At 43.0% G+C, this 72,089-nt stretch overlaps 1 protein-coding gene across 1 annotated transcript; it reads right to left on the bottom strand.

Annotated features, from left to right (window-relative positions):
• Positions 1-35,628: 35,628 nt before the first annotated feature.
• Positions 35,629-69,341, bottom strand: LOC129823928 (calponin-3-like). Its single transcript, XM_055883054.1, has 7 exons — positions 69,076-69,341; positions 44,649-44,770; positions 44,106-44,172; positions 43,815-43,952; positions 43,375-43,491; positions 40,501-40,647; positions 35,629-40,039 (listed from the first exon to the last, which is right to left on the bottom strand). Exons 1-7 carry the CDS (start codon positions 69,130-69,132, stop codon positions 39,650-39,652), a joined length of 1,038 nt encoding a protein of 345 aa, XP_055739029.1. The 5' UTR covers positions 69,133-69,341; the 3' UTR covers positions 35,629-39,649.
• Between the last annotated feature and the right edge of the window lie 2,748 nt (positions 69,342-72,089).

The following is a 72,089-nucleotide window of genomic DNA, read 5'->3' as shown; positions in this document are numbered from 1 at the left end:
AGAGATTGTTTGTTATTCAAATTTTGTGTTGTTTGTATTGGTGAGCGACGTGTCCTCGTACCCACTTTGTTTTATTTTTATTCATAGTTTTGAAGTTATGTTTTGTGTATGTTTCATTAAACAACTCAATTTCATTAAGTTTGATTCTCCTGCGCCGGACTTCCCTGCCACCTATACACACTACTCTGACAGATCTTTGTCCCCATGTGCAGTTGCAAACCGTTGTCTGGCTTTTTTATGGTGGAAGTGGCTTCTTCCTTGCTGAGCGGCCTTTCAGGTTATGTCAATATAGGATTAGTTTTACTGGGGATATAGATACTTTTGTACCTGTTTCCTCCAGAATCTTCACAAGGTCTTTTGCCGTTGTTCTGGGATTGATTTGCACTCTTCGCACCAAAGTACGTTCATTTCTAGGAAACAGAACGCGCCTCCTTCCTGAGCGGTATGACGGCTGCGTGGTCCCATGGAGTTTATACTTGCGTACTATTTTTTGTACAGATTAACGTGGTACCTTCAGCCGTTTGGAAATTGCTCCCAAGGATGAACCAGACTTGTGGAGGTCTACAATTTTACGATTTACGATTATTATTATTTTTTTTCCCATGATGTGAAGCAATGAGGCACTGCATAAAGTAGATGTCCTAACCGACTTGCAAAAACTATAGTTTGTTAACAAGACATTTATGGAGTGGTTGAAAAACTAGTTTTAATGACTCCAACCTAAGTGTATGTAAACTTCCGACTTCAACTTTAAATGTCATATTTCCTTTTTGTTTTTTATTAATTACCCAACATTTCTAAAAACCTGTTTTTGCATTGTCATTATGGGATACTGTGTGTAGATTGATGAGGGAAAACTATTTTTAAAACAATTTTTGAATAAGGCTGTAACGTAACAAAATTTGGAAAAAGTCAATGGGTCTGAATTCTTTCCGAAGGCGCTATACATATCTACCTCAAATATCTCGTACCCTTGCACATTGATGGTACTGGTACTCCCTGTATATAGCTTCATTCTTGTATATTTTATTAATTTTGTGTTACTATTTGTTACGACTTCCGCCGAAGTTGGTGCCTCTTCTTGTTCGGGCGGCATTCGCCGGTCGTCGTCACCTGCTTTCTAGCTGTGACCAATCTACGTTTCTTTTTCCATTTGTTTTGTCCTGATTGTCCACACCTGGTTCCCATTACGTTATAAGTTATTCCCTATTTACCCTCTGGTTCCCACATGGTTTTGTGCGTGTTTGTTCTTTGTTTAGTGTTCAAGACTTCTGTGAGCTGATGTGTTTTCCCTGCATGGAAATATTTGTTGTTTCTTTTCGAGTAAAGTACGTCTTTTACTCAGTTCTGTGTCCTGCGCCTGACTCCGTCCTGACCGCTGCACATTGACACCTGACACTATTTTTATTTTTCATATATGTTTAACTCTGCATTTGATTTGATGTTGGAATTTGGTCCAGCTAAATCTTTGTCATTTTAATGCCCAATTGGATAATGTAGTCTTTTGTGTGTCTAGGGCTAAGTTGTTGTCATTAAATAAAAGTGACATTTTCTCAATATCCTGTGTGTTGACTAGAATCCACCCAGGAAGTCATTTACCCTAGAAAGCAGTGACTTAGATGTCATGGGATGTAAATTACAAAGCATGCGGCTGAGGTACATTTCTAAGATGCTGCAATCTAAGGTTTGTCACTGGCACAATCCTATGCCTTTTAGTGCAATTCTCATGTCATGACTGTCCGTTCTTTAAGCAATCAGGTAGATTTCCATTGTAATGTTACATGAAAAATAGCATACCCCCTCATGCTTAGTCACAGCTGGAATAAGAAAATACCTAAATTAAGAGCAAAGAGTTACACAATGTAACGCCCTGGCCTTATTATTCTTTGTTTCATTTATTATTTTAGTTAGGTCAGGGTGTGACATGGGGAAGGTATGTGTTTTTGTATTGTCTAGGGTGGTTGTATGGTTTAGGGGGTTAAGTAGTGTAGATGGGTTAGTGTTCAGTGTAGGTGTCTAGGAAAGTCTATGGTTGCCTGAATTGGTTCTCAATCAGAGACAGCTGGTTATTGTTGTCTCTGATTGGGAGCCATATTTAAGGCAGCCATAGGCTTTAGCTGTTTGTGGGTAATTGTCTATGTGTAGTGTTTGTGTCAGCACTATTTGGCATATTAGCGTCACGGTCGTCATTTTGTTAGTTTGTGTATTAGTGTGCGTTTTTGTGTTTTTTCTCTCTTCTTAAAATAAAGAAGATGTATTTTGCACACGCTGCGCCTTGGTCCAATCTCTCACAGCAAGACGATCGTGACACACAAACAAGCCTCAGAAGGCATGACAAGGTGACAAATGTTCCATTACTAATATTAGTTGATATTGATGTATTCTATGTGTGTATTCATTTCTTTCCATACACTGTGACAATGACCATAAAACACATTCAAGATTTCCCTTTTTTTATCCCTTTTAATGTCATGCCAGAAAGACTGACAGACAGACAGACAGACAGACAGACAGACAAGCAGGTAGACAGGCAGACAGATAAGCAGGTAGACAGACAGACAGACAAGCAGGTAGACAGACAGACAGGAAGGGATGATCAGGGAAGGTGGGAACACCTGCCAAAACCACAACAGTGTCTACATGCCATATAGAAACTTAACTAAAACCACATGAAAGATAAACTCTGGAAAGTACATACATTAAACAAATGTTTTCTCAATGGCATTAAATTATTCATTAATAATAAATATGTAAGTTCATACTAATGTAACAGAAGATAATTGTACACAATCAGTGATCACTTGATTATAGCATTATCATTTTAAACACATTATCATTTTAAACACAGAATTTACTCAATCTTTCCAAAAGCCACAATCTTCAAGTTTTCACACCATTTACCTAACTTGTCTCTGTAGTCGATATACAAATATCTGATATATATTCTCCCTCAAATCCCATGATTTATTTTCACTGCTGTCCTATGAGCCTCTGGGGTTTAGAATTCCTTGGGTGGCCTGTCGCCTGCTTTGTTAAACTCTCCATCTTTCTCACATTTCACAATAACTTCAGTCTTTGTTTGTATAGGCCCACCCGTTACCTCTCAGTCTCACTGCTTCTCATCCTTTTGTGTTCAATGTACTTAAGTTGTTGCTGACTGTCGATCTTTGAACATTGACCCTCTTAAAGAGTCATTGAACACGCCGACTGGCACGTATGTTTTTCTGTTGGCTGACTTGAAAAATTAGATTTCAGTCTCGGAGGTGGGTTTCCTGACCATTGGTTAATGAAGTTTGGCCCCATGAGATACTGTAGGCCGCAGAAGCCTATTTCACTTCCTCAAAATCTCCAGAATGAATCTAAGATAACTCAAGAAAACTGTAGTTAAATGTTAACGTTTTTGCCAAGGACTTTTTAGTTACGCAATTTAACATCTAACTAAGGTGTTTGGCACCTCCACACATGGGTTCAGTCAAGCTGGATGACAGATGAACAATATAATTGTAAAAGTGAGATGACAGATGAACCATGGAGCCGTCCTTGTCCACTGTGATCACTATATCTGAGCTGTATAGTAACGGTGGTGGATGTGTAAAGGATGTCACGCTGCTTGCTTAGCGTGTACCACTTTGTCCCGATTCGTCCCATATCTGGTGATTTTGCCAACGGACTGGTGATGGAGACCTCCTTATCCCGTGAGATGTATATGGTAAATTTTTTGTCCATATGTTGCAGAATTGTAATATAAACTCTAAACTGGTAAAACAGACAGGACACATAAGGTAAACAAGCTCTTGGGCTAAATTCAAGCAGTGGAACAGTGCCTCAAAGAATCTAAATATTTGACCATCTGCGGTCTATGTAACACAAAAATGTTTATATTTGTTTGACTTTTAAGTAAACAACAGAGGGAGGGATGTTTGATTTGTCCTGAGTGCTGCTGTGGTGAAGTGGATGTTCCATCTATAAATCACTGGAAGTCTGTTATTAATTACCACACCACAGAGCCTTGCCTAGTCATCCTACAGATGTAGGATCTTAATTTGATCACCTTGTTGCAGGAGAACTTTCCTGCAATGCAGGAAATGTAAAATTTGTAGTGTCGGCCTATTTGAGGTTTAAAAAGGCTTCTGAAGTTTGTAATTTCCACTGACATTTCAGACTTGATTTTCTCTTGCTAAATGTGTTTCAACCCCTACACAAATGTCCATTAATTATAATCCACATAATTATTCACATTTCCTGTTGCTGCAGGATTATTTTCCTGCTGTAGCAAACTGGCTCAAATTAAGATCCTACATCTGTAACAAGTACATTCAAAATGGGTAAATCTTTCCCTTAAGACCTGGAGCTCCTTTTATGGACATAGACCTTTTATGGAATTCTCCATTTGCAATTCTCAACATTCTCAACATGCAAAGGAGGGCGATGCATGCTGGTTTTCTTTCATTCAGACTAATGACCAACCAGGCTTATAATAAAATTCTGGGCCCATATTCACAAAGAATAGGATCAGCAGGGTTGGCTCTAGGCGAGCACTTTTAGGGTAATCTGCTGACCGAAATTGGGATCAGGATAGGTTTTGGCAGCATTTGTATACATCACTAAAAACAACAGCAAACATGATTCAGTTTTTTCAAACTATAAGATAATTTGTCATCTAAAAGGACACATGGTTGCTGTATATCCTCCATTGTTTGCATGTTCTAGTTGAGCCATGTGCAAAGCTTCAGTGAAATCTAGGAAATGTACTATCACGTAACTTGTTGAAGTCTGTTGAAATCAAACGACAGGAAGTGACTAGAGCTATTTGGGTGTAATAGGCTGTGAAACTGAGCAGAGTTCTCTGTGCTATCTTTACCATAGGACACTCATAATTACACCTGTCAACAGGCCCCTCTAGTCTAGCCTAACTCTTGGGGATACAGTATATGGAGGTTTTAGCTGGATGGGATAAAGCCCCAGACTGTTTGGGATAATTCTCAACAGATTGGCTCATTTAGCTGCTTGCCAGATACATGGTACACAAACACAGTATCCTTTTCACTGAAATACTCCACTACTCCAACAGTGCAGCCATTTAATGGTTCTGGCCCCCACTATCCGATAAAGTGACCACAAATCCTGGTGAGACTATGACTCTTCCATTTCACACTTGTCTAATCCACTATATTTTTATCTACAGTTCTTGATAGATTGCACTACACATTCCTGTTCACTCCCTCTGTCCTGGTGCAAACAGAGTTGATTTTCAACAGCGCTGACCTCTTGCCAAGAGGACAAGACGCCTTATTCACACATGGGGAGAACGTTATTGGTCAAGTGTACATTTTTCTATGATTTTTGTTCCTTCTTTATTGTAGTGTAATATAGAGTGCAGGTTCATGTTTAGAGAGCCCAGTCCAACGTTTTTTATTCACACTAAGAAGTAGGCTTCATGTGTTTGATCATTCAAACACACACGGTATAAGATTGAAGTAGAACATTCAATAGTTGTACCATGCCCTTGACATAAACAAGAACAAACAATATGTCCCTTGCTGTGTACCCCAGATGTCCTTTACGTAATAATACCCGCTCCCTATCATCCCATTCCAAAATAAATGTTACAAGCTGAGATCCGGAACTCTCCAGCCTAATTGGCACCAGGCTTTGGGTTGGTTCAGTCCAACACAGATCCTATAACAAAAAAACAAGACAAACCTAAATGGTTTATTAAAGCTACTTTTCAATGCCTTCAGGTTCCCTTACAAAATTCCTGCCAGACACTTTCGATGACCCAACCCGGAGTTCGGTATGTTTGAGAACGGAACATACAATAGGTTCACAAAAGATGGGTCATCCACTCAGAAAGAAAGATGGAGGATTCAATCAACAATTTCTCTGAGAGTGGGATATTTTGTGGTAATTTAAATTTCAGTGCTTGGTAAAAGCTCACCCTTCGGCTTTTTAAAATAGTGGCCACATTCCCCGTGTCTTGGTAGTCTGCTCGGCTTCTCTAAGCTAACACTGCTGGTAAAGAATTATAGCACCGATGCAGAATCTAAACTCCAGAGAACGGCAGAGTAATCCTGTATCCTGGGCATTCCTCAATGGTGGAAAAAGTACCCAATTGTCATACTTAGTAAAAGTAAAGATTCCTTAATTAATCTTCATTTAATTAGGCAAGTCAGTTAAGCACAAACTCTTATTTTCAATGATGGCCTATGAACAGTGGGTTAACTGCCTTGTTCAGGGGCAGAACAGATTTTTACTTTGCCAGCATGGGGATTTGATCTTGCTGTTACTAGTCATACGGCTCTAACCACTAGGCTACCTGCCACCCATAATAGAAAATGACTCAAGTAAAAGTAAACATCACCCAGTAAAATACTATGAGTAAAGGTCTAAAAGAATTTGGTTTTAAATACACTTAAGTATCAAAAGTAAATGTAATTGCTAAAATATACTTAAGTATAAATCATAAATTCCTTATATTAAGTATACCAAACAGCACAATTCTTGTTTTTTTATTTATTTAGAGATAGCCAGGGGAACACCAGAATACAATCAAATTTGATTGGTCACACACACGGTTAGCAGCTGTTAATTTGAGTGTAGCGAAATGCTTGGGCTTCTACTTCCGACAGTGCAGTAATATCTAACAAGTAATCTAACAATTCCATAACTACCTAATACACACAAATCTAAAGGGATGGAATAAGAATATGTACATATAAATATATGGATGAGCGATGGCCGAGCGGCATAGACAAGATGCAATAGATGGTATAAGATACAGTATATACATATGAGATGAGTAATGTAAGATATGTAAACATTATTAAAGTGGCATTATTTAAAGTGACTAGTGATCCATTTATTAAAGTGGCCAATGATTTGAGTCTGTATGTAGGCAGCAGCCTCTCTGAGTTAGTGAATGCTGTTTAACAGTCTGATGGCCTTGAGATAGAAGCTGTTTTTCAGTCTCTCGATCCCAGTTTCGATGCACCTGTACTGACCTCGCCTTTTGGATGGTCGGGTGGTTGTTGTCCTTGATGATCTTTTTGGCCTTCCTGTGACATCGGGTGCTGTAGGTGTCATGGAGGGCAGGTAGTTTGCCCCAAGTGATGCGTTGTGCAGACCCACCACCCTCTGGAGAGCCTTGCGGTTGAGGGTGGTGCAGTTGTCGTACCAGGCGGTGATACAGCCCGACAGGATGCTCTCAATTGTGCATCTGTAAGAGTTTGTCAGGGTTTTGGGTGACAAGCCAAAGTTCTTTAGCTTCCTGAGGTTGAAGAGGCGCTGTTGCGCCTTCACCACACTGTCTGTATGGGTGGACTATTTCAGTTTGTCTGTGATGTGTACGCCGAGGAACTTTCCACCTTCACTACTGTCCCAATAATGTGGATAGGGGGTGCTCCCTCTGCGGTTTCCTGAAGTCCACGATCATATCCACTGTTTTGTTGACGTTGAGTGAGATGTTGTTTTCCAGACACCACACTCCGAGTGCCCTCACCTCCTCCCTGTAGGCTGTCTCATCGTTGTTGGTAATCAAGCCCACTACTGTTGTGTCATCTGCAAACTTGATGACTGAGTTGGAGGCGTGCATAGCCACGCAGTCATGGGTGAACAAGGAGTACAGGAGGGGCTGAGCACGCACCCTTGTGGGGCCCCAGTGTTGAGGATCAGCAAAGTGGTGATGTTTCCACCTGGGGACGGCCCGTCAGAGAGTCCAGGACCCAATTGCCCAATAATACATAAAAAACAAAATACTGCATAGTTTCCTAAGGACTCGAAGCGAGGCGACCATCTTTGTTGGCGTCATCTGGCAAGACATCATTGACAAATTAAGTATTTGTGTTCAGTGAGTCTGCCAGTGTAACGTATATGCCAGGTGTCAGAACGCAGGTGCAGAAGGTGAGTTTTCGTACTGACCAGATACAAAAGAACGAACAATAATACCAAAAGAGTGATGACAACAGAGGGCTAAATAAAAGAGAAATAATCAGGAAAGTGATGAAGTCCAGGTGTGCCCAATGATGAGGTGCAGGTGTGCGTAATGAAGGTTGCCAGTTGTGCGTAATGATGGGTTGCCAGTTGTGCGTAATGATGGGTTGCCAGGACCGGTGGTTAGTAGACCGGCGACGTCAATCGCCAGATCAGAGACAGTAGGGATGACCAGGGACGTTCTCTTGTTAAGTGCGTGAATTGAACCGGTTTCCTACTTTTTGGGTGCGAGGGAAAATGTATGGAGTAAAAAGTACATTCATTTCTTTAGGAATGTAGTGAAGTAAAGGTAGTCAAAAATATGAATAGTAAATAGTATTACTAGTAAATAGTATACATAGTAATGTAAAAGTACAAATACCCCAAAAAACGCTTTTATTGTATTTTACATAAAAAATGTTTTTATCGCATTGTTACTATTTTCACAAGTATGTGGTAAAGTTTCTAAATTCTTAGTACAAAACTCAAAACATCAAAAAGGCTGTTAAAAAACAACTTTACTGTAACAGTCCTGACCTGTTTTATGTTGTTTTTTATGTGTTTATGGTCAGGGCATGTGTTTTGGGTGGGCAGTCTATGTTATCTGTTTCTATGTTGGTTTTGTTTGCCTGGTATGGCTCTTGATTAGAGGCAGGTGGTTTGCGTTTGCCTCTAATTAAGAGTCATATTTAGGTAGGGCATTCTCACTGTTTGTTTGTGGGTGATTGTCTCCTGTGTCCGTATGTTATGTTCGTACCACATAGGACTGTAGCGTTTGTTTGTTTCGTTTTCGTTTCGATGTCGTCTGTTACCTGTACGTAAGTTTATGTTTAGTTATGTAAGTTTATGTTCAGGTCTCGTCAACGTCGTTTTGTTATTTTGTAGTTTGGAAAGTGTTTTGTTTCGTTTCGTGTGCCATCGTAATTTATAATAAAGATGGCTTATTTCCCAAAGCCTGCGTTTTGGTCTTCAGATCCCTCTCTCCTCACCTCGTCCGAGGATGAGGAGAGCAACACCCGTTACAGAATCACCCACCACGCTAAGACCAAGCGGCAAGGGAAAACGAAACGGAGTAAGGGACAGGAGAGAAAGGAGCAATGGACATGGGACGATGTTTTGGATGGAAAGGGTTGCTACACTTGGGAGGAGATCCTGGCTGGGAGGGATCGCCTCCCATGGGAACAGGTGGAGGCATTGAGGAGAGCAGAGGCTACCTGGGAGAGGAACCGGAGCTATGAGGGAACGCGTCTGGCACGGAAGCCGAAAAAGCCCGTAAGTAATTCCCAAAAATTTCTTGGGGGGGGGCTAGGAGATAGTGGGCCAAGGGCAGGTAGGAGACCTGCGCCCACTTCCCGGGCTTACCGTGGAGAGCGGGAGTACGGGCAGGCGCCGTGTTACGCAGTAGAGCGCACGGTGTCTCCTGTACGAGTGCATAGCCCAGTGCGGGTTATTCCACCTCCCCGCAATGGTAGGGCTAGATTGGGTATTGAGCCAGGTGTCATGAGGCCGGCTCAACGCGTCTGGTCTCCAGTGCGTCTCCTCGGGCCGGCATACATGGCACCTGCCTTACGCATGGTTTCCCCGGTTCGCCTACATAGGCCGGTGCGGGTTATTCCACCTCCCCGCACTGGTCGGGCAACCGGGAGCATTCAACCAGGTAAGGTTGGGCAGGTTCAATGCTCAAGAGTGCCAGTACGCCTCCACGGTCCGGTATTTCCGGCACTACCTCCCCGCCCCAGCCTAGTACCTACAGTGTCTACACTATGCACTAGGCTACCAGTGCGTATCCTGAGCCCTGTTCCTCCTCCACGCACTCTCCCTGTAGTGCGTGTATCTAGCCCGGTGCCTCCAGTTCCGGCACCACGCACTAAGCTACCAGTGCGTCTCCAGAGCCCTAAACACACTGTATCTTCTCCCCCTACTAATCCTGATGTGCTTGTCCTCAGCCCGGTGTCACCAGTGCCGGTACCACGCATCAGGGATAGAGTAGGCTTTGAGAATACAGTGTGCCCTGTTCCTGCTCCCCGCACTAGTAGGAAGGTGCTTATCCTTAGCCCGGTGCCTCCAGTTCCGGCACCACGCACCAGGTCTACAGTGCGCCGTATCCGGCCAGAGCCATCCGTCTCACCAGCGCCATCTGAGCCATCCGTCTCACCAGCGCCATCTGAGCCATCCGTCTCCCCAGCGCCATCTGAGCCATCCGTCTCCCCAGCGCCATCTGAGCCATCCGTCTCCCCAGCGCCATCTGAGTCATCCGTCTGCCAGGAGCCTGCAAAGCCGCCCGTCTGCCATGAGCCTGCAAAGCCGCCCGTCTGCCATGAGCCTACAGAGCCATCCGCCAGACAGGAGCCGCTAGAGCCGTCAGCCAGACAGGAGCCGCTAGAGCCGCCCGCCAGACAGGATCTGCCAGAGCCGCCAACCAGACAGGATCTGCCAGAGCCGCCAACCAGACAGGATCTGCCAGAGCCGCCAACCAGACAGGATCTGCCAGAGCCGCCAACCAGACAGGATCTGCCAGAGCCGCCAACCAGACAGGATCTGCCAGAGCCGCCAGCGAGCCATGAGCAGCCAGAGCCGTCAGAGAGCCATGAGCAGCCAGAGCCGTCAGAGAGCCATGAGCAGCCAGAGCCGTCAGAGAGCCATGAGCAGCCAGAGCCGTCAGAGAGCCATGAGCAGCCAGAGCCGTCAGAGAGCCATGAGCGTCGAGAGCCGTCAGCCTGCCATGAGCGTCGAGAGCCGTCAGCCTGCCATGAGCGTCGAGAGCCGTCAGCCTGCCATGAGCGTCGAGAGCCGTCAGCCTGCCATGAGCGTCGAGAGCCGTCAGCCTGCCATGAGCGTAGAGAGCCGTCAGTCTGCCATGAGTGTCGAGAGCCGTCAGCCTGCATGGACCTGCCAGAGCCGTCCAGCCAGGACCTGCCAGAGCCGTCCAAACAGGACCTGCCAGAGTCTTTCAGCCGGGATCTGCCCCTTGTCCCGGTGTTGCCCCTTGTCCCGGTGCTGCCCCTTGTCCCGGTGCTGCCCCTTGTCCCGGTGCTGCCCCTTGTCCCGGTGCTGCCCCTTGTCCCGGTGCTGCCCCTTGTCCCGGTGCTGTCCCTTGTCCCGGTGCTGGTCCTTATCCTGGTGCTGCCCCTTGTTCCGGTGCTGCCCCTTGTCCCGGTGCTGCCCATTGTCCCGGTGCTGCCCATTGTCCCGGTGCTGCCCCTTGTTCCGGTGCTGGCCGTTTATTTAGGGGAGGGTAGTGTTAGGGTGGTCATTAGAAGGGGTAGACAGAAGAGGGGAGTGACTATGTTGGTATGGGGACAGCGTCCTGAGCCGGAACCACCACCGTGGTCAACTGCCCACCCGGACCCTCCCCTGGACTTTGTGCTGGTGCGCCCGGCGTGCGCACCTTGAGGGGGGGGTACTGTAACAGTCCTGACCTGTTTTATGTTGTTTTTTATGTGTTTATGGTCAGGGCATGTGTTTTGGGTGGGCAGTCTATGTTATCTGTTTCTATGTTGGTTTTGTTTGCCTGGTATGGCTCTTGATTAGAGGCAGGTGGTTTGCGTTTGCCTCTAATTAAGAGTCATATTTAGGTAGGGCATTCTCACTGTTTGTTTGTGGGTGATTGTCTCCTGTGTCCGTATGTTATGTTCGTACCACATAGGACTGTAGCGTTTGTTTGTTTCGTTTTCGTTTCGATGTCGTCTGTTACCTGTACGTAAGTTTATGTTTAGTTATGTAAGTTTATGTTCAGGTCTCGTCCACGTCGTTTTGTTATTTTGTAGTTTGGAAAGTGTTTTGTTTCGTTTCGTGTGCCATCGTAATTTATAATAAAGATGGCTTATTTCCCAAAGCCTGCGTTTTGGTCTTCAGATCCCTCTCTCCTCACCTCGTCCGAGGATGAGGAGAGCAACACCCGTTACATTTACGCACATTTCAATTGACTAAATACAACACGCAAAACCACACAGTAACTTTTTCACCAATCCTAATCAGTTTCATCTGGAAATACCTTTCGTATAAAGTAATTGCCTTTCACAATGCAATGCTCACAATACTTTTCATATGATTCTCTTCTCATTTGTTTAAATACATTTGACCATCACTTAATCCAACTGCGCTTAATGGTTAACCACTTAACCATTTGGTAAACCTATAGATTTTAAACTGGTTTGTCTACTATGTATGGATTTAGAGAACTACAAAAATAAAATGTGTGTTTGTAAAGTATAAACATCGAAATTACATGTATGATACATGATAACCATACATAATGACTACTGGTTATTGCTAATTGATTTCAGATAGTGGTAGCCACAGTTGGTCACCATATAAAAGGGTGTGTGAAAACTTGCAATTTCTTTCAACATGGAGCAGGATAGACAGCAAAGGAGAGGAAGAAATCAAAGAGCTCGTAGACAAGAAGCCCGTCAGAGGTGGGCATGGGCCCTATCAAAGAGGTGGGCATGGGCCCTATCAAAGAGGTGGGCATGGGCCCTATCAAAGAGGTGGGCATGGGCACTATCAAAGAGGTGGACATGGGCCCTATCAAAGAGGTGGACATGGTCCCTGTGAAAGTGGTGGACATGGGCCCTATCAAAGAGGTGGGCATGGGCCCTATCAAAGAGGTGGGCATGGGCCCTATCAAAGAGGTGGGCATGGGCCCTATCAAAGAGGTGGGCATGGGCACTATCAAAGAGGTGGACATGGGCCCTATCAAAGAGGTGGACATGGGCCCTATCAAAGAGGTGGACATGGGCCCTATCAAAGAGGTGGACATGGTCCCTGTGAAAGTGGTGGACATCATAGAGATGGAGGCAGACAGTAGGGAACAGTTGTCTAACAAAGTCCAGGCCATCATCATTGACCATGTGGTAAACATAGACCTTACCATGGCAGAGGCTGTCAGGTGAGTTCACCCCAATCTGAAAAGATCAACTGTCAATTCGATCATGAGACCATTTTGCCAAGAAAACCAGTAAGTCTGCAGAATATGCACTATGCTTTACCATGACTTTTATAGTAAATCACATATTGTAATGCATGTAAATTCACAAAACATTTTACAGTATTATCTATTTACAGTAAACTCTGTTCTACCCACAGAATTGACAGAAGACCCCATGGTGGCCGTGTGTTGACCGACCAGCAGTAGTGGACAGTGGTGGAAATGGTGTGGGCCAGGATGTCACATACGGCTGTCCAAAATAAAGCAGGCCACTGAGAAGAACGATGACACCTTTGCCAATGTGGCATCCATAAGTCTACCAACAATCACTCGACTTTTGAAGAGGCACCAGGTATCTATGAAACGCATTTACCTGGTTCCTTTTGAGAGACACAACGACCGGGTGAAACAACTGCTGGCTGAGTATGTTCAGGTATCACATTATATACTGTATTACTGTTACTATTTGATGCACATGCTACTTCACAATATCATATTGGAACTATAATTCAAAAATAACTAACTAACTAGAATGATGGTGCTTGATGCTGCTGTGAACCATCACAAGTATATCTTTGTTGATGAAGCGGGCTTCAAACTGCCCAAAACTCATCGGCCAACGGGTGACCGTCCAAGTGCCTGGACAACGTGGGGGAAACATCTCCATGTGCGCAGCGATCTCTAAAGATGGTGTGGTAGGACGTAGGCCATTACTTGGATCATACAACACTGAACACCTCATTGTGTTTCTCAATTAAATTGAGCAGACCTGCTAAGGTGAAGGGGTCACCTAGGTCATTGAGTGGGACAATGTCGGATTCCACAGTGCAGAGGTGGTTCAGGCATGGTTTCGGGCCCATCCCCGATTCGTGACCCTGTTGGTCAATTTCTTCAACAAATGATCAGGTCTATATAATTATCAAACATACATTAGTAATGGAAAGGAAACACATACTCTTTGTTTAACTATTAAAATGATCCTTTAGTAATACAATTGTAGGCAGAAGTTGGTACAGAGTACAGTATATGATAGCTCTCCCCAGGTTCTGCAAAATGTCTAAGACATCCTGTAACTCATAGAGCCTCTCCCAGTCCTCCTTGCGTGAGTTTCCCTGGCAACAACATTTTAATAAATCTAACCTCCCCCTGACAGCAGCAACCATCTTATCAGTAATTTTTTCAGCATGGAGGTAGAAGTTGTACGGTCACCATCTCCATGAGCGTGCCATCTCCACCCTCCTTCTGGCCATGGATGAGGCATTCGACGACATCAATGCAGACCAATGTCAAGCTTGGATTTGCAATGCCAAAAGGTTTTCCCACCGTGCATAAATATTGAGGACATTCACTGTGATGTGGATGAGTATTTATGGCTAAATGTTTTATTTTCATTAATTTAATTTGTTATATTTAATCTTACATTCGATTACAGAAAGTAAACCTATGTTACAATTATATCTGAAAAATAAAGTTATTTTTGCATGAATGACTGTAGTCTTCTGTTGTCTTCATTGATCACACCTTTGGTTACACTTTGGTTAGATATTATGGAAATTATAGATTTTCTGTCAATTTAGTTGGGTAATGTAAGTGTATTGCCCACTGTAAGAACACAAACTCACTTCTGTCATTTTTAGCACACTCTTATCCAGAGCAACTTACAGTAGTGAGTTCATAATTTTTTTTTGTACTAATCCCTGCAGGAATTAAACTCACAATCCTCGCTTTTTAAGCGCCATGCGCTACCAACTGAGTCAGATAACGCTGTGACTAGTGTTAAGTCAGGTTATCTGAACTCCCGTTGACGTTGCACACAAATGATTCCTGCAATTTCTTTTGAGAGGAAACAAGAGAAAGACATTGCTGTGGGTATAATACAGTTATAACATTGTTCCCCTTTTTTTTGTTTCATAATTCGTAAAAAGTTTAGCATGCAGCTGTAAGAGTTTGGATATAACATTTTGTCAAAAATCATTAATATCTGTAGATGGTTTGCAGGGCCGGCTCCAGCCTAAGATATCACTAACATGGCATAAGTCATGGCAAAATGTGTACAATTGCAGAAAATTTGCTTTAAAACTGCAAAAATGTCACTTTGCCCAATGACAAAATGCGTAGAATTGCATAGACATTTTTGGGAAATTGAAAAATGTTCTCTCCGCCCAATGGCAATGTGTAGAACTGCAGAACACTTGCTTTAAAACTGCTAGATTTTCTCATGGCAGAATGTGTAGAATTGCAGGAAATTAACTTAACAAACGTACACTAAAAAAATTGGCCCACTTGGTGGAGGGCCCCCCAACCCTATCTCACCTAGGGCCCCCAAAAGGCTGGAGCAGGCCCTGATGCTTTGACTCTCTAAATCACCTTCATCATTCAATCCCCATCAGGCATTTTGGAAAAAGTTAACACTAATGTCTAAGATTGTATCAATAAAACTGACATAGAACTGGAAAATATTATTGGGGGGTTCCTTTCTCTCTCACTCTCTCTATCCATCTAACAGCTAAACAAATCAGTCCACCAGTTCTTCCGTAGTCCACCTGTCTTCTACACTCAAACACCCCCTTGTGGCTGACATGGGAATCATAGCTCAAGAGCTGTGGATTCTTTGAGAAACAGGAGACAGAAACTGGAGTGAGGAGTTTTTCTTGACCATTTAAAACTGTACCTTACTGTACCCTGTAGTTGCAGTAAACTATAACAAAGGCCAAAAGTTTCTCCAGGTCAGATATTTTTTTCTGAGCCCTACTAACCTACACTTGGACTATACGACTATACCAGTAGTAGTAGACTGTGCCAAATATGATAGCCAACTGATAATGCTTGACAAACCTAAATATGGTTTGGTATAAATTATGTAGAAACTGCTTCTCCAATATAAATCCCTGATCACGTTTGTAGATGATGTCATGGCACCATTGGCTAGATAAGCAAATGTGCTGGTTTGAGTGGTAAGGCGAAAGTAACTGACTGTAGACAGAAGTTGAGGAATGAAGTAGGTGAAGTGCATTTGCGACAGCCGAAAGTCGGATACTGATGTGGTTTTCCAACAGCAAGGCTCAGTGCAACATGGCAGTGTTGCCATTGTTAATTACATTTGTACTTTATAATGTCAAAATAAACACATATTCAACCCTCACAAACTGAAAAAATACACTGAGTATTCAAAACATCAGTAAACCTTCCTAATATTGAGTTGCACCCTCTTTTGCCCTCAGAACAGCCTCAATTGGCCGAGACTTGGACTCTACAAAGTGTTGAAAGCTTCCCACAGTTATGTCAAGTTGGCTGGATGTCCTTTGGGTGGTGGACCATTCTTGATACACACATAAAACTAATAGGTGTGAAAAACCCAGCAGCATTGCAGTTCTTGACACCCTCAAACCGGTGTGCCTAACACCTACTGCCATACCCAATTATTTAAAATAACCAGGCATCCTCTACTGATGGGATGAGGTCAATATCCTTCCAGGTGCTTCCAGTCCCGGTTTAAATATTATCGATTATGTTGGTTCCAAGATGGCGGCATGTCAAGTCGTTTGTCTGTGACTAGTACATTTTAACCTACTAATAATCTATTTATTTATGGTTGCGTAACTTCCTTGTTGTGTGGTGCAAACTATATTGTTTTTGCTGGTGTAAAGATCACGGGTCCTCCTCAACTCGGCACTTCATTACTTGAAGTTTACCAAAGTAACCCTATCTCTGGCTGGCCTGAGTTCCTCCTTCGTCCGCGGAGTGTCTTGTCCAAGCTGCTCCTTTTTGCTCTTCGCCTGGCTGTCAGTGGCAGCTCAACCCAATCTCTCTATCTCCCTCAACACCCAATCTACTCACACGCGCAAACAATCACATTGACTCACATACACGCTATCCCTCTCTCTCCTTTCCTTCGTTGGCCTCTTATTTTTTTGTCAGAGAAAATTACAATTTACGTGGTATTGCTTTGTGCACTGACTTTACTGAACTCTGGAGAAAACAAACATTGTCGCTGGGTGAGTACATCTGACAATGTGCTCTCCCGTCCATTAGACATTTTGTCTGCAGGAACTCGCTCTTTTTTTACTCGGTCCACTCGTCCAAGTGCCGTTGCATTTGTGGCATGATGTGAACAGTACGAATTTGTGTCACTACCAAAGTCTAATGGTTTTAAATTACTGTTTTGTATTGTCTGGGAAACTCACTTGTAGAATTCGCTTGCAGTAGGGTTCTTAAAAAAAGAGAAGCCGTGCAAGGTTATTAAACAGAGGTGCCTAGTTATTCTTCTGTTGTTGATATCAGGTAACGTGCAACCTAACCCTGGCCCTGATATGCAATGTCCCCAAACCCCCTCTGATTTTAAATCAAGATCTGGTTTTGGTATTTTTCATTTAAATGTACGTGGCCTGTTGTCAAAAATTGATGGGGTTAGGATTTGGGCTAAATCAACTGATGCTTATGTAATTGTGTTTTCTGAAACCTGGCTCAGCAAGTCTGTTTTTGATAAGGATATTTGTATAAGTGGTTACAATGTTTATCGCACTGATCGGGTTAAGAAAGGTGGGGGTGTGGCTATATATGTAAAATCTAAATTCCATGTAAGTGTGGCAAAGTCTGAAACTATTTGTAAACAGTTGGAATTTCTTGCTTTGAATATTGAGGTTTCAAAGGGCCTCTATAACTGTGATTGGCTGTTATAGACCCCCCTCTGCTCTCGGTGATGCATTTTCTACTTTGACGCACCTTATGTCTAAACTTCTTTACAGTGAAATGATCTTGATTGGTGATCTCAACTGGTGTTGGTTAAAGCCGGTGTCTGATGATTTAAAAATGTTTTGTAATTCTATGAATCTTACCCAGTTGATTAACTCACCCACTCGCCCAAATCTTAAATGCCCAGATAAATCTACCCTGATTGATTTGATATTGACAAATGTTCCACATAAATATTCTGCGGTTGGTGTTTTTTGTAATGATTTAAGTGACCATTGTGCTGTTGTTGCTGTTAGAAATACTAAGGTTCCAAAGACAAACCCACATTTTATTCGCAAGAGAAATTTGAAGTGTTTTAATGAGCAGGTTTGTTTTATTTTGACTGGAACAAGATTGAGTTTATCCCTGATGTGGAAACTGCCTGGATATTCTTTCATTATGTTTTTTTCCAAATAGTAAACAAACATGCCCCATTCCGCAGGTTCAGGGTTAAAGGGCGAGATAATCCATGTTTTTCTTCTGAGCTGTCTTGTATTATTCACAAATCTAGCCTGGGCTAAAGCAAGGCAATCTTGTTCTGATGCTGATTGGCTTATTTTTAGGCAGTTAAGAAACAAGTTATTTTCTTCTCAGGAAGGCCAAGTCTGAATATTTTATGTCTGTTACCACTGATAACCTGAATGACCCTAGAAAGTTTTGGAATGCTATTAAGTCTATGTCTGGTAACAGTAATGTTAATGAATTACCGTCATGTGTTTTGAAGGACTCTGTTGCTATTGTAACGGATGTGAAATGGCTAGCTAGTTAGTGGTGGTACGCGCTATTAGCGTTTCAATCGGTTACGTCACTCGCTTTGAGACCTTGAAGTAGTGGTTCCCCTTGCTCTGCAAGGGCCGCGGCTTTTGTGGAGCGATGGGTAACGATGCTTCGTGGGTGACTGTTGTTGATGTGTGCAGAGGGTCCCTGGTTCGCGCCCGGGTCGGGGCGAGGGGACGGACTAAAGTTATACTGTTACACTAGATATGACAACTGAAATGCTGAATTGTTTCAATGAGCACTTTGTATCATCTGGTAGGCTGTTTGATTCAGTGTCCTCTGTCTCTGTACAACCCTGTGTGGATGAACCAGTGTCCTCTGTCTCTGTACAACCCTGTGTGGATGAACCAGTGAGAGCTGGTCAAACTTTTAGCTTTTTGCCATTCTCAGTGCAGGTGGTACATAAAGCTCTGCAATGCTTAGATCAAAGAAAGCCTGCAGGTCCTGATCTTTTGGATCCCTGCTTTTTAAATCTGGCAGCTGATTTCATAGCTGAACCACTTACATATCTGTTCAATCTAACCCTGGAATGTAATGAAATTCCAAAGATCTGGAAATCAGTATTTGTCCTACCACTTTTAAAAGGGGGAGATCCAACTCTTTTAAATAATTATAGGCCAATCTCAAAGCTGTCACCCCTGGTGAAAATACTTGAAACCCTTGTAAGTGAACAGCTAAAAGAGTTTTTATTTACTAACTCTATTTTATCAATGTACCAATTGGGCTTCAGGAAGAAGCATAGCACAATTACAGCAGCCATGAAGGTTTTAAATGATATCACTGAAGCCCTTGACAAAAAACAGCACTGTGTCTCACTTTTTATTGATCTCTCTAAGGCTTTTGATACAGTTGATCATGCTATACTAAGGCAGAGATTGTTGAGTGTAGGTCTTTCGGAGCATGCAGTTGCATGGTTTGCTAACTATCTGTCTGATAGAACTCAGTGCACTCAATTTGATGGGCTTATGTCTGTTAAATTGTCTGTCCTGAATAGTGTGCCCCAAGGCTCTGTACTTGGTACTCTCTTATTCACTATTTATATAAATGATTTAGACAAAAATGTCCAAAATGCACAACTTCATTTTTATGCTGATGATACTGTTATTTACTGTTGTGCCTCGTCTCTTACAAAAGCTTTCCAAAACTTGCAAACTGCTTTTTATACTGTTCAACATACCTTGTGTCAATTGAAGCTTATCCTCAATACTGACAAAACTAAACTAATGGTGTTTTCTAATGCAAGAAATAGACCTCTGAACCTTTCACCTATTACTACCTGTCAGGGCAAGGAGATTGAGGTTGTAACCTCATATAAATATCTTGGAATTCTATTTGATGACGGCCTCTCTTTTAAATTGTATATTCAACAACTTACAAAAAAATTGAAGCTGAAATTGGGATTTTATTTTAGGAATAAGGCCTGTTTTTCTTTTGAAGCCAGAAGGAGGCTAGTTTCAGCTACATTTATGCCTTTACTAGACTACGGGGATATTTTATATATGAATGCTTCCGCTCAGTTTTTGAGATCAATTGACACTCTTTACCATGGCACTTTGAGATTTATTTTAAACTGCAACACCCTTATGCACCACTGCACTTTGTATACCAGGGTTGGCTGGCCTTCTCTAGTCACTCGTAGGCTCAGTCACTGGTATACTTTTATTTACAAAGCCATTTGGGGTTTACTACCTTTTTATTTGGGCATTTGTATTGTTCAGAAATGTGGTGGGTACTCTCTTCGTTCGCTGGACTTTATCCTGCTAACTGTTCCAAATGTCCGAACTGAATTTGGTAAAAGGTCTTTTATGTACTCTGCGCCATCGTCTTGGAACACCTTACAAAATAATTTTAAACTGGAAGAACTTGTCCCGATTGGTGTTTTTAAATCACTGATGAAGGATTTTGAGGCTGATTTCCTGGCCTGTCAATGTTTTTAATTTGCTGTTTTTGATTTTGTTATACTCTTGTGAATTCTATGGTTTTTACTAGATTACTTGTAGTTTTTCATGTTGTCTGTCTGTAATTTTTGTAATGACTTGGTGCTGCCCATCTTGGCCAGGATGCTCTTGAAAAAGAGATTTTAAATCTCAATGAGCCCTTCCTGGTTAAATAAAGGTTAAATAAAATAAAAAGGCACTTAAGTATTTTGTCTTGCCCATTCACCCTTTGAATAGCACACAAACATAATCCATGTCTCAATTGTCTCAAGGCTTAAAAATCCTTATTTAACCTGTCTCCTCTCCTTCATCCACACTGATTGAAGTGAATTCAATAAGGGATCATAGCTTACACCTGGATTCACCTGGTCAGTCTGTCATGGAAAGAGCAGGTGTTCCTAATGTTTTGTACACTCAAGTGTATGTGTGTACATTGTACAATCAATTGGTGAGAGACAGAGCCTCAAATATTACATTCATTTGTACATATCCACTCTACACGTGAATTGCAACAAAGTTGGTTCATGTTTCAGTCACATCTTTGGTCAGGTTCTTGTGTGTCAAACAAAAACACCCTAATGATTGGTTCACAATAGAGCTTCCCACAATGTAGCCGATGGTTGCAGGAGGAAGTCGGTGAAGAGCAACTGCAGAAAACTTACAATTGACTGCAGTCAAAACATCATGACCTTTGATCACATGATTTATGTAAAGTTCATGCAGTTGACATGTAGGCGCAAGTAGGACAATTTTTGTCCCCATAATGCAACACACTTTGAAAGACTTCACAAAAGTGATCGGCTCAAATATGCCCATTGACTACCAGTCTGCTTGGCAAGCGTCCCCAGAAGTCTTGCGATGTTGGGCCTCTGGGTTTAGAACTGCGATAATACTGTATAGTCTGTACTCACCACAACCACAGTAGCTAAATGATAGAAACCTCAGTTTCTCTACAAAGAATCATAGTGTTTGACCAAAACTAATTTACACTCATGAATCACACATTCTGTAATGCAGCCCTAATCCAACAACCACAGGAGCATTCTATAGGCTTGGTCAAACACAGGGAACAGTGTTATGTGTCATTTACCCAATAATAATTGGTGTGTTCGAGCGGTAAGCCTAGCGAAGCCGACTAGAAACGAAGCCGACAATAGATGAAAGTCGGCGAATGAAGTCGGTGGAGGTACATCTGCGACAGCCAAAAGTCGGACACTAGTTGTTTTCCAACAGCAAGGCTCAGATCAACATGGCAGTGCCAACATAGCTTTAATGTATAAATTATTTTAAAAATAAACATTTCCCTACCCCCATATCACACACTCAAACTGAAAACGTGTGTACAATTAATTGGTTAGAGAGAGGTTTCAAATATCCCTTTCATTTGTATCCCCTGTAGCTTTAGAATCACAACACAGTTGGTTCCTGTTTCAGCCATGTCTTTGGCCACGTACCATAATGATTGATGACAAAACGTTTCTGCCACAATGAAGATGATGGCTGCATGGTGCAGTAGGTGAGAAACAATAACATAAAGGTGAACATCAAAACCTGCATGACCTTTAATCACATGATTTTTGTTTTCATGCAGTCAAGCATGTAAGTCTGACAACCATAATGCAACACACTTTGAAAGGTGGTGATCATCGATTTGACAAAAGGGATTACCTCTGTCTAGGGCCAGATTATTCCCATTTTGAGCCAGTCACAAATCTTAGAATAATTTCCAGTTCAGGAAGTACAATCATGTGAACAAATGAGTTGATGAAATTAGGTTCATGCCGGATATACAGGCAACTGCCAAAATAAAGGAAACACCAACATGAAGTGTCTTAATAGAATGTTGGGCCACCACGAGCTAGAACAGCTTCAATGCTCTTTAGCGTTGATTCTACAAGTGTCTGGAACATTCTTCCTCCAGAAATTCCATAATTTGGTGTTTTGTTGATGGTGGTGGAAAATGCTGTTTCAGGCACCGCTCCAGTATCTCCCATAAGTATTCAATTGGGTTTTAGTATTTGGTATTTTATTACGATCCCCATTAGCTGTTGCGAAAGCAGCAGGGGTTCCTGGTGTCACAGTTGCGTGTATAAGTGGCAGGGAAGTCAGGCGCAGGAGAGTCAAATAGAGTGTAGAATGGAGTTTTTTAATTATAGTCCCAGTAATCTGCTCCATAACACTCATAGGACAATAAAAACAAATATGGGTACGATGACCCGTCGCACACCTATACACAAAACACTTGACAAATAACAATCTCTGACAAAGACATGAGGGGAAACAGAGGGTTAAATACACAATAGGTAATGGATGGGATTGAAAACAGGTGTGTGGGAATGCAAGACAAAACCAATGGAAAATGAAAAATGGATCGATGATGGCTAGAAGACCGGTGACGTCGACCGCCGAACACCGCCCGAACAAGGAGAGGCAACGACTTCGGCAGAAGTCGTGACATTACCCCCCCCCCCACCCCTGACGCGCGGCTCCAGCAGCGCGTCGACACCGGCCTCGGGGACGACCCGGAGGGCGATGTGCAGGGCGATCCGGATGGAGGCGGTGGAATTCTTTTAACATGGAAGGATCTAAAACGTCCTCCACCGGAACCCAGCATCTCTCCTCCGGCCCGTACCCCTCCCAGTCCACGAGGTACTGAAGGCCCCTCGCCCGACGTCTCGAATCCAAAATGGATCGAACAGAATACGCCGGGACCCCCTCGATGTCTAGAGGAGGTGGAGGAACTTCACGCACTTCAGCCTCCTGGAGCGGGCCACCCACCACCGGCCTGAGGAGAGACACATGGAACGAGGGGTTAATACGGTAATTAGTGGGCAGTTGTAACCTATAACATACCTCGTTCACTCTCCTCAGGACTTTAAACGGCCCCACAAACCGCGGACCCAGCTTCCGGCAGAGCAGGCGGAGGGGCATGTTTCGGGTCGAGAGCCAGACCCTGTCCCCTGGTGCGAACACCGGGGCCTCACCGCGGCGACGGTCTGCGCCAATTTTCTGGCGCCTTATGGCACGCTGAAGGTGGACGTGGGCTGCCTCCCAGGTTTCCTCAGCGTGCCGAAACCAATTGTCCACCGCAGGAGCCTCGGTCTGACTCTGATGCCAAGGAGCCAGAACCGGCTGATACCCTAATACACATTGAAAAGGAGTAAGGTTAGTGGAGGAGTGACGTAGCGAGTTCTGGGCCATCTCTGCCCAGGGCACGAACTTCGCCCACTCCCCCGGCCGGTCCTGGCAATAGGACCGCAGAAACCTGCCCACATCCTGGTTAACTCTCTCCACCTGCCCATTACTCTCGGGGTGAAAACCTGAGGTAAGACTAACCGAGATCCCCAGACGTTCCATGAACGCCTTCCAGACCCTTGATGTGAACTGGGGACCCCGATCAGACACTATATCCTCAGGCACCCCATAGTGCCGGAAAACGTGTGTAAACAGGGCCTCTGCAGTTTGTAAGGCCGTAGGGAGACCGGGCAAAGGGAGGAGACGACAGGACTTCGAAAACCGATCCACAACGACCAAGATCGTGGTGTAACCCTGTGAAGGTGGAAGATCAGTCAAAAAATCCACCGACAGGTGCGACCACGGCCGTTGAGGAACAGGTAAAGGTTGAAGCTTACCTCTAGGCAGGTGTCTAGGAGCCTTGCACTGGGCGCACACCGAGCAGGAGGAAACATAAATCCTCACGTCCTTAGCTAAAGTGGGCCACCAGTACCCCCCATCAAGACAGCGCATCGTCCGACCTATCCCAGGATGACCAGAGGAGGGTGACGTGTGAGCCCAATAGATCAATCGGTCGCGGACAGCAGACGGAACGTACAGACGACCAGCGGGACACTCAGGAGGAGAGGACTCTGCACGTGACGCCCGCTCAATGTCCGCGTCCAGCTCCCACACTACTGGCGCCACCAAACACGAAGCTGGGAGTATGGGAGTGGGATCCATGGACCGCTCCTCTGTGTCATACAGCCGAGACAATGCGTCTGCCTTGACGTTCTGGGAGCCTGGTCTGTAAGTAAGAGTAAACACAAAACGAGTGAAAAACATGGCCCACCTTGCCTGGTGAGGATTCATTCTCTTCGCCTGCCAGATATACTCCAGATTTCGGTGGTCAGTCCAGATGAGAAAAGGGTGTTTAGCCCCCTCAAGCCAGTGCCTCCACACCTTCAAGGCTTCTACGACAGCTAACAGCTCTCGGTCCCCCACATCATAGTTTCGCTCCGCCGGGCTGAGCTTCTTCGAAAAGAAAGCACAGGGGCGAAGCTTCAGTGGCACACCCGAACGCTGAGAGAGCACTGCTCCTATCCCAGCTTCGGATGCGTCCACCTCTACCATGAATGGCAAAGAGGGATCCGGATGAGCCAACACAGGCGCCGAGGTAAACAGAGTCTTCAGGTGTCCAAAAGCCCTGTTCGCCTCAGCCGACCACTGCAAGCGCACCGGACCCCCCTTTAGCAGTGAGGTAATGGGAGCCGCAACCTGACCAAAACCCCGGATAAATCTCCGGTAGTAATTGGCAAACCCCAAAAAACGCTGCACCTCCTTTACCGTGGTTGGAGTCGGCCAATTACGCACGGCTGTAATGCGGTCGCTCTCCATTTCCACTCCTGAAGTGGAAATCCGATGCCCTAGGAAGGAGATGGATTGTTGGAAGAACAAGCATTTCTCAGCCTTTACATATAGATCATGCTCCAACAGGCGACCAAGCACCCTGCGCACCAGGGACACATGCTCGGCGCTCATAGGACAAAACACTCATAGGACAATAAAAACAAATATGGGTACGATGACCCGTCGCACACCTATACACAAAACACACAACACTTGACAAATAACAATCTCTGACAAAGACATGAGGGGAAACAGAGGGTTAAATACACAGTAGGTAATGGATGGGATTGAAAACAGGTGTGTGGGAATACAAGACAAAACCAATGGAAAATGAAAAATGGATCGATGATGGCTAGAAGACCGGTGACGTCGACCGCCGAACACCGCCCGAACAAGGAGAGGCAACGACTTCGGCAGAAGTCGTGACACCTGGGGTCCACACAAAACATGAAACACGACATAGTACAGAACATTAATAAACAAGAAGAGCTCAAGAACAGAACACAAAAAATATAAACACAACATGTGAAGTGTTAGTCCCATGTTCCAAATAAAAGATCCCAGAAATGTTCCATACGCACAAAAAGCTTATTTCTCAAATTTTGTGCACAAATTTTATTACATCCCTGTTAGTGAGCATTTCTCCTTTGCCAAGATAATGCATCCACCTGACAGGTGTGGCATAACAAGAAGCTGATTAACCCTTGTGTTGTCTTAAGGGCAAAAAATGACTGCCACTATGTTTAACAGCAGGGAAAACCCCCTAAATGATATTTTTTCAACTTGAAATTTGATGTTTTTTTCCTAGAGTGACCCCAACATTAGAAAGAGTGAAACATCCTGGAGATGACAAATTTGGAGGATTTCCGTAAATATGGAGACAACTGGAAAAGAATGGATGAGATTGGCCTGCGTGCCTACACAGGGCTGCTAATTTTAACGGGTGTATACATAGGTACCGAGGCGAGGCTACATGTAGTCTCTGGGATGCACACATTCTCAAGAATGTTACGATTTGATAACTGTGAGTCAAGACCTGCAAGACGTGTGAGAGACAAACTGGCCGCCATAAGAGAGGTCTGGGAGAAATGGGTGGAGCGTCTGCCATACCTCTACAACCCTGGGCCTGAAGTAGCAGTGGATGAGCAACTGGTTCCATTCAGAGGTTTAAAAAAAAAAAATCATATCTGTAATGGAAGTGATTTTCACTGTTCATTTTATTATGTATTGCTGTAATATCATTGATTTATGTGATTGTTTTCTGTGATACTGATACTAATTACTGATAGTTATCTCTTTTGTCAAAAGGTCGATGTCCTTTCTGGCAGTATACAGTCATGGCCAAAAGTTTTGAGAATGACACAAATATTAATTTCCACAAAGTTTGCTGCTTCATTGTTTTTAGATATTTTTGTCAGATGTTACTATGGAATACTGAAGTATAATTACAAGCATTTCATAAGTGTCAAAGTCTTTTATTGACGATTACATGAAGTTGATGCAAAGAGTCAATATTTGATTTGTTGACCCTTCTTTTTCAAGACCTCTGCAATCCGCCCTGGCATGTTGTCTATTAACTTATGGGCCACATCCTGACTGATGGCAGCCCATTCTTGCATAATCAATGCTTGGAGTTTGTCAGAATTTGTGGGGTTTTGTTTGTCCACCTGCCTCTTGAGGATTGACCACAAGTTCTCAATGGGATTAAGGTCTGGGGAGTTTCCTGGCCATGGACCCAAAATATCTATGTTTTGTTCCCCGAGCCACTAAGTTATCACTTTTTCCTTATGGCAAGGTGCTCCATCGTGCTGGAAAAGGCATTGCTCGTCACCAAACTGTTCCTGGATGGTTGGGAGAAGTTGCTCTTGGAGTGTTGGTACCATTCTTATTCATGGCTGTGTTCTTAGGCAAAATTGTGAGTGAGCCCACTCCCTTGGCTGAGAAGCAACCCCACACATGAATGGTCTCAGGATACTTTACTGTTGGCATGAGACAGGACTGATGGTAGCGCTCACCTTGTCTTCTCCGCACAAGCTTTTTCCCGGATGCCCCAGACAATCGGAAAGGGGATTCATCAGAGAAAATGACTTTACCCCAGTCCTCAGCAGTCCAATCCCTATACCTTTTACAGAATATCAGTCTGTCCCTGATGTTTTTCCTGGAGAGAAGTGGCTTCTTTGCTGCCCTTCTTGACACCAGGCCATCCTCCAAAAGTCTTCGCCTCACTGTGCGTGCAGATGCACTCACACCTGCCTGCTGCCATTCCTAAGCAAGCTCTGTACTGGTGGTGCCCCGATCCCGCAGCTGAATCAACTTTAGGAGACGGTGCTGGGGCTTTCTGGACTTTCTTGGGTGCCCCGAAGCCTTCTTCACAACAATTGAACCGCTCTCGTTGAAGTTCTTGATGATCCGATAAATGTTGGATATAGGTGCAATCTTACTGGCAGCAATATCCTTACCTGTGAAGCCCTTTTTGTGCAAAGCAATGATGACGGCACGTGTTTCCTTGCAGGTAACCATTGTTGACAGAGGAAGAACAATGATTCCAAGCACCACCCTCCTTTTTAAACCTTCCAGTCTGTTATTCAAACTCAATCAGCATGACAGAGTGATCTCCAGCCTTGTCCTCGTCAACACTCACACCTGTGTTAACGAGAGAATCACTGACATGATGTCAGATGGTTCTTTTGTGGCAGGGCTGAAATGCAGTGGGAATGTTTTTTGGGGATTCAGTTAATTTGCATGGCAAAGAGGGACTTTGCAATTAATTGCAATTCATCTGATCACTCTTCATAACATTCTGGAGTATATGCAAGTTGCCATCATACAAACTGAGGCAGCAGGCTTAATATTTGTGTCATTCTCAAAACCTTTGGCCACGACTGTATGCCCAGCAAGCCAGCAAAGTATGGCATCAAGATATGGGTGGCCTGTGACGCACAATTCAGCTACGCTTGGAAGATGCAAGTCTACCCGGGGAAGCCAACCAATGAAGGACCGGAGAAAAAACAGGGGATGCAGGTTGTGCTTGATGTGACAGATGGACAGAAGGGGGCACAATGTCACGTGACAATTTCTTCACCTCTTGTGAACTCAGCCAGCAGCTCCTGAAGAGGAAGATCACCATGGTTGGCACAGTTAGAAATAACAAGCCAGAGCTCCCCCTGCACTCCTCGCAACAAGGGGAAGAGAGGCCTTCTCATCAAAGTTTAACTCCACCCCCACCACCACTCTAGTTTCTTACCTCCCAATGACTTTCCGCTGGCCCCTGGTCATCTTCCATAACATCATTGATGTGTCCTCATACAATACCTTCGTGATATGGAACAAGATCAACACCAACCTGGATGCCTGATAAGCGGAACAAGAGGGGGGTGTTCCTGGAGCAGCTGGGAAAGGCACTTATAACCCCACACATTCAAACAAGGGAGCGTCTCCCCCTCACAGCAGTCTCTGCAGTGCTTGTGAAAGCTGTTCAGTGGGCTGAATCTTGTCCTGATCCACCTGAGGCTGCAGCTAGGGCAGACGAGAGTAGGAGATGCCAATTCTGCACTCCAAAGAAGGACTGTAAAACAAATACTATGTGCTGCACATGTGAGAAATACATCTGCGAAGTCCATGCACACACACTTGCATACTGTCTTACATGTGCTAATTAGAGTTGATTGATTTCTGTTCTTCATGTTTTTGTTTTGTATATATTATTTTATTTTATTCTTATTTATTGTTGTTGTTTATACACATTGTGGGTGTGGGCAATGGTTAAAGAAATGGGAGAAGACTAGTATTTTGTAGTTGAATTCCTCATTGTACAGTATAGATTTTCTTAGGCTATACAAGTGCTATCTCTTGCTAAAAAATGTATGTTTACACCTATGCAGTACCTTTAGCAATAATAATAATAGTAATAAACCTATACTATAGTAAAGAAAACAATTATGACAGGTGTGTTGTAATGAAAATGAGTGGTGTCCACTGATTAAATGCAGTCTTCCTGCATTGTGAACAGGGAAAACACAAATATTCACAACGTTTGTGATGAATGACAGGTTGTTTCTTTATGCAAAATAGATTCGGGTTTTAAAATTAAATTATGTTGCTTTATTTAAGGGGTTTAGTGAAGGCGGGTCATTTTTTACCCTTAGGACAAGGGGAGTATACAGAATGTTAAGACTACACAAGGGTTAAACAGCATGATCATTTAACAGGTGCATCTTGTCCTGGGGACAATAAAAGGCCATTCTAAAATGTGCAGTTTTGTCACACAACACAATCCCACAGATGTCTCAAGTATTGAGGGAGCATGCAATTGGCATTCTGACTGCAGGAATGTCCACCAGAGCTGTTGTCAGAGAATTTAATGTTAATTTCATAAGCCGCCTCCAACATTGTTTTAGAGAATTTGTCAGTACGTTCAACAGCCCTCACAACTGCAGACCTTATGTAACCACACCACGTCTTCTTCACCTGTGGGATTGTCTGAGACCAGCCACCCGGACAGCTGATGAAACCTAGGACTATTTCTGTTTGTAATAAAGCCCTTTTGTGGGGAAAAACTAAGTCTGATTGGCTGGGCCTGGCTTCCCAGTGGGTGGGCCTATGCCCGCCCAGGCCCACCCATGGCTGCGCCCCTGCCCAGTCATGTGAAATCCATAGATGAGGGCCTAATTTATTTATTTAAATTGACTGATTTCCTTATATGAACTGTAACTCAATAAAATCATTGAAATTGTTGCATTTTGCGTTTATATTTTTGTTCAGTATTGAAATAATATAGCCCAAATAATTCATTTTCCTTACTTCTTAGGCTACCTGTCTGGCTTCTGACCTATTTAGAGTGTTTATATGCTGTTTAATACGACATGTAGCCCATTTGAAATGATGAGCGCTTCTTAAAGTCACCTTTTCCTGTTTATTAAAATCATATGGTTTGGTTTCAAAACTTCAAAACAAAAATGGTAGGTCCAGGTAGTCACACAAATAGATGGGGCTTGGTTAAATTGTGATTTTAATGAATGGAGCGAATTTGGAGCAGCATTTTTTTTTCTTTGAGCAATGACATGCTGACTGCAGGACCATCACCCCTGGTGAGACAAAACCGCGACTCGTCAGTGAAGAGGGCTTTTTGCCAGTCCGGTCTGGTCCAGCGACGGTGGTATTGTGCCCATAGGTGACGATGTCTGGTGAGGACCTGCCTTACAACAGGCCTACAAGTTCTCAGTCCAGCCTCTCTCAGCCTATTGCGGACAGTCTGAGCACTGATGGAGGGATTGTGCGTTCCTGGTGTAACTCGGGCAGTTGTTGCCATCCTGTACCTGTCTCACAGGTGTGATGTTCATATGTACCGATCCTGTGCAGGTGTTGTTACACGTGGTCTGCCACTGCGAGGACGATCAACTGTCCGTCCTGTCTCCCTGTAGCGCTGTCTTAGTCGCCTCACAGTACAGACATTGCAATTTGTTGCGCTGGCCACATCTGCAGACCTCATGCCTCCTTGCAAATCAAATCAAAGTTTATTTGTCACGTGCACCAAATACAACAGGTGTAGACCTTACAGTGAAATGCTTACAGTTACAAATAACGCAAAAAAAAAACACATAATAGCACAATTGGTTGGGCTCCCGTAAAACTTCTGCCATTTCTTCCAGCTCCATTTTTAATCAGCATGCAGATGAGCAGGGACCCTGGGCTATCTTTCTTTTTGTGTTTTTCAGAGTCAGTAGAAAGGCCTCGTTAGTGTCCTAAGTTTTCATAACTGTGACCTTAATTGCCTACCGTCTGTAAGCTGTTAGTGTCTTTATGACTGTTCCACAGGTGCATGTTCATTAATTGTTGATGGTTCATTGAATAAGCGTGGGAAACAGTGTTTAAACCCTTTACAATGAAGATCTGTGAAGTTATTTGGATTTTTACTAATTATCTTTGAAAGACAGGATCCTGAAAAAGGGAGTTTAGAGTTCAGAAAGTAGAACAGAAGTGTCATGGACAAACTCATTTTAATTAGATCAGGTAGGTGTGTTTTAACTGTTGCCAAATAATGACATGAACATATATTGTCGAACCCAGGCCACCTGCACCAATGCCCATGTCACGTATAATGATAGACAGGCACAGGAATACGAAATAGTTTTTTATTTCTCTACCCAAAATAGAGTACGTCATGAACATGACAAACCCCAAAACAAACACGTATATATATAAAACACGTGGCTATAACCCAAACAAAGAGCGAGGTGTGAACCTCTAATAAGTACACGGGACGAGACCCATAATAACAAGTGCACACTAACACGGTAACACGAAAGCCGATACAACAGAGCACAGGTACTCACAGAACCAATGGACATGGAACAATAATAAACAAGAACAATGTGGAACAGAGGGCACATATATACACATAGTAATCAGGGATAATGGGAAACCGGGTGTGCGTAATGAGACAAGACAGTCCAGGGTTAGTGGTAATGATCCAGTTCAGTGACACCTAGAAGGCCGTGACGTAGACCTCTGGAGCTGGTGAACGGAATGAGCAGTAGTACCGGGGGAATCCGTGACAGCCCAATGCCCTAACCACTGTCCCAATAAGGGATATCTCTAAGGGATGTGCATATTGGGCCAGTACTTTTACACCCAGTCAGAAGAAACCCTAACCCTTCCTCCCTAGGCACTTATGTCAATTATCATTAAAACAGGTTAACATGCCCCATCAAAATTAGACAACCATGTTATGTGTATGTTTGGTGGGACGTTGATGGAATATTCTTCTAATCCACAGAAAACTGGACACATGAATGTTCTTGCAACGTTCCCATGAAATGTGTCTAGAACATTAATATGTTAAATTTGGAGAACATGGTAACTACGTTCTGGGTAAATTCTATTTGACATTAAGGGAAAGGTCTCTTGGAAACATTCCTTGCACATAACAGGAGCATTCCTATGGAAATGTTATATGACCTAAAGTTGTGGGAATGTTTGTTGCTAGCTGGGTACAAGTTATTTTGAGGTTGAGGGGGCACTATTCACTAATCAAAATCTGTGTGAATTTCTATGATACAACTGTGGCTTGGAGGTTTTGGCTAGTTCATGTTACAGATGCTCCCCTAGGCTCATTTTTACAGCCTGATGCTATTTACCTCAGTAAAACAGTTGATTTCCAAATGTTATGTTATGACTTGATTACGGCCTAGGGCATACAGTGGACAGCAATCATCCATGACCACATGATGATACAGTACAGAACATGTTGTCAAAGTAAAGTTACTTAAGATTGAATTATCCCACAGGATTATAGAGACTGCAAACATCTGGTCACAAGAAGTGACATTTTCCCTCCCTCTCTGTCATCCTTCCCTGACATAAAGGTCAAAGTTCAACAAAAGTCAGCCAGGACTAACTGAGGGGTTAAAGTGTAGGTGTGGACTTTGACTGACTGCTGAGGAAAGCAGAGAGTCGGGGAGCTACAGTAACACCTATGGATGACAGAGTGGGAAGGTGGGGAGCTACAGTAACACCTATGGATGACAGAGTGGGAAGGTGGGGAGCTACAGTAACACCTATGGATGACAGAGTGGGAAGGTGGGGAGCTACAGTAACACCTATGGATGACAGAGTGGGAAGGTGGGGAGCTACAGTAACACCTATGGATGACAGAGTGGGAAGGTGGGGAGCTACAGTAACACCTATGGATGACAGAGTGGGAAGGTTGGGGAGCTACAGTAACACCTATGGATGACAGAGTGGGAAGGTGGTTATTACCAGGTGTGAAGTTGTAAATACCGTTTGGATGCATTCAAGTGCTCTGAACTCGTTGAGAAATACTGATTGGCTAATGGTCAACAAGCTGCGTCAACCATTAACTTAAAGTACAGCTATCATGCTTGTAAACAAATTATAGTGTTCAAAAACAATATTAATAGACTGCTTTTTATAATAAATATGGTCACATTTAACTGCCAAAAATGATGTTATGGAGGTAATTTCCTTAGTAGGTGACGTCAGAGGTCAGCATGTGGGAAAAGTTGGAGCTCAGGGATAATAGACGAGTTCCTCACTCATAATTACCAGTTGGGGGGGGGGGGGGGGGGGGGAGCTTTCAAGTGGATCTTCCCCAGTTGTATATGTGGTAAATACCACCTTTCCACTTCCTCTCCACTTTGAAAACAAGACATGACTGAGAAACAGTGCAATGAGGGTTTTGTGATGTGTTGTAACAAATCTGCCTTTGGTAAGCTGGCTATGATGACCTCTTTGATCGTTTAGACTGCGGAGCATTGTCGCCTTGGTGGCTAAAGGGTTCGGAGTTTGATTCTTCATGTTCTTGCAAACAAACCCCCAAATTTGCAGCAATATATACCTCACACAAGCAACTCAGCCAATTTTACTCACCAACTCTTACTTTTAAAACATGACTTTCCTTATACCTGTGTCCCAAAATCCAACCTCAAGCACCAGTGTGAGAACTTGACCTTGTGGAACGATTTGGGAAACATTTCCAGGCCTTGTCCTTCCACAATTGGTGCCTCCGACAGGGAAGAGGAATGTGTTCAGCTGGAGATAGAGGCCTGCAGGAAAATACTCCTCAGGATTAAAACTCAATACAAGTTTATACATCTACACTAGTCTGTTTTAAATCACACTGTATTGGTTCTAATCACACCATTTCTGAGTCTTGACTTGTAAGAGCCTATGTAAAATAAATGAATAATATATGAATGAAATTAATGATGAATCATCAATGAATGAAATGTGTGTGTGTGCGTGCATGCGTGAGTGTAGAGTATACATACAGTATACATACTGACATTGAGATTGCAAGACACTAGGATCCACATGGTGCAGACGGTGAACATCAACCGATGCTGCAATCATATGAACAGTGTATTTCGAGGGTCAGACCAGTTCTGTAACCACAAACTGGAGAAAACATTTTGAAATAAAAAACAAACACATGCTTTTTCATTAGATAAAGTCAGGTAGGCCTACAACAGCCTCTGTATCAAAATGTTTTCTCATGTACTGAACAATACCAAGACCGGCCCCTCCAGACCCAGACAGGTCAAAAAATGATATGCATAATTCTCTTTAAAGGCAGGGAGAGGGTGTGTTGGTGGAAGTCCATCGTTCCAGTGTGTGGGGAGACCACCCAGTTCTACTCCAGCTCCGCTCTGGGAGATTTAAATAAAGTTTCATTGTGGGACTCACTTCCAACTAGGAAACCTGGCCCAGCTGCCAAAACTATCCCTGTTATTTACTACTATGCTGTAGAAAGTATGGCTCTGAGGCTTATTTGTCGTTCATACCAAACGTGTCTACAACTGAGCTTTAAAGACCTGCTCCGGAACTTTGGAGACTACTAAACTGGATGTGTCAATGTGTAGTTCATACATGCATAATCTATGAGGTAAAACAGAATTACTGTTTTACCTCAATTAGTCACTAAATCCCTAGTTTGAAAGCAACTGTTTTTCTGAAACCCGGCCTGCGCCATTTTCCCTACATTGTCCCCCACGTGGGCCAGCCCAATAGAAATTAGAGTTGAACCAATGAACTTCAGCCCCTCGCCATACGATTGACCTCTAGCAAGATGCACATCATGCACCCACAGCAGAGAGAGAAATGATGAGAGAGAGCAATGAAGTTATGTAAGTCTACCAATGGAAACTGAATGGGAAATCAAAGTCTGAGATAACAGGAAAAATGTTGCACCCAAGGACCCCGTATGGGGTTAAGAACCATTACACATGATGACGTACATCTACAGTGAGGGAAAAAAGTATTTGATCCGTATTTGACGGGCAAAAGTATTTGCCCGTCTGAAGTTTGCCAATTTTTTTGTTGATATTCTGTCTCTCACTGTTCAAATAAACCTACCATTAAAATTACAGACTGATCATTTCTTTGTCAGTGGGCAAACGAACAAAATCAGCAGGGGATCAAATACTTTTTTCCCTCACTGTATCTATTAGGCTGAAGTGCCCAAAGTCTCTGAGTGTTGTGCCACAAGGTTGGACATTCAGCTTGGTTTGAAAGAAGGCTTTGCCAAGGTAACAACATTTCTCCCTTTCCCTTGTACTCTCCCTAATTGAGTCTTGTATTATGGAGGGTGAATTCCACAAGCATACAAAGAGGGGATTATTCCTCCTGGCCATAGACTCACTAGACTAGAGGTTGTTGACGGGAAGAGAGCGAGAGCGGGTGACCATAGAGGTTGTTGACAGGAATAAAGAGAAGGGAGGAGATCTCAAGAACCCTGTTGGTTGCTAAGAAGTCTGTTCTGTTGCTCCCCAGTCAGTTGGGGTCTAAGCCAGTCTTTCTGCCACAGTGGCTTTTCACAACACACATCATTTCTGGTTGTGCTCTTGTCTACTACGTGTTCAGCCTAGTGGTTAGGACACGGTGTGCTGTAGAGGGTATCCCAGGGTTGCTGGCAATCTCAGATATACTAAATAATCTCTGAAGGTCAAACCATACTGGCACTAGCCTGGGTCCCAGATAAATTATTACTGTGCTCTTGCCAACTTCTATGTATTTCTCCTGCCAAAGCAGCACAGACAGACTCAGGTGGCAGTATGACTTGACCTTCAGATGTTATTAGTAGGTAAAACAACACCAGTGGGTTCTCAGAGGGACTTCTGTTAAGATATAACTGTAGAATGCATGTAAGACTTTATGAAACAAACATTTATTGGTACAAAAGAATCAAAACAATAGAAGAAATATCTATATAGGGACAAATGGCAATAAATACCACATCAGTGGATGGGGCTCTACACACAGAAAGGGGGCATTATGGCACAAGGAATCAACAGGATATAAAATAACAATTAAAAATCCATAAGTTTGGTCATGTGACAGAAACTAACATTTGAGATTCTCTTCTAAGAGTATTAAAAAGCCTTTCTTGCAGTCGAATGACCAAAGCACCTCTAATGCCCTCATGGGTCCAATGTTATTCATATTTTTCATAATTAATAAGCATGACTTTTCAAACGCTGAAATGGTTCTCTTATAGTTCGGTCTTCTGTGATGTACATAAAGTGTAATTTTGGGCGTTTGGAATACATTTCAACTCTATATCTGACATGGTACAGGTGTCTTCTTTTTTTAAGCCCACAACCATGTGTGTGAGGTGTATACTTTTGTTTCAAAGTAGATTTGTTTAAGACTACCAAGAAACACTGTGACCCTGATTTAGCCCACTGCAGTAATAGGTTCAAGAGGCAGAAAAACTACAAACAGAACTACAAAAATATTCCAGTGCTTTCAAGTCAAACTGGGACTAGACAGTCATAAACATCTTAACTTCAACCATTTATCTTTTCTCCTGCCAACCTTCTCTAAAATATGATTGCTTGATTACTCAGAATGGACATAGAAAATGTACACTGAGTGTACAAAACATTAGGAACACCTTCCTAATACTGAGTTTCACCCCCTTTTGCCCTCAGAACAGCCTCAATTCGTTGAGGCATTGCCTCTACAAGGTGTCGAAAGCGTTCCACAGGGATGCTGGCCCATGTTTACCCCAATGCTGCCCACGGTAGTGTCAAGTTGGCTGGATGTCCTTTGGGTGGTGGACCATTCTTGATACACACGGGAAACTGTTGAGTGAGACAGTTCTTGACAAAAAACCTGTGCGCCTGGTACCTATCACACTTAACTCTTTTGTCTGCCCATTCACCCTCTGAATGACACACATACACAACCCATGTCTCAATTGTATCAAGGCTTAAAAATCCTTCTTTAACCATCTCCTCCCCTTCATTTACACTGATTGAAGTGGATTTAACAAGTGACATCAATAAGGGATTATAGCTTTCACCTGGATTCACCTGGTCAGTCTGTCATGGAAAGAGCAGGTGTTCCTAATGTTTTGTACACTCAGTGTAAGTCTCTTACCAAAAATCACCACTGAGCAGTAGACTTGTGGTTTTAATTTGAAGGAGAGGAAATAGAGGACAAACAGTAGAGTATATTGAAAACAAGGAGGAAGGAAGTAAGGAAACATGATGTGATGGAATGCTTCTTTCACAGAACTTCCTAGTTGAGTTACTACAAAACCCATAACTACAAAACCCATGAAACAGAAAAGGACATGGCACATTCTTGACATTATTCTGATTGGTCGAAAAATATGGACATTCTAATGAGAGTTTAAAAGGAATGCAAGAAAGATAAGGCAACATTTCACTTACAGTTGAAGTGGGAAGTTTACATACACCTTAGCCAAATACATTTAAACTGAGTTTTCACAATTCCTGACATTTAATCCTAGGAAAGTGTCACGTTCCTGACCTGTTTTCCTTTTTTCTTGTATTTATTTAGTTGGTCAGGGCGTGAGTTGGGTGGGTTGGTCTATGTGTGTTTTTCTATGTTGGGGTTTTTGTGTTCGGCCTGGTATGATTCTCAGTCAGAGGCAGCTGTAGATCGTTTGTCTCTGATTGAGAATCATACTAAGGCAGCCGGGGTTTCACGTGTGTTTTGTGGGTGGTTGTATCGCGTGTCTGCATTCGTGCCACACGGGACTGTTTGTCGATTGTTTCATGGTGTTCTTTTGTTTCGTGTTCAGTTTCGTTTTAATAAATAATCATGGACACTAATCACTCTGCTTATTGGTCCGACCCGTCTCGCCTCTCCTCGTCCGAGGAGGAGGAAGAGCTAGAGAATCGTTACAGAAAGATTCCCTGTCTTAGGTCCGTTAGGATCACCACTTTATTTTAAGAATGTGAAATGTCAGAATAATAGTAGAGAGAATGATTTATTTCAGCTTTTATTTCTTTCATCACATTCCCAGTGGCTCAGAAGTTTACATACACTCAATTAGTATTTGGTAGCATTGCCTTGAAATTGTTTAACTTGGGTCAAACGTTTTGGGTAGCCTTCCACAAGCTTCCCACAATAAGTTTGGCCCATTCCTCCTGACAGAGCTGGTGTAACCGATTCAGGTTTGTAGGCCTCCTTGCTCGCACACGCTTTTTCAGTTCTGCCCACATATTTTCTATAGGATTGAGGTCAGGGCTTTGTGACGGCCACTCCAATACCTCGACTTTGTTGTCCTTAAGCCATTGTGCCACAACTTTGGAAGTATGCTTGGGGTCATTGTCCATTTGGAAGACCCATTTGCGACCAACCTTCAACTTCCTGACTGATGTCTTGAGATGTTGCTTCAATATATCCACATAATTTTCTTTCCTCATGATGCCATCTATTTTGTGAAGTGCACCAGTCCCTCCTGCAGCAAAGCACCTCCACAACATGATGCTGCCAGCCGGTTGGGATGGTGTTCTTTGGCTTGCAAGCCTCCCCCTTTTTCCTCCAAACATAACAATGGTCATTATGGCCAAACAGTTCTATTTTTGTTTCATCAGACCAGAGAACATTTCTCCAAAAAGTATGATCTTTGTCCCCATGTGCAGTTGCAAACTGCAGTCTGGCTTTTTATGGCGGTTTTGGAGCAGTGGCTTCTTCCTTGCTGAGCGGCCTTTCAGGTTATGTCGATATAGGACTCGTTTTACTGTGGATATAGACACTTTTGTACCTGTTTCCTCCAGCATCTTCACAAGGTCATTTGCTGTTGTTCTGGGATTGATTTGTACTTTTTGCACCAAAGTACGTTCATCTCCAGGAGACAGAACTCCTTCCTGAGCAGTATGACGGCTATGTGGTCACATGGTGTTTATACTTGCGCACTATTGTTTGTACAGATGAACGTGGTACCTTCAGACATTTGGAAATTGCTCCCAAGGATGAACCAGACTTGTTGAGGTCTACAATTTTTGTTCTGAGGTCTAGGCTGATTTCTTTTGATTTTCCCATGATGTCAAGCAAAGAGGCACTGAGTTTGAAGGTAGGCCTTGAAATACATCCACAGGTACACCTCCAATTGACTCAAATGATGTCAATTAGCCTATCAGAAGCTTCTAAAGCCATGATATCATTTTCTGGAATTTTCCAAGCTGTTTAATGGTACAGTCAACTTAGTGTATGTAAACTTCTGACCCACTGGAATTGTGATGCAATGAATTATAAGTGAAATAATCTGTCTGTAAAAAATTGTTGGAAAAATTACTTGTGTCATGCACAAAGTAGATGTCCTAACCAACTTGCCAAAACTATAGTTTGTTAACAAGAAATTTGTGGAGTGGTTGAAAAACGAGTTTTAATGACTCCAACCAAAGTGTATGTAAACTTCTGACTTCAACTGTATAGGGCAAAAAACATTTGTTTTTAAAAAAGCTAGTAAGGATAGTAAAATTATTGTTCTGTTGATAACAAAATCAATCTCTCTCACACTCTTTCTATTACAGTTATACCAGAGTAACACAATTTGCATCAGTTTAAAAAACGTCATCATAAGTGGTCCCACAAAACTGTATCAAACTAAATATATAGGCCTATGGTTCATATGATCCATAAAGGGACTTGGACATGTTACTCCACTCCAATTCCGGTAGAATGCCACTATAACGTCACATATTCCCAGACACACTGTGTTACACTTATCCCAACTGGGACTACTACTACACAGGGTGACTTTTTGACAACGCAAAAAAAAAAGCGCTGTTGTCAAAACAAGCGCACATTTTTTTAGCTGCCAAAATGGGGCACACAGAGTCAATCGGGAAAATATGAAATGACACCCTATAGAGGGGAATAGTGTGCCATTTGACACACAGTCAGTCTAATAGTCGATGCCCTGGTCCTCGTCATAGTGCCCGCTGTACTGCTGTTGGTACCCACCCCGGTACTCCTCTTCATCGTCATGGTGATACTGGTACTCCGCCTGGTAGTCGCTGTCACTAATCTCCGATCCATTGGTCCCTGTTCCCAGGCTCCCGTTGCCATGGCTACCGGCATTGTTGCCGAGGGTAACGGGAGACGTGGGCTCCGTGGGGGAGGTGCAGTACTTGGGGTCGTAGATCTGCCTGCCCAGGCCGTAGCTGCTCATTCCCTTCTGGGATGCCACCTTGTTGGTGCCCATCTGCAGGGAGATGGTGGAGCTGTCTGCTGTCTGTCCTGCCGACTTCTGGTCGTAGATGTCACGGCGGGTACCCGGCGCCGACATGCCAGCCTGGGGGAGAGGGGGGAGGGGGAGCGGATGCAGGGCAGAGGGGGAGCGGAGCGGAGGGAGGGAGAGAGTGGGAGTGGAGGGAGGGAAGGAAGGAGAGAGGACAGGGGGGAGCGGAGGGAGAGAAGGTTAGGTTGATGGTTAAGTGGGAGTGTGTGTGTGTGTGTGTGTGTGTGTGTGTGTGTGTGTGTGTGTGTGTGTGTGTGTGTGTGTGTGTGTGTGTGTGTGTGTGTGAGAGAGAGAGAGTAAAAGGGTGTGTGTTTGTTAGAGAGAGCAAGAATGTGTGTCTGTGTGTGCGTGCACCTGGCCACAGTAACCTTTAGTTGGTAGATGTCTCACTCTGATACAAGATTACTGCTAATTGCTTCCTGGGATTAAAGTGGCTAGGAATCCACTGCTGCAGAACCATTGAACCACAAGAACCACAGTACTTTATACACCACAGATGAACAGTACACTCTTACCTGGCTGGCTCCTTTGTTGGTTCCCATCTGCAGACTGATGGTAGTCTGGTCGTAGGGCTTGTCCGTCTGTGACTTTGGGTCGTATAAGTGTCTCCTGGTCCCGTACGCTGTCATACCAGACTGGCTGGCACATTTATTTGTCCCCATCTACCCAGGACAAAAACAGCTTTCAGACATGGCTCCATCCATAGGTCACAATGTCCTCTAATCAAATCTATTCTATGTCTGGCAATGGTATTGACCACAAATTCAATTTGTTTTTCAGAGTACGACTGGTATCCATTGTTTTGGTACAGACAGGATAAAACACACACACACACACACACACACACACACACACACACACACACACACACACACACACACACACACACACACACACACACACACACACACACACACACACACACACACACACACACACACACAGAGAGAGAGAGTATGCCAAACATTAGAAACATCTTGAGTTGCAATCCCCCCTTTTGCCCTCAGTACAGCCTCAATTCGTTGCGGCATTGACTCTACAAGGTGTCGAAAGCGTTCCACAGGGATGTTGGCCCATGTTGACACCAATGCTTCCCAGAGTTGTGTCAAGATTGTGGGCGCTGTCTTGTTAGACTTCAGTGCAGCTTTTGACATTATTGATCGAAGTCTGCTGCTGGAAAAATGTATGTGTTATGGCTTTACACCCCCTGCTATAATGTGGATAAAGAGTTACTTGTCTAACAGAACACAGAGGGTGTTCTTTAATGGAAGCCTCTCAAATATAATCCAGTTAGAATCAGGAATTCCCCAGGGTAGCCGTTTAGGCCCTTCGCTTTTACATTTTTTTACTAACGACATGCCACTATTTGAGTAAAGCCCGAGTTTCTATGAATGCGGATGACTCAACATTATACACGTCAGCTACTACAGCGAGTGAAATGACTGCAACACTCAACAAAGAGCTGCAGTTAGTTTCAGAGTGGATGGCAAGGAATAAGTTATCCCTAAATATTTCTAAAACTAAAAGCATTGTATTTGGAACAAAACACTCACGTAAACCTCAACTTAATCTTGTAAGAAATACTGTGGAAATTGAGCAAGTTGAGATGACTAAACTGCTTGGAGTAACACTAGATTGTAAACTGTCATGATCAGAACATATTAATGCAGTAGTAGCTAAGATGGGGAGAAGTCTGTCTATAATAAAGCGATGCTCTGCATTCTTAACAACACTATCAACAAGGCAGGTCCTACAGGCCCTAGTTTTGTTGCACCTGGACTATTGTTCAGTCGTGTGGTCAGGTGCCACAAAAAAGGACTTAGGAAAATTGCAATTGGCTCAGAACAGGGCAACACGGCTGGCCCTTGGATGTACACAGAGAGCTAATATTAATAATATGCATGTCAATCTCTTCTGGCTGAAAGTGGAGGAGAGATTGACTTCATCACTACTTTTATTTATGAGAGGTAATGACATGTTGAAAGCACCGAGCTGTCTGTCTAAACTACAGGTACACAGCATGCATACCCCACAAGACATGTCACCAGAGGTCTTTTCACAGTCCCCAAGTCCAGAACAAACTATGAGAGGCACACAGTACTACATAGAGCTATGGCTACATGGAACTCTATTCCACATCAAGTAACTGACGCAAGCAGTAAACAAACATTGGTGCACGCACGCACGCACGCACGCACGCACGCACGCACGCACGCACGCACGCACGCACGCACACACACACACACACACACACACACACACACACACACACACACACACACACACACACACACACACACACACACACACACACACACACACAGACAGATTTAGTACTGTAGATATGTGGTAGTGGTGGAGTAGGGGCCCGAGGGCACACAGTGTGTTGTGAAATCTGTGAATGTATTGTAATGTTTTAAAATGGTATAAACTGCCTTAATTTTGCTGGACCCCAGGAAGAGTAGCTAATGGGGATCCATAACAAATACAAATAAAAATGTTCTTTGGGTGTTGGACCATTCTTGATACACACGGGAAACAGTAGAGCGTGAATTTTTTTTAAAACAGCAGCACTGCAGTTTTTGACACAAACCAGAGCACCTGGCACCTACTACCATACCCCGTTCAAAGGCACTTACATATTTTGTCTTGCCCAATCATCCTCTGAACGGCACACATACAATCCATGTCTCACGGCCTAAAAATCCTTCTTTAACCTGTCTCCTCCTCTTCATCATCTACACTGATTGAAGTGAATTTAACAGGTGACATCAATAGGGGATAATAGCTTTTATCTGGATTCACCTGGTCAGTCTATGTCAAGGAAAGAGCAGGTGTTCCTCTGTAAATATTTTTGGGGGATGTACTACATGTCTACTGCTGTAATATCATTAAGTGGATATTTTGGGGGATGAGATCCACTTATGACATTATCTCTGTGTGTCACGCCCTGGCTTTAGTTATCTTTGTTTTCTTTATTATTTTGGTTAGGTCAGGGTGTGACATGGGGGATTTATGTGTTTTGTCTTGTCTAGGGGTTTTGTATGTTTATGGGTGTTTTCTAGTCTAGGTGTTTGTATGTCTATGGTTGCCTAGATTGGTTCTCAATTAGAGGCAGCTGTTTATCATTGTCTCTGATTGGGAACCATATTTATGTAGCCATATTCTTTAGGGATTTCGTGGGTAATTGTCTATGTGTTAGTTGCCTATGTCTGCACTGTTATATATAGCGTCACGTTCGTTTTGTTGTTTTGTATTAGTTTGGTTAGTGTTTCTTCTTAAATAAATAGAAGAATGTATTCACTTCACACTGCGCCTTGGTCCTCCTCTCTTCCTCCATACAACGAACGTGACACTGTGGTAATTGCTATTGTGTTAGCATGACTCACCTGCAGTCCAATGACACATTGTCCAGCCTTCATTTTCTCCTCGTCGAAATGGCGCGTCCTCTTGTCCGCGTACTTCACACCGAGGTCACAGTTGGAGTTTGAACCTTTGGTTTTCGCCTGTTGCATGGTAAGAGACAAAGTAACAAAGTCAGTGTTGCTTGCAGTTTTACATAAATGTTTTTACTCACTAATTACAACTGTACTGTAAGCCTACACAGTGGTGCATGGACATCTCAATCACCAGCAATTCAATAAAAAACAGTGTTTGTTCGACCACGGATTTCAGCACCAACAACAAAAACAAACCAAAAACCAATGTTTGCATCTTTTTCATGTCATGCTCTTCCATGGCACCGTGTGTGGTGTTATGGCACATGGTTATATTGAGGTCAGGAACAACTCAGGGTTCCACATTCACCCCAGTCTAACCGAGAACCTACCACACCAGCCAGGGACAGCAGTGTGCTCTGGACTTGGGTCATGTTTCCATTCTCAAACAGGTCGTTGGCCTCAAAGATATCGTTGGGACAAAGGCCAAACTTCAGAATGGCTCGGATGAAATTCCCCAGATTTTCCAGCTAGAAGGGAACAACAAAGGAAATCAGACTCCGGTTCAGTCTCGTTATTTAGTCTTGTCGAACAAAAAGCATTTTCCCTCTGTGAAATGGTATATATCAACATCTTTTATTTTTTACAGTATATATCAACATATTTTATTTTGTTTCACGTACCTTGTGCCAGTTGAGTTTGGAGTGGTTGATTTTCTTGATGGAACCAGGCTGCAGTTTGTTTATCAGCCTAAGGTAGAAGAAAAGAGTAAACTCTTACAGTTTGATATGAACATAAAACAGATTCTCAACTAGAGCAATGAAAAATAATACACTGTTCCTAGTGGTAGTGAAAATAATGATAGAGAGATTAAGACCACAGAGCTAATCCTCTGTAGGCCTTTTCAACACCTGATCACTGTTATAAAAACAATATAACATCCTGTATTAAGTCTACTGGAGTGATCATCTATCGAGGAATGTGACTAAGTATTCCCCTACATCCTCATAGCTGACTGAGCTGAAGACAGGTGAAGTCTAGGGCTTGTAAAACAGAAAATTGAACAGGGCAAAACATCATTCACATGTTGGGGATGATAATACAACCTAACAATATGGATTGGACAAATGGTATAATATGTATAAATACCTAAAACATTAGAATACATATAATAGTAAATTCCACACAGATCCACTTTGTGTAGACAGAAAAACAATAAAACTAACTCGCAGAGGATGACTCCGTCCTTAAGGCCTTTCTGGAAGTTCTCTCCAATGGGCATGCCCGTCACCTCCTCAATCCAAAACCGGAGCTCCTCCTCCTTCTGCAGGTCATACTTCCCTGCGATCTGAAAATATAAAATAATTATGTAACTCCACCCACTCTTCATTTAACCTCTCTAGGCTAGGGGGCGGTATTTTTACATCTGGATGAAAAGCGTGCCCAAAGTAAACTGCCTGCTACTCAGGCCCAGAAGCTAGGATATGCATATTATTAGTGGATTTGGATAGAAAACACTCTGAAGTTTCTAAAACTGTTCGAATGATGTCTGTGAGTATAAGATAACTTATTTGGCAGGCGAAACCCCGAGGACAAACCATCCAGGATTTTTCTTTTTAGGTCACTCTCTTTTCAATGGGTTTTCTATGTGGATCTAAATTTCTAAGGCACTTGCTTGCAGTTCCTATCGCTTCCACTGGATGTCAACAGTCTTTAGAAATTGGTTGATGTTTTTACTTTCAGAAATGAAGAAGTAGGGCTGTTCATAACGAGGGTCGAGTCTAGTGTGCTGTTGTGGTTGGGGCGCGCGACCTGAAAGCTCGCTCCACTTTGTTTTTATCCGCTATTGAACGCAGTCTATCCCATCTTAAATTGTATCGATTATTTGCGTTAAAAAATACCTAAAGTTGTATTAGGAAAGTAGTTTGAAATGTTTGGACAAAGATTACAGGTAACTTATTAGATATTTTGTAGTCATGTTGCACGAGTTGGAACCGGTGTTTTTCTGGATCAAACGCGCCAAATAAATTGACATTTTGAAGATATAACGACGGAATTAATCGAACAAAGGAACCATTTGTGATGTTTATGGGACATATTGGAGTGCCAACAGAAGAAGCTCTTCAAAGGTAAGGCATGAATTATATCGTTATTTCTGAGTTTTGTGTCGCGCCTGGGGGAAGAAATATGATTGTCTGTGTTTGTTTGATGGGGTGCTGTCCTCAGATAATCACATGGTTTGCTTTTTTGAAATCTTTTTGAAATCTGACACCGTGGCTGGATTAACAAAATGTTAAGCTTTATTTTGACATATTGCATGTGTATTTTCAAGAATGTTAAATATTTACAATTCTGTAGTTTGAATTTGGCGCCCTGCACTTTCACTGGATGTTGGTCAGGTGGGACGGTAGCGTCCCATCTAGCCTAGAGAGGTTAACAATAGTTCAAAATCAAACCCTGACCCCCCTAGACACTTGTGGGGATATGACAGGTTTGGATAGGTAGGCTATACGACATCAATACCACTTAGCCTACAAGTGGGCAAGGTCAACAATTACCATAGACTTCCGATCCTGAACGCAAACCCAATCCTAACATCAACCAAATAAGCTACACACTTAATAAGGTATCTTGTAATTTGATCCAATGTTAACCACAATGTAAGCCTAAACCTAGACTACTTTATGAACTCCATAATCTTTTGGTATAATTGTTCTTTCTACTTGAATTTTGTATTTATATTGATGTGTGTATTTTCTGTAATTTATGTAATTCAGGGCTCATTTGTAAAAGAGACCTTGGTCTCAGTATGACTGCCTGATAAAATAAAGGTTAAATAAATAAATACATATTATGCCTGTGTGTGACACAGGGAGTGAGTCTGTGAGTTCTAATAGCCTCTAGGCAGAGAAGCAGTGTTTATGTTAAGTGTAATGCATTAGTCTGACCTCAACAGATTGCTTAGTAAGCAGTGAGCAGCACACCCATTCAATAGTTATAACTCGTGGTCATTGGGCCCAGCCGGCCCACTCCTTGGGAAAGTTAGATTAGGTCTGTTTAAAGGGTAGACTTGCACAATAATTTATACAGAACATTTGAGAAAGCATTATACAATTTAAACCAAAAGGAAAAACAATTCTGATATCCATTCTATTCACTCATGTATTTTCTTAAAGAGAAGGTCACTTGAGGTAACGCTTCAGTCCTCACAACAACACAAGGCCAAAGCTTTTCAACTGAAGCCAAAGCCGATCTATCACATATCGTTCTAAAGGTCCGTTTTTTGGGAAAACAACTCTTCTCTCCTCTCCCTCACATCACTGCTGTGTGGCCTGCTGCCAGGAGTGGTAAGACACACAGGAAATGACATGGACCGCTGCCCCATGCCTGAACCCTGGCTTTAATGGATGGCTCCACAGATTCCCCAGTCCAGACTAACACTGCTGCTTTACCCAATGACTTGAAGGAGAGAGAGAAAGACAGACAGACAGACAGACACACAGACACACAGAACGGAAGATAGAAAGACTCCTGAGATCTGCTGAGCAATGAAGTGTCTTAAACTTCCATGAAAACATCACAGAGACAACTTTACGTGAGATAGCGGAGGGAGACATTAGAGGGATATTGCCCTCAGCCATCTTAATGAGCTTTCATAGGCTGCTTGGTTGAAGCCCTGGGCTTCCAACTGTGATGTACATATTTTCAAATCAAATAAAATTTTATTCATCACATACACATATTGAGCAGATGTTATTGCGGGTGTAGCGAATTGCTTGTGTTCCTAGCTCCATCAGTGCAGTAGTATCTAACAATTCACAACAATACACACATGTAAAAGTAAAAGAATGGAATTAAGAAATATATAAATATTAGGATGAGCAATGTCGGAGTGGTATTGACTAAATACAGTAAGAATAGAATACAGTATATACATATACATGAGATGAGTAAAGCAGTATGTAAACATTATTAAAGTGACTAGTGTTCCATTATTAAAATGGCCAGTGATTCCATGTCTATGTATATAGGGCAGCAGCCTCTAAGGTGCAGGGCTGAGAAACTGTGTGGTAGCCGGCTAGTGATGGCTATTTAACAGTCTGATGGTTTTGAGATTGAAGCTGTTTTTGATGCACCTGTACTAACCTCACCTTCTGGATGTTAGTGGGGTGAACAGGCCGTGGCTCGGTTGGTTGATGTCTTTGATGATCTTTTTGGCCTTCCTGTGACATCGGGAGCTGTAGGTGTCCTGGAGGGCAGGCAGTGTGTCCTCTGTGATGCGTTGGGCAGATCATACCACCCTCTGGAGAGCCCTGCGGTTGTGGGCAGCGCAGTTACCGCTGCGGTGATACAGCCTGACAGGATGCTCTCAATTGTGCATCTGTGAAAGTTTCTGGGGGTCTTAGGGGCCAAGCCAAATTTCTTCAGCCTCCTGAGGTTGAAGAGGCGCTGTTGCGCCTTCTTCACCACACTGTCTGTGTGGGTGGACCATTTCAGATTGTCAGTGATTTCCCCCCGAGGAATTTGAAGCTTTCCATCTTCTCCACAGCGGTCCCGTCAATGTGGATAGGGCCGTGCTCCCTCTACTGTTTTCTGAAGTCCACGATCAGCTCCTTCGTTTTGTTGATGTTGAGAGAGGTTATTTTCCTGGCCCCACTCTGCCAGGGCCCTCACCTCCTCCCTGTAGGCTGTCTCGTCATTGTTGGCAATGGAGCAACGAACCGCCCTTGCTGTCTCTCCAGGGCCGGTTCCCCTCTCTCCACTGGGATTCTCTGCCTCTAACCCTGTTACTGGGGCTGAGTCACTGGCTTGCTGGTGCTCTTTCATGCCGTCCCTAGGAGGGGTGCGTCACTTGAGTGGGTTGAGTTACTGACGTGAACTTCCTGTCTGGGTTGGCGCCCCCCCTTGGTTGTGCTGTGGTGGAGACCTTTGTGGGCTATACTCGGCCTTGTCTCAGGATTGTAAGTTGGTGGTTGAGGATATCCCTCTAGTGGTGTGGGGGCTGTGCTTTGGCAGAGTGGGTGGGGTTATATCCTTCCTGTTTGGCCCTGTCCGGGGGTTTCTTCGGATGGGGCCACAGTGTCTCCTGACCGCTCCTGTCTCAGCCTCCAGTATTTATGCTGCAGTAGTTTATGTGTCGGGGGGCTAGGGTCAGTTGGTTATACCTGGAGTACTTCTCCTGTCTTATCCAGTGTCCTGTGTGAATTTAAGTATGCTCTCTCTAATTCTCTCGTTCTCTCTTTCTCTCTGAGAACCTGAGCCCTAGGACCATACGTCAGGACTACCGGGCATGCTGACACCTTGCTGTCCCCAGTCCGCCCGGCCTTGCTGCTATTCCAGTTTCAACTGTTTCTGCCTGCGGTTACGAAACCCCCACCTGTCCCAGACCTGCTGTTTTCAACTCTTAATCATCGGCTATGAAAAGCCAACTGAGATTTATTCCTGATTATTATTTGACCATGCTTGTCATTTATGAACATTTTGAAAATCTTGGCTCTCTCTAATTTTCTCCTTCTCTCTTTCTTTCTCTCGGAGGACCTGAGCCCTAGGACCATACGTCGGGACTACCGGCCGTGGTGACTCCTTGCTGCCCTCAGTCCGCCTGGCCTTGCTGCTATTCCAGTTTCAACTCTTCTGCCTGCGGTTATGGAACCCCTACCTGTCCCAGACCTGCTGTTTTCAACTCTTAATGATCGGCTATGAAAAGCCAACTGAGATTTATTCCTGATTATTATTTGACCATGCTTGTCATTTATGAACATTTTGAAAATCTTGGCTCTCTCTAATTTTCTCCTTCTCTCTTTCTTTCTCTCGGAGGACCTGGGCCCTAGGACCATGCGTCGGGACTGCCGCCCGTGGTGACTCCTTGCTGTCCCCAGTCCGCCTGGCCTTGCTGCTATTCCAGTTTCAGCTGTTCTGCCTGCGGTTATGGAACCGCCACCTGTCCCAGACCTGTTGTTTTTCAACTCTTAATGTCAGCTATGAAAAGCCAACTGAAAATTATTCATGATTATTATTTGACCATGCTTGTCACTTATGAACATTTTTGAAGATCTTGGCATAGTTCTGTTATAATCTCCACCCGGCACAGCCAGAAGAGGACTGGCCACCCCTCATAGCCTGGTTCCTCTCTAGGTTTCTTCCTAGGTTTTGGCCTTTCTAGGGAGTTTTTCCTAGCCACCGTGCTTCTACACCTGCATTCTAGCTGTTTGGGGTTTTAGGCTGGGTTTCTGTACAGCACTTCGAGATATTATCTGATGTACGAAGGGCTATATAAAATAAAATTGATTGATTGATTGATTGGCAATCAGGCCTACTACTGTTGTGTCGTCTGCCAATTTGATGATTGAGTTGGAGGCATGAGTGGCCACGCACTCATGGGTGAACGGGCAGTACAGGAGGGGGCTGAGCATGCACCCTTGTGGGGCCTCTGTGTTGAGGATCAGCGAAGTAGAGGTGTTATTTCCTACCGTCACCACCTGGGGTGGACCGTCAGGAAGTCCAGGAGCAGTTGCACAGGGCGGGTTTCAGACCCAGGGCCCTGAGCTTAATGATGAGCTTAGAGGGTACAATGATGTTGAAGGCTGAGCTATAGTCAATGAACTGCATTCTGACGTAGGTATTCCTCTTGTCCAGATGGGATAGGGCAGGGTGAAGTGCGATGGCAACTGCATCGTCTGTGGATCTATCTATCTATTTAACTGCCTCATTGCCTGCATCCGTAATGGGTCTGCGGTCAAACAACCACCCCACATCACTTTCAAACGCTCCCTAAAACACTTCAGCGTCCAGGCCTTTCTAATCGACCTGGCCTGGGTATCCTGGAAGGATATTGACCTCATCCGTCAGTAGAGGATGCCTGGTTACTCTTTAAAAGTGCCTTCCTCACCATCTTAAATAAGCATGCCCCATTCAAAACATTTTGAACCAGGAACAGATCTAGACCGTGGTTCTCTCCAGACCTGACTGCCCTTGACCAGCACAAAAACATCCTGTGGCGTTCTACATTAGCATCGAACAGCCCCCACGATATGCAACTTTTCAGGGAAGTTAGGAACCAATATACACAGTCAGTTAAGAAAGCCAGGGCTAGCTGAAATTTGCATCCAGAACTCAAAGTTCTGGGACACTGTAAAATCCATGGCGAATAAGAGCACCTCCTCCCAGCTGCCCACTGCGCTGAGGCTAGGATACACTGTCACCACCGATAAATCCACTATAATTGAAAATGTCAATAAGCATTCTTCTACGGCTGGCCATGCTTTCCACCTGGCTACCCCTACCCTGATCAACAGCCCTCCACCCCCCACAGCAACTCACCCAAGCCTCCACAACTTCTGCTTCACCCAAATCCAGATAGCCGATGTACTGAAAGACCTGCAAAATCTGCCCCCCTACAAATCAGCCGGGCTAGACGATCTGGACCCTCTCTTTCTAAAATTATCTGCCGAAATTGTTGCAACCCCTACTACTAGCCTGTTCAACCTCTCTGTTGTATTGTCTGAGATTCCCATAGATTGGAAAGCTGCCGCGGTCATCCCCATCTTCAAAGGGTGAGACACTCTAGACCCAAACTGCTACAGACCTATATCTATTCTACTCTGCCTTTCTAAGGTCTTCGAATGCCAAGTTAACAAACAGATCACCGACCATTTCGAATCCCACCGTACCTTCTCCGCTATGCAATCTGGTTTCAGAGCTGGTCATGGGTGCACCTCAGCCACGCTCAAGCTACTAAACAATATCATAACCGCCATCGATAAGAAACATTACTGTGCAGCCGTATTCATCGAGCTGGCTAAGGCTTTCGACTCTGTCAATCACAACATTCTTATTGGCATACTCAACAGCCTTGGTTTCTCAGATGATTGCCTCGCCTGGTTCACCAACTACTTCTCAGACAGAGTTCAGTGTGTCAAATCGGAGGGCCTGTTGTCCGGACCTCTGGCAGTCTCTATGGGTGTGCCAGAGGGTTCAATTCTCGGGCAGACTCTCTTCTCTGTATACATCAATGATGTCGCTCTTGCTGCTGGTGATTCTCTGATCCACCTCTATGCAGATGACACCATTCTGTATACCTCTGGCCCATATTGGCCACTGTGTTAACTTCACTAGGGTAGGGGGCAGCATTGGGCATTTTGGATGAAAAGCGTGTCCAAATTAAACTGCCTGCTACTCAGCCATAAAAGCTAGAATATGCAAATAATTAGTAGATTTGGATAGACAACACTCTGAAGGTTCTACAACTGTTTGAATGACGTCTGTGAGTATAACAGAACTCATATGGCAGGCAAAAACCTGAGAAAGAATCCAACCAGGAAGTGGGAAATCTGAGGTTGATAGTTTTTCAACTCATGGCCTATCGAATACACAGTGTCTATGGGGTGGGTCATATTGCACTTCCTAAAGCTTCCAATAGATGTCAACAGTCTTTAGAACCTTGTTTGAGGCTTCTACTGTGAAGTGGGGGCGAATGAGAGGGGATTGAGTCAGAGGTCTGCCAGAGAGGCATGAGCTGACCACGCGCGTTCACGTGATAGTTAGCTTGCGTTCCATTGCAATTCTACAGACAAAGGAATTCTCCGGCTGGAACATTATTGAAGATTTATGTTAAAAACATCCTAAAGATTGATTCTATACATCGTTTGACATGTTTCTACGGACTGTAATGGAACTTTTTGACTTTTCGTCTGCACCTAGTGATCGCGCCTCATGAATTTTGATTACTGGGCTAAACGCGCAAACAAAAAGGAGGTATTTGAACATAAATTATGGACATTATCGAACAAAACAAACATTTATTGTGGAACTGGGATTCCTGGGAGTGCATTCTGATGAAGATCATCAAAGGTAAGTGAATATTTACAATGCTATTTCTGACTTCTGTTGACTCCACAACATGGCGGGTATCTTTATGGCTTGTTTTGGTCTCTGAGCGCTGTACTCAGATTATAGCATGGTGTGCTTTTTCGGTAAAGCTTTTTTGAAATCTGACACAGCGGTTGCATTAAGGAGAAGTTTATCTAAAGTTCCATGCATAACACTTGTATCTTTTATCAGTGTTTATTATGAGTATTTCTGTAAATTGACGTGGCTCTCTGCAAAATAACCGGATGTTTTGGAAGCAAAACATTACTGAACGTAACGCACCAATGTAAACTGAGATTTTTGGATATAAATATGAACTTTATCGAACAAAACATACATGTATTGTGTAACATGAAGTCCTATAAGTGTCATCTGATGAAGATCATCAAAGGTTAGTGATTAATTTTATCTCTATTTCTGCTTTTTGTGACTCCTCTCTTTGGCTGGAAAAATGGCTGTGTTTTTCTGTGACTAGGTACTGACCTAACATAATCAGATGGTGTGCTTTTGTCGTAAAGCCTTTTTGAAATCGGAAACTGTGGTGGGATTAACAACAAGTGTATCTTTAAAATGGTGTAAAATACTTGTATGTTTGAGGAATTTTAATTATGAGATTTCTGCTTTTTGAATTTGGCGCTCTGCACTTTCACTGCCTGTTGTCATATCGATCCCGTTAACGGGATCTCACCCTAAAGAAGTTAATTGAAATGCATTCCAGGTGACTACCTCATGAAGCTGGTTGAGAGTATTCCAAGAGTGTGCAAAGCTGTCATCAAGGCAAAGGGTGGTTACTTTTAAGAGTCTCAAATATATTTTTATTTGTTGAACACTTCTTTGGTTACTACATGATTCCATGTTTTATTTTATATTTTTGATGTCTTCACTATTAGGTGTGTCCAAACTTTTGACTGGTACGGTACGTTTCGTGTCTGAGCCGTTGAATTGCGACTCCACTTTGTCTCTGTACTGACGTTTTGCCTGTTTGATTGCCTTACGGTGGGAATAACTACACTATTTGTATTCAACCATATTTCCAGTCACCTAGTCATGGTTAAAAGCGGTGGTTCGCACTTTCAGTTTTGCGCGAATGCCTTCCACGGTTTCTGGTTTGGGTAGGTTTTAACAGTCCCTGTGGGAACAACATCCCGTCACTGTGTCCTTGTAAGAGTCAATGTTATTCTCAGAGGCTACCCGGAACATATCCCAGTCTGCGTGATCAAAACAATCTTGAAGCATGGATTCCGATTGGTCAGACCAGCATTGAATAGACCTTAGCACGGGTACTTCCTGTTTGAGTTTCTGCCTATAGGGAGGGAGGACCAAAATGGAGTCGCGATCTGAGGGCCTTGTAGGCACCTTGAAAAGGCGAGTGGCAGTGATCTAGTGTTTTTCCTAAGCGAGTACTACAGTTAATTAAGGAGTTGATAGAACTTCGGCAGCGTTTTCCTCAAATTTGCTTTGTTAAAATTCCCAGCTACAATAAATGCAGCCTCGGGATATGTGGTTTCCAGTTTTCATAAAGTCCAGTGTAGTTCCTTGAGGGCCGTTGTGGTATCAGCTTGAGGGGGAAATTCCACAGCTGTGACTATAACCGAAGAGAATTCTCTTGGGAGGTAATACGGTCGGCATTTGATTGTGATATATTTTAGGTAAGGTGAACAAAAGGTTCGGTATGTTATCACAATCACAGCATGAGTAGTTAATCATGAACTATACACTCCGCCTTTCTTCTTCCCGGAGAGTTTTTTATTCCGGTCTGTGCAATGAACTGAGAACCCAGCTGGCTGTATGGATGGGAGAGTATATCCCGAGAGAGCCATGATTCCGTGAAACAGAGTATGTTACAGTCCCTGACATCTCTCTGGAAGGAGATCCTCACCCTGAGCTCATCTACGTTATTGTCCAGATACATTAAACGAGTAATATACTTGGAAGCGATAGATGGTGTGCACGCCTCCTGAGTCAGACTAGAAGTCCACTCTGGATACCTCTTCTCCATCCGCGGCGACTTGGAGCAGCCTCTGGGATAATTTCAAGTGCCCTTGGGGGTACGAACAAAGGGTTGAATTCGGGAAAGTCGTATTCCTGGTCGTTACCGCCGCTCTGATATCCAAAAGTTATTTCCGGATGTATATAATAACACAAAAAACGTTCTGGGCTAATAATGTCAGTAACAACACACAAAAAAACAAAATACTCCAAAGTTGCTTAGGAGCTAGAAGCAGAGCTGCTCTGACGGCACCATCTTGCTGCTTTCGCTAATTAATGAAGAGAAAGCACTCAGGGGCCGCATGTGCACCTCAGAGTCCATGTAATCTTATTCATTATGATCTAAAAGGCTAAACTGATCCTAGAACAGCACTGAGAGGCTTGATACATACGGCTCTAGGGCTAATTATCGACTAAGGAGGTATTGTTTTCCCTCGCTGCGCCACAGGAGCAGCCCAAGCAAGTTATGGTACAGTAACAACCCTGGAGTCAGTAGTTTCCCCATACAGAAGGAATGTGGAATAGCGATCGACCAGGTTTCTTCCTCGCAGCTCGAATTACTGTAGTGCATCCTCAGTCTGGCACGCAAGCACAGATCTGACTGCCTCATGGGGAAACCAGAGGGGTTCAGACACTACATACAGTGTACCTGGATATCAAGGAGAAAATCTGACTCTTACAAGGTCTTTGGACAGGAAAATGCAAACCCTATTGATGGCTGTGTAACAAAAATGCAAATGTTCACAATTTCCCAATACAACCTCAGTGTGGAAATATATAAATAGATACTTTTTTTAGATTAATTATTATTTCACTAAATATTTCACAAACAGAGATTGTGAGCCATGGGCTATTGACTTCCATTAAAATGTATGGAATAAAAGGTTAGGTATCGAACCTGAACCATACAAAGATATCTCAAAGTAACAAAACCTCCAAGTTTAAATCAAGCTAAAAAACAAAAAGCCATTGGCAATACCACTGGTCTGTTTTCATTGTCTGAGTCAAGCTACCACAATGTCAAAACAGACCCTCTTCAAGGTCTGTGTCTGTGTGCTTGTGTGTGTGTGTGTGTGTGTGTGTGTGTGTGTGTGTGTGTGTGTGTGTGTGTGTGTGTGTGTGTGTGTGTGTGTGTGTGTGTGTGTGTGTGTGTGTGTGTGTGTGTTTGAGAATGTGAGCAGTGTGTGTTTAGCTGGGAGTAGCCGAGGTAGATCCAAGAGATCCCTCATCTGCAATTTATTAAACACACGCTGCACTTGAGTGACACACACACACACAAAACCAGCACCTCTTGCTGCCTATGGTGAAAATAAGCAAACAAGTAGAGGTTTTCCAAAGGTTCAGAGCCATCTGTGATAGGCCTAATCCTCCACATTCAGAGTCTAACCTCAGCTGAAAGAAGTTTTCAGTTCTCTCAGAAAGACAGAGGGCTGAAATCCCATCAACCTCACACATAACAACTCCCACTTTAACTGTTTCTAACAGTTCATCACCCTTCACACACATAACAAACCAGACTTTTGTGCCTAATAGTTCATCACCCGCCAACATGAGAGTCTTGACAGAGTCAAATCTGAAATCTGTCATCAAGATGAAAAGGGAAAACAATTATTTCAGTATTGCTCAAAGGCTGTGTGTAAGAAAGATGACCGCCGTTCCTACAAAGACCAGCAGTCCTCAAAAAGGGCAAAGAGTCTTTAATGTGATTAAAAGGAGGGGAAAGTTGGGCCTCCCGGGTGGCGCAGTGGTCTAGGGTACTGCATCGCAGTGCTAGCTGCGCCACCAGAGTCTCTGGGTTTGCGCCCAGGCTCTGTCGCAGCCGGCCGCGACCGGGATGTCCGTGGGGCGACGCACAATTGGCCTAGCGTCGTCTGGGTTAGGGAGGGTTTGGCCGGTAGGGATATCCTTGTCTCATCGCACTCCTGTGGCGGGCCGGGCGCAGTGCGCGCTAACCAAGGGGGCCAGGTGCACAGTGTTTCCTCCGACACATTGGTGCGGCTGGCTTCCGGGTTGGAGGCGCGCTGTGTTAAGAAGCAGTGCGGCTTGGTTGGGTTGTGCTTCGGAGGACGCGTGGCTTTCGACCTTCGTTTCTCCCGAGCCCGTACGGAGTTGTAGCGATGAGACAAGATATTAATTACTAGCGATTGCATACCACGAAAAGGGGATTAAAAATACAAATAAAAAAAGGAGGGGAAAGTTGATGTGATGTCCCTGAAATAATTAATCCGACTTCGATACCAAGCTGGAAGGGTCAGAGTTCAATGTGAAAGGTAGATAAAGGAAAAAGTGCCCCTCGCAACCTTGTGTCGTGCCAAACAAGCTACGCTATGCTAGCCGTTGCTATGAGACTCAAGTCCCACACAGGGAGTCCTTTAAAAAAATGCCCAATGCAGCCATTTTTCTCTCAATATCAAATAATTTCTGGGTAACAATTAAGTACCTTACTGTGACTGTTTTCACTTAAAATGGCCAAAAAAAGTACAAAAACAGCTTCTTAACAAAGTGCAATTTCTTAAGCAAGAGCTTTGCTAGAACTGTCTGGGAGAGGTTTAAGTGGGGAAGGGAAAACAGAAAATGTGCCATTATATGCAGAAAGGCTTGGAACTGTTACTTATTGGTCTAACTAATTTACGCATGGTGATGTCACTGTGGATGGTCAAAAATCTATCCTATGGTACGCCGTTTGGGTCTTTGCCTGTCAAAAAAGATACACTTGACACATTAAATAAGCTTTTAATTTTACATGTCAAATAACACAATTCTATTATAGAATGTTGTGTGTGCTGAATTTGCATGTGCAAGCCAAGCGCCACCACTACTATCAGTAGCACTGTCAAAGCCGTGCAAAAAAGTCTGCAAACAAGCACACACCGGCCACGAACGATGTGTTTACAATACCGCATTGTTAATAAGTCATTATTTGTTTGACCACTACTTCTGGGGTAGCTAGCTAGCTTTAGCTTGGGACCTATCTAGCACCAATACAACCAGCCTGAAAACAATGACCAGTAGAAACTGCAGTCATTTTCACTGTTCTTAGCAATGATTTAGGAATCCTTGTGAGTAAGTATTAGCTAGGTAGCCACGTGTTGTTCGCCTATTGAAATGTAACTTCAGTTCATGAAAATAAATAGCTAGCCAACTACGTAACCCCGTTGCCCAAAGCTAACGTTCTAAACAGCCAGCTAGCTTCATCTGGTACCTATTTGAAAGTGATGCAGATGGTTACAATTGGTGGAATCATGCCATATTTAGACTAGATAATGTTAAACAAGGTTGGAATGTGAAGCAATGAAATGGGGTATCAGTCTACTCAGTGACACCCACAGAACACAACTGTGAAGAGTTTAGCTTTATCGTGGGACTGTAGCTCTTATCGCGGGATTGTGACTGTGTGAAATCACCTCCCCAGTCAGCCTATTTGTCACGCCCTGACTTTAGTTAAATTTTGTTTTCTTTATTTTTTGGTGAGGTCAGGGTGTGACAAGGGTGGTTTGTTTAGTTTTTGTATTTGTCTAGGGGTTTTGTCTATCTATGGGAATTTGGTATGGTCTAGGGGATTGTAGGTTTATGGTGGCCTGAATTGGTTCCCAATCAGAGACAGCTGTTTCTCGTTGTCTCTGATTGGGGAGCCTATTTAGGTTGACATTTTTACATGTTGGTTTTGTGGGTAGTTGTTTTCTGTTTTGTGTTGCTGCACCTTACAGGACTGTTTCGTTTTCGTTCTTTCTCTTTGTTATTTTGTTTAGTGTTCTGTTTTAATAAATATAACATGAACACTTACCACGCTGCGCATTGGTCCGACTACTCTTCATCCGACGACGAAAATCACTACACTATTGTGTGTATTGGTATTCATATTGCACTGTACAGCTTTACCTAAGGACTGGGGATCAACGAAATGGAGTACCACTTTACTCAATACCCAAGATATTTTTAAGAAAATAAAATAAAAATATTAAGAAAAAACACAAGGAAGGGGTAACAATAAAGTATTAGAACATGAAGGACAAACAATACAGCATCACTATCAAACATGTATCAGTCTTTCCGCAGCAGAGCCATCCTTATGTGTGAGGGTGCGTGTGCATGATAATGATATAAAATATATGTCATAGTTTCCTTTTTCATGATCACAATCTTGTGAAACCCGAACCATCCAAGATCCCCCCACAGTTCCCCAATAGCTGTCCATCAACCATTCGAGACCCCTCCCACAGTCCCCCCTCCCCAGAAAAAAAAAAAAATACAATGAATTCCATTCCCCACCCCCAAGAACCCCCCAATGCACCAACAACCAAGAGAATGAACTAAAGAGAAAAAAGGAAAAGACAGAAGAAAACAGCAAACAACAATACACATTTTTATTTTATTTTAAATAATACATTTAAAACAAAGGACATCAAGTGCAACTGAAATCATAACAGCAATGCCAACTGTATATGCTTGTGGGGATCAACGAAATGGAGTATCAGTCTACTCAATACCCAAGATATTTTTTCCCAACATCCTCCTCAGAGTTATCAGACTCCAAAACATCCATGCAGTATTGTTTTTCCTCTGGAATAACACTCAATACACATAGTAGGTTGACAATAAATGTGGCTCAATTCAGTTGTTTCATAGTCCCGCAATAAGAGCTACAACGCTAATGTTCTCTGGGTGTCACTGAATAGACTGATATCCCATGTCATTGATCCACAATCCATACGTAAGGCTCTACATTGAAATAAGTATGCCCCCAATGCAATTCTAAAGTCTAATACATCCAGTGTGATCTCAACAGATTTGTTTGTCTTTTGTTGATTTTATATAACCTTGTTTATTATGATCTATTCAATTATAGCATAATTATACTTTTTGTATTCATTTGCATCACTGTCAATGACATACTTTTAATTTGAAGGCTAACCGCAAAGTCCACTATTGTGGCTAAGCCTTATTGTGGCTAGCTTCACATAGATGGTCCGACCTCCATTAATCAAATAACAACAGTTTCATTAATTAGGGTTATTTTTGATGATGACACCTAGATATATAGTTAGCTAGCTAACTATAGCTACTGAAACAGATTATGTTGTTTTGCTATGTTTTTGTGGATGAACATTGTTTGCATCCATCAGCTAGCTAGCTTTTTTAATAACCAGCACTGTAGGTGCGCGAGACAACTTTACCAGCATCATAGCATACGTATCGATGAATCGTTGTGACATGAAATACGAGTGATAGTGTAATCAATGTGTAACAACTACGTAAAAAAGTAATGAACGCGTTAAATTATTATGTGACGTGCAGTCATATTCAGGTCCTGATTGGTCAACAAGCTTATTTGACACGTCAAATAACACGATTTGATGTGTATCTCTTTTTTCTTTTTTACACGCAAAGAACCAAACAACGTTCCAGAATATCCCACCAAAACAACCTGAAATTTCAGGCAGTCTTTTCAACCAGCTCTTACACTAAAAAGTCCATTATCATAATTTTCACAAGTTCACAGTATTATTCCAATCTCAGTGTGGAAATATATACAAAGCACAGGGAAATCACGTTTTTGACTGCCTGGGCCTTTAAAACTTCCCGTGGATGGCTGACAGAGGGGAGTGTGAACAATTCCTGTTCGGGTCTAGCAATCTCTCCTCTACAGCACAACAATAGCTCCAGTGTTCTTGGGACTTGATAGAGCAGAGCTAGCTAGGCATTCAGAGAGGAAAGAGGGGGAGTAAAGCAGAAATTGATTCATCTTTCTCTTTTCTCAGGCATGCAGAGAAAGAAACCCCCTTGTCTTATACTACCACTCCTGCCCACGCAACTGGAAGCATTTCCTGATGGGTCTGGGGAATGGAGAGAACATCTGGACTGAAAAAAGAATGAGAGTGCCGTATTGTAAACGGGCCGCTCCTTATGGATACGACTTTACTGTACTGCATGTTGCAAAAATCACAGGCTTTGTCCTACAAAAACCTCTTACTGTTTGTTACCACAAAACCCACAATCTGTCCAAATATTGGTTATCCATTTATTGGGAAGAGGAAATAGCATTGAATGGAGCCTTGACAAGAGACAGCTGGTGAGGCGTTAATAAATCATTAACCTTCCGTGGCTCTGGAAAATGTTCAATGGAGTGGAATGATGCAAGGATGATGAGCGTGAGGTGAGGTAGAAACAATTCACCATGTCTGTTTATGTCGCCCTAGGCCCATTGTCATATTGTTGTTTGTTGTAGTGCTGAGAGATTCACCCATTTTTCCGTTTTTAAACACCTAATTGACCAACTCGGTTCAATTATTTGAATTTCATTTTTTTTCTGTGAGCTCAATGCGCACATTGCAAAGTTTCTCTAGAAATAAATCAGATCCAACCTGAACTGTGCCATGTAGTAGAGAGTTGTAGTTTCCAACAGGCCATTTTTCTGCATATATAATTTTGTGCATAAAACATGGTAATTAACTTCAATGAACATAATCCATTGTGCATCTACCTGTCCGGTCTGTATTTATTACGCCTGCTACAGAAGAGAGAAGAATGCGCGATCGTAAGGGGATATAGAGAGCAGCTTTTGCTTCGCAAGGTATCTCTACCTGGAAATACACGATCCAAGTGATTGATAGTTGGTATTTATTCAGCAGTCATAAAAGTATGCCTTACTTACTTTGAAGAACTACAAAGTAGTGATTTTGTCAGACAGCAGCTCTATAGAGATGATGACTTGGCATGAAATAATAAAGTCATCAAATAAAACAAATGTAATATACACCGTTACTGAAATATTGTATTAAAGTAACGTGAATAAATGGTTAATAAGTGATAAGCAGTAATGAGCAGTCACTACCATTATGGGACGTATGAATTGTTTTATTCTGTGTTGTTACAGCACTCAACCCAAATAATCTAAACCAAAATCGAAAATTGTAATATTTTTTTCATGATCGAACCGACTTTAAAAAGCACTAGTTGTTCAGCACTAGTTTGTTGACATACAGTAAGAACGTGTTAACATAGTCTCAAGTAAAGCTGGAAGGCGGCCATTTTCCACATTGTGTAAACAATAACGTTTTTCCTTTTCCAATTCAAATCTATCCATCCTCAAAAGTGAGCCATGACTCAAAATGTCACTGTTATCCTTAGGACACATCCTCCTTACCTAAAAATAACCAGAAAGGAGAAAAAAAGGCTACCAATATGTCACAAACAGAAAGTGCTGCTGCTCCATCCTGTGTTTTTCTTGAAGGGCAATTATAGCCCGTGTTTATTTAACAGCACTCAAGGAAGACTCCTTCCTGTTCTCCTTGAGGTGTCAGCGTGGGGTTTAAAGGGCCACTCTGGGACCTCCTCAACGGAGGGAGGATGGCCACGTCAGCACTTTAGAGGAGCGTCAACAAAAACATGACATTCCCTCCCAACAGCCATGCGTGTTGTGGTGGTAGAGTTCATTAAAAAGGGAAGGCACACACGTGCACACACATAGCCCCCAGTTTGATTAAATATATGAATACTTGAATCTTTTGCATTTACATTCAATTATGCAAAACAGAACAAGTGTCAGGTCTTTCCTGGCAGTTACATGCAAATATTTCCCGACTGATACACTTGAGCATAATCTCTTCAGTCCTCTCTCAAACAACTAACAACTGCCAAGCCAACACCACAAAACAAGTCTTTGTTCTGTGTGGCTGGACATGGGCTACCCTTATGTAACGGATGTGAAATGGCTAGCTAGTTAGCGGGTACGCGCTACTAGCGTTTCAATCAGTTACGTCACTTGCTCTGAAACCTAGATGTAGTGTTGCACCTTGCTCTGCAAGGGCCGCGGCTTTTGTGGAGTGATGGGTAACGACGTTTCGTGGGTGTCAGTTGTTGACGTGTGCAGAGGGTCCCTGGTTCGCGCCCGTGTCGGGGCGAGGGGACGGTTTAAAGTTATACTGTTACACTTATATACTGTTTTCAGGGGATATATTTTAAGTCCTATGTATGAGGCGTGCACCGTGCACATGATGTTCACTGCAGCCTTATCTGTTGTGAGCAGGAGAGAAAAGTAGCTGCAGACACATAATGCTGCAGATACGATACAAGGACGGTGTGATGAGAGGAGCTTGGCCAAAGTCATTTGAAGTGCGAAAAGGTGTAGGGAAGGTGGCTTGAATTCATCCTTATTGAAAATGACGCAAGTTGCGTCTTCGTAGTGAGATTAACCAGTATGTGTGGAATGTTGAATGTTCACATAAAAGAAAGCACATTCTTGATTACCCTTCTCTTTTCTACGGCCTTCACTTCTTTCTATTTGTTTCCTCGTTCGGTTATTCATGATGTGGATACGTTTGTAGCGGTATAGCCCACTTCTTCTGTATGTACTGTAACTCTGTACTGCATCTCTTAGTAGGGGTGTAGGTTACAGAGGGGGTATAGGTAGGGTGGCAGGTAGCCTAGAGATTAAAAGTGTTGGCCCATTAACCGAAAGGTTGCTGGTTTGAATCCCGAGTCGACAAGGTGAAAAATATGTCGACGTGCCCTTGAGCAAGGCACATGTCCATGTGTCAAAACTTCCAGCCTGGTTTTCATAATTGCTAGAGGACTGAAGGTTTAAGCGTCCTGTCCTTGAGCCAGTGCAGATGTCAGGCCATCACAGCACCACTTTATTCAAGTCCTCACTGTGAAGTGACCATACATATCGTAGGCTTTTGGCTGATATTGTTCAGTACGATAAGTAGCCTATACTAGAGATATGTGAAGTTTGAAATCAAATAAGATTGCTAATACGGGTGATTGTTAATGGGACAATTGTTGGCTACAACCATCAAACTAGTAGTATTAAAAGGATAATAAAAAATGTGCACATTAATGTTATAAACTTGTTGTTCTAATTATTGTGTAAGCATCAATTCAGGCAATTTATTGCGATATGGATTTTAGTCCATATCGCCCGGCTCTACTGTAGCACTAAAGAGAAAGGTATAACCGCAACAATTTCAGCCCTGTATCAGATTCATAATTCCAGGTATTGGCAAAGTTGAAACGTTTTGGACGGTATCAGATAACACAATGCAGGAAGCCACAACTTGCGATATGGCTGAAAGCCAGGGAGAGGGTAATTTACAAAGCAGGCTAATTCACTTTCATCTTTGTTGCAATTACTGGACAAAGCAACGTCCTTTGTAGTGTAGAGCTCTATTGTACTCATGCATGTTAAGTATTAATAAACAGCACAGACAATCATTTCATGAGAATTTCCAAATTAATCAAACTGTTAAAGTGTATCACACTAATAAAAGCTAAAAAGGTACAGTAAACATTACCTTTCAACATGGAGAACTCACTTAACATGCAAAACCAATTGACAGAGGATGTGTGTTGAGCTGCTAACAAAAACATAGGACGATGTCAATGCCATTTCAAGTAAGTCAATAATCTATTTCCTGAATCCACTGAGCTGAAATGGAATAGACTCCAATCATCCAAGCCTGCTATACCAGTACAATGTCCTACGTTGTTGCTGTTTGACACAGCCATAGTTGTGAAGATGTTGTGTGGTGCTTTTTAACCATCAAAGTAATAAAGGCTGTGTAAGGTAATGCTGACGCCAGCCAGTGACACACACACCAAAGCTCCCACTGTGGTATTGACGTCCAAGTGATGGGAGCCTCCCACTGTGATCAGCTATTTACTTCCTGGAACACATCTGGGTGCCAGCCTGCCAGGAGTTACCATAAGAACCATGACCAGGAACCCATGTGGAGAGCTCTACTGGGGCTTTAACTATATATTACGGACAGTGTCCCAGACTCAATTTAAGCATATTCCTGGCCTAAAAAGCACTTTCAATGGAGATTCTACCTTGAGAATGCTTAAGTCCAGGAGTAGGCTTAATCTGGGTCTGGGAAACCGTCCCAAAGGCTCTGCCTGAACTGCATTACGTAGATCTTCACTAGAAAGAAATACTAAAAAGTTATAAGGGAGGTTGGCTATGAGGTTTTTGTGCTCCGCTTGAGAGTTCAGAGACATTCATGGCACTTCCTATGAAACATAATTATTTTCCATAAGTAGACCACTGAAGGGCTGGCATATCTCCGTCAGACTTCTAATAAAGCGTATCTTCTGGCAGACAACGTGGAAAATGTCTCCGCTCACACTGGCAGATAGGGATGGAAGTTCATGGAGCCACTGCTTTGCATGGATGGAATGACACACTTCGAGATCCAATTTAAAAGGGAGTGAAATGACAAAAAGTGTCATGTTGTATAAATGATTGGAGACAGGTGCAGGAATACGTAATAGGGGGTTTTAATACTCCACCCAAAAATACAACATGCCATGAAAAGGCACAGGGACGAAGTCCAAAACAAACACAAAAACACAGGGATGTAACCCAAACAAAAGACAGAGGTTAAACCTCTGTAACAACAACAATACACGGGACGACACCTGTAATAACAAGTGCACAACAATACACAGGACGAGACCCGTAATAACGAGTACACAATACACGCAGCACGAAAGCCAAAACAACAAAGCACAGGTACTCACAAGACCAATGGACATGGGAACAATAACAGACAAAACAATGGTGAAGAGAGGGCACATGTATACAATTACTAATCAGGGGGAATAGGAACCAGGTGTGCGTAATGAAACAGTTCAGTGACGCCTAGAGGCCGGTGACGTAGACCTCCGGAGCTGGTTCACGGAATGAGCAGCAGTACCGGGGGAATCTGTGACAGTACCCCCCCCCCCCGACGCGCTGCACCAGCAGTGGAAAGACACCAACCTCGAGGACAACCACAGGGACGCGGTGCGGGTCAGTCAGGGCCAGTTGCCGCTGCCGAAGTTGCGTCGGCGTCGGATGGGCCAGTTGCAGCAACGTTGGACAGGCCAGTTGCAGCTGCCGAAGTTGAGCCTGCGTTGGACAGGCCAGCTGCAGCTGCAGAAGTTGAGCCTGCGTTGGACAGGCCAGTTGCAGCTGCAGAAGTTGAGCCTGCGTTGGACAGGCCAGTTGCAGCTGCCGAAGTTGAGCCTGCGTTGGACAGGCCAGTTGCAGCTGCAGAAGTTGAGCCTGCGTTGGACAGGCCAGTTGCAGCTGCAGAAGTTGAGCCTGCGTTGGACAGGCCAGCTGCAGCTGCCGAAGTTGAGCCTGCGTTGGACAGGCCAGTTGCAGCTGCCAAAGTTGAGCCTGCGTTGGACAGGCCAGTTGCAGCTGCAGAAGTTGAGCCTGCGTTGGACAGGCCAGTTGCCCGAAATTGCGGCGGATTCGGAGGGGCCAGTTGCAGCTGCAGAAGTTGCGGCTGCGTCGGACAGGCCATTCCCGCTGTCTCCATTTAGGGTTGGTTATTCTGTCACGTTGTATAAATGATTGGAGACAGGCGCAGGAATACGTAATAGGGGGTTTTAATACTCCACCCAAAAATACAACATGCCATGAAAAGGCACAGGGACGAAGTCCAAAACAAACACAAAAACACAGGGATGTAACCCAAACAAAAGACTGAGGTTAAACCTCTACTGAATACACGGATGAGACCAGTAAAAACAATACACGGGACGAGACCTGTAATAACAATACACGGGACGAGACCTGTAATAACAATACACGGGACGAGACCTGTAATAACAATACACGCAGCACGAAAGCCAAAACAACAAAGCACAGGTACTCACAAGACCAACGGACATGGGAACAATAACAGACAAAACAATGATGAACAGAGGGCACATATTTATACAATTACTAATCAGGGGGAATGGGAACCAGGTGTGCGTAATGAAACAGTTCAGTGACGCCTAGAGGCCGGTGACGTAGACCTCAGGAGCTGGTGCATGGAATGAGCAGTACCAGGGGAATCCACCGGAGAGGAGCTGGTGCATGGAATGAGCAGTACCAGGGGAATCCACCGGAGAGGAGCTGGTGCATGGAATGAGCAGTACCAGGGGAATCCACCGGAGAGGAGCTGTGGATATCGATATAAAAAGATAAAGATGACTGGGGAAAGTTTTTCCAGACTATGTGGCTTGACCTGGGAAAACTATGGGCCATATATATACGGTAGCTATAAGTTGGTCAAGTTAGGTGGTCAGGAAAAACTCCTGGTGTACTGATGATTTCTAGTAGATTTGTACCCAGACAAAGGGAGGTGATCCACCTCTTTAGTTCATGGGACAGACTGTGTGTGGGACAGACTGAACGTGTGGTTGATAGACCTCTGGGCCATCTGGGGTTCTCCCCAGGAACAATGTGCTCAATTGAACAGAAGTAGGGTTGGGCGATATATCAAATTCATTCGATTAATTAGAATTTATGTTTTTGTGCGATGTTCCAAATGCCTGCATCGCAAGAATCTAGTTAATTTTTTATATGAGCGTTTATGTCTGTTTCTTCTCATGTTGTCTTTTTTGTCTCGTCTCCTTCTCTCCTTGTGCTGTGTGCACCTTCTCATTTACACCAGAGATCTGTATATAATGACGAGATGCTCATATCTCCGCTCTAACAGCGGGAGTCGTTGTCCCAAAGGCAGAAAGGTAGACGACAAGCTTAGATCCAAAATAAGCCCATAGAAACGCATTGGGCTTATTTGGGACAGATTTTAGCGAGAGTGAAACCTCTCACTTCACCTCTTCCTGTGTGCGTAATCCTGCCATTCACACCAACAAAGATGGGAGATCACTTCTTCCTCTATGACAAGCGGTTTCATCTCGCTATTCGCATTTGGTCCAACAGAATCGTTCATATGGACACCAAAACACATTGAGACATTATTTTGCCGTAATAGTGGAGAAGTTAACCTATTTAACGATACCCTTTCTATGTATCAACTACTCAAATTGCGCGCAGAGCAGACACTACTCAAACGAGAGTATCTATGAACCTTGATTCTGGAAAATGAATGCTCAGTTTGTCGCACACGGCATTCCAGTAGCTAGTATGGCCTACCGCTAGCAGCATTTTTGCCAAAGACTTTTATACTAGCTGTCTAGTCTGTGTTTTATAAATGTACAATAAACATAAAACGCTAAAGAATCGGCAACTTGTTCTCATTCTGAGAAATAAGGTAGGGCACTTGATTTCAACATGTGAACAAAGTGGACAGACTAACATGCTTTTCAAACAGTTGGAGACAGACAGAAGGGTGTGTTCATAGCAATTCAACTGTTCAACCTTGTTATCTAGCAAATAGATCCAAGTTGGCTAGACTTGAAATATAAAGTTTAGCTGGTTACTCACTAGCATGTGGGCTTATGCTTGAGAGATTGTTTATGAGACCTGAGTTAATTTTCTATAGCTTAATGCATGCTACAAGAAGTTAGTCATTATTAGTGAATGTACATTATGCATGGTAACTGTTAAATTTGTAACAAAAAAGGGCATTTTCATAGACGGACTTGAAAACAAGATAAGTGATTATCGCAAAAAAAGCAGGTTAAACTATTTTGACTATTTTATCCTAGTGGTTAGAGCGTTGGGCCAGTAACCGAAAGGTTGGTGGATTGAATCCCTGCGCTGATAAGGTAAGGTAAAAATCTGTCGTTCTGCCCCTGAACAAGGCAGTTAACCCACTGTTCCTAGGCCGTCATAAGAATTTGTTCTTAACTGACTTGCCTAGTTAAATAAATAAAACATATTTTTCTTAGGTATAACTTCATAAGCCCTGAATTCATTTGATTATTGATGACTGTTTGAAATGCAGTGTATCCCCTGCGGCTCAGTTGGTAGAGCACGGCGCTTGCAATGCCAGGGTTGTGGGTTAGTTTCCCACAGGGGACCAGTATGAAAATGTATGCATTCACTACTGTAAGTGGCTCTGGATAAGAGCATATTGTGAATAGCCCATAAGTTTGAGAAAAAAAAATGTTTATATAATTTTTAGGTCATATCACCCAGCCCTAAGCAGAAGCCAAGCCAAGAAAACATGGAGGACTTGGCAGGGGGCCCAGCCCATCATTCATCTATTCAAAGCTGAGCTGCATGGTACATCTAACGGAACCCTTTAAAACAATAGTAGCAAACTGATTTCATATGAGATAAGGTCTGACAAGGAAGGCAATGCTGCAGCTTTAGATGGTGTACAATAAACTACAGAGGGGTCAGACGAGGAGAATGCATTGTCGAGGATGTTGTCTAGTACTGTAGACTTCACTCAGCAGTATAGGGGCCCCTATACAGGCTCCACCCACTATAGTGGAGCAACAATGAGTTGTTGGCCTTGCCATTCATTCATGAAGCGTTCATCCTTTCCTTTGACATGAACCAGAAGCATCAAATAAGATCATAAAGGAATATTGTACATTTGTACATCCCGCATCACTGTGTAGCCTAATTAAATGTTACATTTGTGAAAGGTCTGGGAAAAGGGGCCCGAGAATGGACATATTTTTATTACAGCTTAGTTGGTGATGTGTGTTGATCACTAGTTTCCAAGGTAGTGTTCCAAAACAGACATATTCTCAGTGCAGATTCATTATGGTGAAGACATTAAATCACAACCTATTTGCAATTTGTTGTGCGGGGTATTCTGCACTATGTAACCTGGTAGACTATCCTTTTCAGGACAAAATTTACAAGACAAAGGGCACATTGACTGATCATCATTCATATGCTTCTGAAGTACGTGGCCATTTGCCATCACACATTTTCCATAAAAGGAAAACCAGATCCAGGTCGTATCGAGGGAAATTAATGCACCAACTGATGCGAAGCAGTTTCACGTGGGCCAGATGAATGCAAATAATTCGTTTCCTAAATAAAAACGTACAAAAATCTAATTGCATCATTTTGATAGGTAAAATGGTAGTCCTAATAGTCACGCTTACCTTGCTTCTCAATTCTGCAGTCAACCCGTACACTGGTCCCTTGTTGAATTGAGTCATGGTCCTTTGTTTTGCAAATGTAAAAATGTGTCAATTATTTGCAACAAAAGTTGCTGCTTCTTCCAAGTTTCCTCTTTTACAAAGTAACAAGTTCCGTGCAACAGTGTGAAACTTTCAACCTTCTAAACCGAGATAATTTGCTTCCTCAGCGAGCAGATGGAGAGGGAGAAAGGATCTGCGGTCGTACATAAAGTTTGAGTTGCAGTAGCTCCTCTAGACCAAAAAAAGTGTGCAGCGCGAGAGATACCTGCGGTAAGCCAATCAGAAGCCTTGAATTTCCCTGCGCTCGCTTACTGTTAAATGGAGGATAGATCTATGGATAGAGCTGAATATAAGGATGTAAGAAAGAAAGCCTTCGGACAAACAAAATGTTATTCTCAATAACAGATTCAGAATTTGTTTTGTCAAGTTTCCCCTGATTAGGCTATATTATACTTATACCTTTCGATAATGTTGCATATATATCACAATGTCATCAAAAAATATAATTAAACGAGAATTACAAACAATCAAACGTATTTATGAAGTTATATAATTTGATTATAGTAGGCTACAAGTCATGAAACATCTGCCTATTTTCCTCAAAAACATGGATTAGAATACTAAAGCAAAGTATGAGGTTGACAGTAATACTGCATCCTTCCACAATGCATTGGGAAATGAGAATAAGTAAGTTTCCATTTACACTGAGATCAGCTCTAAAAATAGTAAAGGATACCTAAGTCTCTATGTATACTATCTCTACATTTGCTGTCAGAATGCAAACAAATCCTTTCATCCCAAATCCTCCATCCCTCCCTCCCTCATTCCATGTGTTTCCTGTCCATTGAGCAGTGCTGTCAAGGGACACCAAACCTCCATAAACATGAAGACTGTCCACAATAGAAACTTGCTGCGAGAACTGCTCATCCTGAAATAAACACAAACAGAGCTAGCCCCTGAAGAACTCCCCATGCTATTCCCACTATGAGAGCTAGCTAGGTCTTTCCTCTGAATAACCTAGGGTAGTCTAGGCCTAGTCTACTAGTCTGTTTATACTCACAAAATAGTTTGGGGTTAAATTTCTGAAGAAAAGTCATTTGAAAGGTTGAGGAAATATACAACACCATTTTTTTCAGGATGACAGTCACATACTAATACTGTACATTTGCCTCATAGAAAGATTCAAGTGTTTGTTATTATTAATGTTGTATTGAGTGTTGGGTACACACCGAAAAAGGTTATATTGCTTGCTTCATATATGGCACCCCTAAAGGTTATATATAAAACCCTTTCTTCACTGAACCAAAATTGATTCCATATAGAACCCTTGGGTTCCATATAAAGTTCTATATGGAGTCAATTTAAGTACTATATAGAACATTAAGCGCTGACATATACTGTATGAAGCAAGCGTAGAAACCTTTTTGGTTCTATCCAGAACCTTTTTTTTCTAAGAGTGTACTGTATGTCAAACATTTTCATTCTGTATATGAAACATGCTGAAACATGAAACATAATCATGCGTATGATTCCATTGTTTTGGTTGTAACGTAGGTGATGAAGAGAAAAAAAGTAAGGGAGAGAATTGGTATTCACCTAGGTAGGTTACAGTTTCCACAAAAGAGAAAAACAAACTGTGAATGGAAATTCAATTGCCTTTTCTCAGTAATTTATCCTGCGTGTTTGCACAAGCAGTACAACTGTAAAGACTCCACTGATCTTACTCAGCTCTTGTTCCTGTTTAACCTGTTGCATAATTATTACTGTGCATAATTTTTTGTTCACCAACAACTACTGCCAATGGCACACTTACTGCAGGTAGTGTACTACTAAATGCTGAAGCAATGTGTAATGGAATTCTTCGTCCTCCTCTGGCGAGGAGTAAGAAATGTCGGACCAAGATGCAGCGTGGTGAGTATCCATTTTAATATGAATACTTGAAACAAACAAAATAACGAATAAACAAACGAAGACCAAACAGTCCCGTAAAGTGACAACACAGGAACACAGTAACAGGAACAATCACCCACAACCCACAATACAAAACAGGCTACCTAAATATGGTTCCCAATCAGAGACAACGACAAACACCTGCCTCTGATTGAGAACCATATCAGGCCAAACACATAGAAATAGACAAACTAGACATAAAACATAGAATGCCCACTCAGACCACACCCTGACCAAACAAAACATAGAAACATACAAAGCAAACTATGGTCAGGGCGTGACACAATGACTGTTAACCATCGTGTTTTTCCTTAGGAAGGAAGTGAGACAGTTAAGACTTTCAGTTTAATGAAAAATGAAAGTGTTTTCCCAAATGACAAACATCCAGTGGTGACCTGTCATTTAGGGCTGCCCCACCTTTTTATTATTATGATTTTTTTTAAATACAACAATTTTGGGGGTTGCCTGTTTTGCATGTTATTTTGACATTAATACATGTAACAAAATTCAAAAGGCACTCGCACATCTGAGCAATCTTATTTGCAGGTGCATGGCAACAATTGAACAAGATGAAGGAAAAAGGAAACCGCACACTGCTCTTGATAGTATCACCAATATTTAATAAGCTTATGTAATACTCTGAGTAAAAGAGTATGTTTTGGGATTTTCACCCTCCAGACATTATTTCCTAAAGGACTTAATGATGAAATTCCTATATATGTTATGTTGTGAATTTGAACATGAAATATGTGTCTATTGTAGATTACTCTGACGTTTTTCATACGATGTACCCAATGACTAATGAAAAATTGCTATGTCCTCATTGAGGTTTTACAGACGTGTTCAATACGCCTTATTTATACACTTTTGTAATATTTATGAAATGCATATTGTTATATTTGGTAGCACTTATTTGTTTTTCCTTTGCCTCCAACCCCCTTCGATGTGTAGAACGGATGTGGGTGGGGCCAGGTCTACATAAGGGTGCAAATTTTTAAAAATCAAAAAAGCTCTGATGAAGGGCG

The sequence above is a fragment of the Salvelinus fontinalis genome, chromosome 26 (assembly GCF_029448725.1).
Source record: "Salvelinus fontinalis isolate EN_2023a chromosome 26, ASM2944872v1, whole genome shotgun sequence".
Taxonomy (NCBI): domain Eukaryota; kingdom Metazoa; phylum Chordata; class Actinopteri; order Salmoniformes; family Salmonidae; genus Salvelinus; species Salvelinus fontinalis.
The sequence above is the reverse complement of the archived record's forward strand: the minus strand, read 5'-3'. Positions and strand labels throughout refer to the sequence as shown.

Coding starts and splice junctions, on each gene's coding strand:
- LOC129823928 (XM_055883054.1), bottom strand. CDS start 69,132: ATGACTCAATTCAACAAGGGACCAGTGTACGGGTTGACTGCAGAATTG. Junction 44,771..69,075: donor CTGCAGAATTGAGAAGCAAG/GTAAGCGTGACT, acceptor TTATATTTTCAG/ATCGCAGGGAAGTATGACCT. Junction 40,040..40,500: donor CCAACAAAGGAGCCAGCCAG/GTAAGAGTGTAC, acceptor CCTCTCCCCCAG/GCTGGCATGTCGGCGCCGGG.